Below are 72,089 nucleotides of genomic sequence, written 5' to 3' on the forward strand. Positions count from 1 at the left end.
CCACCATGTGTTATATGTGTGACTCGAAAAATAATATGATCATATATCTGAGAAGGTAAATGAGATTTAGGGGTGTCAAGCAAAGTACCTGGAGAATATGGATATAGGTGAGCACAATAGAATTCATAAGAAGTGTAAATACTTCTTTCCCATAACCAATCTGCAATATATCAGAAAAATATAGAGTGGGAGAATTGTGAAAGATCAGGCGTCCCCAGACCCCAATACTGCGTGTCTTCTGCAAATTACAGCCAGAGATTCTTCATTTACCATTTTTCCATATAAGTTTCTGAAAAGACTTCGACAATAGCTTAACATCCTTCTGCCGAATCTTTAAGGGAAGCATCTGCATAACATAGGACAATTTAGGGAATACAATTGATTTTATAAGCGCAGCTCTTCTCATTAATGAAAGTGGTAGTAATTGCCATTTTTCTAGCATTGCAGTAATAGAAGTAATCACTGGTGTAAAATTAATATTATAGAGAGTAGATAATTGAGAAGGAATTTGTATTCCTAAATATTTAAATTTGGTAGTCACTACTTTAATATCTTGGAAAAATTCCCCTAATAAAATTGTATTCCTTGCTATTCCCAACGGCAAAAGTTCAGGTTTATTGATATTAAGTTTGTACCCAGAAAATGTTCCAAATTCTGAAATGAAATCAATAGGGAATAATTTGGATGGGATAAAAATAAAAGCATCATCTGCAAGTAAAGCTAAGCGAAGATCTACTACATTTGTTAATGCCTTGAACGTCTGGGGAATTTCTGGTAGCTATAGCTAAGGGTTCTAAAGACCTCTTGCTAGATTTTATAGAAAGACTGATAGAAAGCGCTTCCCCTAAAAGACTTGATGCCAAGGAGAAGCTGCTGCCAAAAACGAAGAATGTGCAAATACTTCAACAAATTAGTATAAAAGAAAATAAATGGCTGCGCTTCTTAATGACAAAGATTAGGAAATTTAATTCATATAAATTATATCACAATATATATAAAACTTGTGAGTAATAAACTCTACAATTATTATAAACAATTGTACACATTAAAAATATACAGTTCATTGAAATACAGTATACATATACATAAATATCTTAGTTCTACCTAATTAAGGAGAAAGATTTTTGGAAAATTGATTCGTATATAACAGCATTTTACCTATACGGCAGAGATAGAGACAGTCCATATACAGCGCCAGAAGATCCTGAAGCCAGCACATCCATTGGAGCGGTCCCCGCAATTTCCAGCTGGCACCGCACTCACCTCATGTGTTCCACAGATCTAGGAAGAGCCGTACAGCGCCTTCAATCACTGCTGTACGGAACAGAGGAGAGCCATTCAGTGCCTCCATACTAATAGAAGCTCAAAACACACCACCGATCCGGTGAGTTTGTCTACGGGACATCCAGCCCTAAGTGTATGTACCATTTCAGGCAGTGACACCAGACTCTTTCCCGTGCGGAATACACATCACAGGAAGGCACCTTGGCTATACTGCAAAACAGTGCCCACTATCCTCAGCCGGCACTGCATTTACATCAAGCACTCCACTTATCCAGGTAGAGATGAACAGCGCCTCGTACCACCGCCGTGTGGACTGAGGTAGAGCCATACAGTGCCTCCAATTCTATTCCAATTCTTAAAACATCACGGATTGGGTGCGTTTGTATATGGAACTGTTAACCAAGCGTCCCTATCGTACCCATATGTGGTGATTATCAGACTCATTCCCTGTGCCGACCTACACCACTGGTCAGCAATATTGCTACAGTGCATTAGTACACAGGTTTTATATCCAATTCTACGTGTACCTGCACGGGATACCCATCAGGATAACTTACAGACGCTGAGATTCCATACTCCAAACGGGTGAGCTCACTCCCACATATAGACTATTTTTTTATATTTTTTAACATATGCCGGCATAAAATCAATAATCTACTGCTGATATTTAATTATATTTATTGCCTCAAACACAACTGTCTCTATTGTCGAATATAATAGACAAGGACTATTTATATTAATTTTGCTGTTATATACGAATCAATTTTCCAAAAATCTTTCTCCTTAATTAGGTAGAACTAAGATATTTTTGTATATGTATACTGTATTTCAATGAACTGTATATTTTTAATGTGTACAATTGTTTATAATAATTGTAGAGTTTATTACTCAAAAGTTTTATATATATTGTGATATAATCTATATGAATTAAATTTCCTAATCTTTGTCATTAAGAAGCGCAGCCATTTATTTTCTGTTATACTAGATTTTATAGAGCAGGTTTTCGCCCCCCTCCTCCTGCTGGGTTTTACACTCCTCGGTTTAAGCCTGTCACACTGAATCCAAACACACGGCCTTTTGTTCATAAGGGAAGGTCAGTTCTTTAGCTCACCCATAGGATGAGGCGTGCACCCATATGTTTGCATTACAGGTGCCTAAGGTGCCTGAACCTACAATACAAATACAAGTAGGTAATGATATTTACCCTTTCTTACTAGATACAGGTGCTGAGTGTAGTGGCTTAAAGGACAAAGGGACTATTGAAAAAAAATCACAGACAGTTCAAGCAGTAGGAATTACTTGTGAATTATGACTCTCTCAGTTTCTACAAAACAGGACATTACACGAGGACCAATTTCTACAACACATGCATTTATTCTTTCAACAAAAGCTCCATCAAATTTGTTAGGGAGAGATTTGCTGTGTAAACTGCAATATACAATTTACTGTACTCTGGATGGAGTATTTTTAGATTCCAGGAACATACACAGAGGATGTGCAGGCGTACTTGGATATGGCACACATTCCTACACCTATGTATCTGGTGATTCTTACTCCAGAGACAGAACAAATGTTGGGAGAAGTTCCAGAAAAATTCTGGACAACACTCACAGGATGTTGGGTTGATGAATGATGCCTCGTCAGTGTATGTTGAGTTGTTGCCAGGTGAGTCTCCACCATGCGTACCTCAGTACCCATTAAAACCAGAAGCAGAGGTGGGTATAGAACCAGTTATCCAATCTCTCCTAAAAAAAGGAATATTGGTGAAATGTATGAGTCCAGCTAATACTCCAATATATCCAATTCCAAAGAAAAAAACAAGTACGGCTACAGGTAAAAATATGGGTTGGCGTCTAGTACAGGATTTAAGAGCTTTAAACAAAGTGGTAAAGTGACATTTTCTGGTAGTTCCAAATCCTGCAACCATTCTGATGCAGATACCTGAGGATACAACTCATTTTTCAGTTATAGATTTGTGTAGTGCTTTCTTTTCAGTACCAATATATCCGGATTCACAGTATCTTTTTGCCTTTACTTTTAAAAGGTATTCAATATACCTGGACTAGGCTTAGTCAAGAGTTTGTGGATTCACCAAGTATTTTTTCCCAGTACTTGCAAAATAACTTACACTCTTTTGTTCCAACGGGTGGTTCAGTTCTAATCCAATACGTGGATGATCTGCTATTGTGTTCCAAGTCTTTCCAGACGTCGTTAGAAGATACTAAACAACTACTGTGTTTTCTTTCAATAGCAGGTCACAAGGTTTCAAGAGAGAAGATTCAGCTCTGTTCTGAAAAGGTTAAATACCTAGGTCATTGCTTGGCACCAGGCCAGACACCTAGATCCACAGAGGATTGCTTTCATTGATAAGTATCCTTTGCCTAAGACACAAAAGGAGGTGTGTGCATTTCTAGGAATGACTGAATTTTGCAGGCAATGGATACCAGGATTCTCTTCCATAGCATTGCCTTTGCAGAAATTGATTTCTCATGATCAACCTCAACTTGTACAACATACACCTGAGACAATTGAATCATTTAAGGAAATTAAGGGACTTCTGGCTGCATCCCCGGCACTGGGTCTCCCAAATTACAAATTGCCCTTTCAACTTTATTGTACAGAGGATAAGAACACGGCCATAGACGTGTTAACTCAAATTCATGGGGACATGCATAGACCAATTGGATATTTCAGTCCACAGCTCGACCCAGTTGCAAGAGCTCTGCCGACTTGTCTCGGAGCAGTCGCGGCTGTGGCTTTACTTGTAGATAAGACTCAGGACATTGTGCTCCAGCATGAATTACATTGATATGTTCCACATGCTGTAGCTCAGTTACTAAACTCTCAGAGCATACATGTGTCGGCAGCCAGATTTTCACGTTGGGAGATTGAGCTTTTAACCCCTACTAATGTACATATCCACAAGTGTACCACTCTCAATCCTGCTACATTGTTACCCATTTTTTCCTCAAAGGGGGGAGAGGAGAGATTTGAGGAGCATGATTGCATGAAATATATGAGACAAAACTTTTCTGTAAGACCAGGCATTTCTGAAGTTCCATTAGAAAATCCTGAATTGTTTTTGTCACTGATGGCAGCTGTCACAGACAAACACATGATGGTTCTTTGGTGACAGGGTATGCAGTGACTACACAGGATGAGGTAGTGGAAGATAACCCATTGGGTCCACCACATTCAGTGCAGGTGGCAGAACTTACAGCATTAATAAGAGCATGCCAGCTAGCTGAAGGGAAAAGAGTTAACATCTATAATGACTCTTGATACGAGTTTGGGGTTGTTCAGGATTTTGGTGCTATTTGGAGGCATAGGGGTTATCTCACAGCTTCAGGAACCCCAATTGCTCATGTACAAAGAGTCAAAGAGCTGATAAAGGCAATACAACTACCAAAAGAAGTCGCAGTGATTAAGTGTCAGACACATACTAAACAGAATGACACCATTTCCATGGGAAATAGATTAGTTGACACAGCAGCAAGAGAAGCATCTAGTTTAACTTTGAATACAAGTGAGGAGCCAGTGGTAAGCACTAAATTGATGTTGTTTAAGGAAATTACATTTGATCTATTAAAACAATGTCAGGAAAATATTTTCACAATGAGGTTAATACTTGGAATCTAAGAAATTGTAACAAAAGGGAAGATGGTGTTTGGGTGGATGCAGAAGGAAGACCAGTGGCACCAAAGGCATTACTACCAGCCCTTGCAGAAGGTGCTCATGGACTAGTACATTTAGGAGTAGATAATATGAATCTCATTGTGCAATCTTATTGGTGTGCTCCAGGTTTCAGGTCAGTGGCTAGAGCCAAACGTCAAGGTTGTGTAATTTTGCCTGAAAAACAATGTGGGGAAACTGTGCCTACAAAGGTAAAACATCTACCAAATTCCACAGGTCCTTTCCAGAGATTGCAAACTGATTATATTCAGTTACCTAAGTCCAGAAGATTCAAGTACGTGTTGGTTTGTGTTTGTATGTTCAGCGGGTGGATTGAGGGATAGTCTACGGCCACCGATAATGCGCAAATTGCCGCTAAGAAAATTTTGCAAGAATTTGTATGTAAATATGGTTTACCTCGTGTTATTGAAAGTGACAGGGGAACTCATTTTACAGGAAAAGTGTTTCAGAAAATGTGTGAAATGATGGGAATAGAAACAAAATTGCATACTCCGTATTATCCAAAAGCGTCAGCCAAAGTTGAGACAGAACAGGGTTATTAAAAATAGGCTAGTCAAACTTACAAGAGACAGGAATGGCGTGGCCCGAAGCCCTACCTTTGGTGCTTCATAGCATACGAACCACACCTAAAACCCGCTCAATCTCTCGCCTTATGAGTTACCTTTTGGACTGCAACCAAGATACGTTACTAACCCATAAATTGACTTAAAAATGCAACATGATTGTTCAATATGTCATACAATTGTCTAAACAGTTACAAGATCTGCGGAAGGCTCAAAAAGATGTTCAACCAGCATCTGCAACTGGTCCAGCACATGAGATACAGCCTGGAGACTATGTTATGATAAGAAGTTTTGTACATTCTGGTTCCCTTACAGATCGATGGGATGAACCTTGGCAAGTTCTGCTGACAACAGAGACAGCTGTAAAGGTTGCTAAGGACACCTGGATTCACGGCTCTCATTGCAAAAAGGACAGAGATCCGAGCTTAAAGGGACCAAAAGACTCTGACTCAAGTGCTGAAATCGAGACCGAATTATATCTGAGAACTCTTCAAGCAAGATGGAAGTGATTGCTTACCACAGACTGTAGGCCTATAGACTGATACAAAAGAGAACTTTTAACATTGTGGTCTGCGTGTTGGTTTTTTTCCTAGTTATTTCAGTAGCGGGACTGATTTTTGCTGGAGAATGAGCGAGGGTTCATGGTCTGGTCACTACACATCCAGTAATGTGGATGATGGGGTTTATTCTAATAAGTCCTTTCCTTCCTCTTTTCTAAGCAGGACAAGAAAGCTAAATGACAGGTGGCAGGAGACAGATTTACCATCCGTTGAAAAGTGTATTTGTGACTATTGTACTAAACCACCAGAGGAAAGATGCATATTGTGGTGTATGGACAGTATTGGTTACTATTCAGAGGAATATCCCATTCAACAATATCATGCATTGCTGGGTAAAGTATTAAATGTTACTAACTGTTGGATGTGCACCAGAACTCCATTGTTAAGTCGAGATATGCCACTGACACCAGTACCAGCTTTTCACAATGAAATGACTAAGATACATACCATAGAGACTTGTGAGGACTGTTTTGCTAAAAGGTGTGGTCAAAAGGTCACTGATACTTATAATTTGACAAATCCTCCAGTGATTACATTAGCTGCACATGTAAGTGAATATATTCCTTTTTGTTTTAATAAAACAGTTTACAAAATGCAACAAGTTACACCTCATATTGGACAACTGCAGGATTGTATACTATTCCTAGGCCAGAACACCCAATACAGCTAGGAAAGGTTGAGACAGGATACTGCAATAAGATCATTGCTATGCACAAGCCCTATGCTCAATGTGAAAAATTCTGTAAGGTCTTCTGAAACCTGATTGTTTAACATGTACCACCGAATTTTATAATGAATCATTTGATTATACATTTCCTGTGAGGAAACCCAGGAATACAGAGGATAATGAGACAGAGAAAGGCAGTAAGGTAGAAGGTCAGGTAAACAGTGAGGAAGATACTAGGACAGAAAATGGGCCAGAACAGGAGATATTTCACACGTCACCTGGGATTGATAGTTGCTACTATGGTATAAGGATTTGATGTTCCTTTCCTTTTGCCAAATGATCTCTATTACATATGTGGAAAATATGCTTACAAATCAATTTCTAAAGGTATTTGTTATTTAGGTCGAGTGATTCCACAATTTTATGCCATAACTCATGATGATTTCCAAAACGTTCTTTTGCAGGGTACCAATATGGGACGTTCTAAAAGAGACATTGTTCCGGTGAAAAAAAAGTAAATTTCTCTGATAAACATCGTATTGGGACAGCCTTTGCTAACTTTCTTACATCTGGTAATTTGGGATATTTGGAAAATCAACAAGAGATTATTGATCTGGCTGAGTTTATGGACAATGTGACTGAACTTTATGATGAGACTGTCAGATATGTTGGACATGAGTTAATAGCATTTCGAAATGAACTATTGCAACACCGCCTAGTGCTAGACTATCTAACTGAAACAAATCTTGGAGTTCATTGTTGCAATTATCTGACCAATGACATTACTGATCCGGAAGCTGACATTACTAATTACATGAATGAGGCTCATGATATGAAAGAAAAATTTCGCCATATACATTATGATAAAAAATCAGAAAACGATTCATGGTGGTCATGGTTAGATCCTAGTAAATGGGTTTCAGGATTTGGAAAATGGTTTACCGATTTGATTCATGCTATGACAAAGTTTATTCTTGCTATTGTGGCCTTGGTTCTTCTCATCTATGCTTTCTACCGATGTGGCCTATGCTGTATTCAAGGGCTACACAGAGAGGCAGCTACAGGACGAGGGAAACAGGAACACATTACAATAAATAGAAGCCTAGGATAGATATGGAGGAGCTTAATGCTCCAGTGTAATCTATAAAAATGACACATGTACAATAAAGAGACACCTGGGATAGATATGGAGGAGCTTTATGTTCCAGTGTAATCTATAAATATCACACATGTACAATACAGAGACACCTGGGATAGATATGGAGGAGCTTTATGTTCCAGTGTAATCTATAAATATGACACATGTACAATAAAGAGACACCTGGGATAGATATGGAGGAGCTTTATGTTCCAGTGTAATCTATAAATATGTCACATGTACAATAAAGAGACACATGGGATAGATATGGAGGAGCTTTATGTTCCAGTGTAATCTATAAATATGACACATGTACAATAAAGAGACACCTGGGATAGATATGGAGCTTTATGTTCCAGTGTAATCTATTAATATTACACATGTACAATAAAGAGACACCTGGGATAGATATGGAGGAGCTTTATGTTCCAGTGTAATCTATACATGTCACATGTACAATAAAGAGACACCTGGGATAGATATGGAGGAGCTTTATGCTCCAGTGTAATCTATAAATGTCACATGTACAATAAAGAGACACCTGGGATAGATATGGAGCATTATGTTCCAGTGTAATCTATAAATATGACACATGTACAATAAAGAGACACCTGGGATAGATATGGAGGAGCTTTATGTTCCAGTGTAATCTATAAATATCACACATGTACAATACAGAGACACCTGGGATAGATATGGAGGAGCTTTATGTTCCAGTGTAATCTATACATATGTCACATGTACAATAAAGAGACATCCAGGATAGATATGGAGGAGCTTTATGTTCCAGTGTAATCTATAAATATGACACATGTACAATAAAGAGACACCTGGGATAGATATGGAGGAGCTTTATGTTCCAGTGTAATCTATAAAAATGACACATGTACAATAAAGAGACACCTGGGATAGATATAGAGGAGCTTTATGTTCCAGTGTAATCTATAAATATCACACATGTACAATACAGAGACACCTGGGATAGATATGGAGGAGCTTTATGTTCCAGTGTAATCTATAAATATGACACATGTACAATAGAGACACCTGGGATAGATATGGAGGAGCTTTATGTTCCAGTGTAATCTTTAAATATGACACATGTACAATACAGATACACCTGGGATAGATATGGAGCTTTATGTTCCAGTGTAATCTATAAATATGACACATGTACAATAAAGAGACACCTGGGATAGATATGGAGGAGCTTTATGTTCCAGTGTAATCTATAAATATGACATGTATAATAAAGAGACACCTGGGATAGATATAGAGGAGCTTTATGTTCCAGTGTAATCTATAAATATGACACATGTACAATACAGAGACACCTGGGATGGATATGGAGGCGCTTTATGTTCCAGTGTAATCTATAAATATCACACATGTACAATAAAGAGACACCTGGGAGAGATATGGAGGAGCTTTATGTTCCAGCGTAATCTATAAATATGACACATGTACAATAAAGAGACACCTGGGATATGGAGGAGCTTTATGTTCCAGTGTAATCTATAAATATGACACATGTACAATACAGAGACACCTGGGATAGATATGGAGGAGCTTTATGTTCCAGTGTAATCTATAAATATGACACATGACAATAAAGAGACACCTGGGATAGATATGGAGGAGCATTATGTTCCAGTGTAATCTATAAATATCACACATGTACAATAAAGAGACACCTGGGATAGATATGGAGGAGCTTTATGTTCCAGTGTTAGCTATAAATATGACACATGTAAAATGTGTATATTCAAAGGGTGGAAATTGTGAAAGTTAGATTCAATAAGAAACAATACAGTATATTTCACATAACTCAATATATACAGATATATTTCATATACTTACATATATTTACAAGTTACAAATATTCATATATCATATATCATACAGAGCACATATATAAATTAGTCAGTATTAGAACCACTCGTCAGCCATGATGCTGCAGCAGGACTCAGCTATCATGCTCACTGTAAGCACGATATTACATAACTTGTTTTTCTCAATGTAGGGAGTATAAAGAATACAATAAGATATTTCCTATTACGCACAGTCTGAGCTATTTACCAAATATAGAGATGCAGCCCACGGAGCAATGATGTTAGCAGGACGTAGCCTCGCCCATAGTATTCCAAGGACGGGGGGAGGATTCTAATAATACCAATAAGAATAAACTATGTCTCCATATTATTATAAATGTGTTATCAAATTATGCCAGAAGTCATCCAGTGCTTGCATGCCATAGAGGTAACACTCATGTTAGAGGGCGTGATAATGTGCAATGGTTCTGTAACTGACATGACCAGTGTATAAAAGATCTGTGATTTGTACTCCTCCTTGTTACTTACGCACTAAAGGTGCCTACACATATAGCGATGTGATCACAATCCCACGATGTGTACGATTTCCCCTGAACTCTCCCCCAGCAGCTCTCAGGCAGTCCTACACATGATTTGGAGTAAAAAATAAAAAATCTGACTTAAGATCTATCGTGCATCCAGTGCATTGTGTCCCAGATTGGCAAATCTGCCCTACAGCACAGCAGATCTGAAGATGAGATGTACGACGAGCGGGGACGCATATTGGCATCGTGATCGTGAGTAGAAACTCACGATTTGGCCATATTTTACACGATTCGTCAAAATTGGCCAAATCAGGGAAAAAATCGCTATGTGTGTAGGCACCTTAACCCTGAGAGATGCACTTATACTTTCAGTAAGATAATTTAATTAATTAATAAAGTACTTATTCTTAATAATATCTGTGCCGGATCAATTACTTGGTGAAGCAGCACCTGGGAGAATTCAAACAGAAGTAACAAATCATCACCAACGTGGGTGCCAATATATATATACACCAAAGACCATAATATATAAGTATATGATTTATGAATTAATGGTGGTGTTAATGAGCGCGCAATTAAAATATAATATGCAATAAAATTGATAAGGACTAAATATCTAACAGATATCACTACAGAAAATAACTGCGAGACAAACCAATGTCACTTTCACCCTGACACTGATATGTGTTACTAAACCAGAGTGTTACAAGGTCGAATTCAGTAAGAATCTTGTTTGTGCAATCGCACACAATATCACCTTGTACAGAAATGGTGATAAGCTTCTGCTCACTGAATAATGTAAGCATGCAGCTGCACATGTAAAACAATGTATAGTCCCCCTAGTGGTGCGACCTAGGTCTGTATGTCACCCGCAGTGGTAGAATGATTCACTAAGAAGTGGTAGGATGATGAGCTATAACACTATAACCACACACGAGTGCTCTGTCCTAGGCCTGTATGTCACCCAGCAGTGAAAGAATGAAAAGCTGTAACCGCACACTAGTGCTCTGTCCTAGGTCTGTATGTCACTCAGCAGTGGTAGAATGATGAGCTGTAACAATATAGTATAAACACACTAATTACTAGGGTAATATTTCCCCCACTCAGAGCATGTAACTGGTTTCTCACCTCTGAGTTCTCTGATGTGTAACAAGAGGTGATTTCTGTATAAAACGCTTCCCACACTCAGAACTAGGGATGGATATCAGAAACCGATGATTACCAACCATCAATGTTCCCGATCTGATTGAAGTACTCTTTCCATTGAAGAGAGGGTTTTGCGACGGTTGCCAGCTAGCTGTTGCTGCCTCCGAAACCCATCCGATGGGTGTATGAATTAAGCGGAGGACACTCTAAAGTGGCGTCTACAGCTCAGCTTCTCTGCCCATTGCAGCGCTGATTTTTTTCTATGCATGATTTAACCACCATCACATCGTTATGATGCGAAATCTAGTAACGACCGTATCACATGATTTGATGACAGAAGCCTGGCAATCATTTTACACAAAGCTCCTGATGTCCATCCCTATTCAGAACATGAAAATGGCCTCGCATTTCTGTGACTTCTCTGATGTTTAACAAGATCTGATTTCTGTATAAAACATTTCCCACACTCAGAGCATGGAAATGGTTTCTCACCTGTGTGACTTCTCTGATGTATAACAAGATGTGATTTCTGTGTAAAACATTTCCCACACTCAGGACATGAAAATTGTTTCTCACCTGTGTGACTTCTCTTATGTCTAACAAGAACTGATTTCTGTGTAAAACATTTCCCACATTCAGAGCATGGAAATGGTTTCTCACCTGTGTGACTTCTCTGATGTGTAACAAGTTGTGATTTCTGTGTAAAACATTTCCCACACTCATAACATGAAAAATTCTCCCCTGTGTGACTTCTCTGATGTGTAACAAGAGCTGATTTATGTGTAAAACATTTCCCACATTCAGAGCATGAAAATGGTTTCTCACCTGTGTGACTTCTCTGATGTATAACAAGTTGTGATTTCTGTGAAAAACTTTTCCCACATTCAGAACATGGAAATGGTCTCTCACCTGTGTGACTTCTCTGATGTGTAACAAGATCTGATTTCTTTGTAAAAGATTTCCCACACTCAGAACATGGAAATAGTTTCTCACCTGTGTGAATTCTCTGATGTCTAACAAGCTCTGATTTACTAGTAAAACTTTTCCCACACTCAGAACATGGAAATAGTTTCTCACCTGTGTGACTTATGTGATGTCTAACAAGATGCGATTTCCTTTTAAAACATTTCCCACACTCAGAACATGGAAATAGTCTCTCACCTGTCTGACTTCTCTGATGTATAACAAGAGCTGATTTACTTGGAAAACATTTCTCACACTCAGAGCATGGAAATTTTTTCTCTCCTGTCTGACTTCTCTTGTGTCTAACAAGAGCTGATTTGGGCGTAAAATATTTTCCACACTCAGAAGTAACTGTATCACTGCTATGATCTATACTATGTGCAGCAATATGAGAGTTACCAGAAGTAAATTCCTCAAGAATAGTGGGATCAGATGGTATATCTGCACTAAGAAGAGCTGGTTGTATATTTAGGGTAATGCTATTTTCTTCCGGAGATCCTTGTGTGGGGTTATCTTCTAATTTAAAATCTGGAGACCAAACGAGATGTCCCTCTGAGGTCTTCCTTGTATTGGATCCACCTGTTAGAAATAAAATAGTTATACAAGTATCCCACAGCAAAGGCATCATTAATTAATATTAATCTCACCCCTATTCCCATAGGTAGTGCTTAGTACAACCTCATGCAGAATACTTTGGGCTGCTTCCGTTCACACTCATACACATAATATAGGAGAAGTAAGGAAGCAAAGGGAGTTTGCAAAAAAAAGGCAAAAAATCTTACTAAATGGAGCAGACCCCTAGGACTCTAGGCTCTTTTTACTAGCCAAGGAGCTGGCCAGCCCTATATAATGGCCAAGGGGGAACTTTCACCTGGTTCCCAAGTTATAAGCAAAGGGTGATAGGTCAATCCCTCATCTCAGCATTTAGGCTATACATCTTTATGAGGCTGTCATTTCTTTTGACACATGAAAAAAAGGCAGAAATAATTCCTCTGTGCTAATAAAAACATGTGTACAAAATACTAATAGATTAAGGATGTAATATATCCTATATATACATTTAACAGAAAACTGTATATTAGTGTATAGGAAAAAAAATAGCTGCTTGTTTCCTATGATAGTCCCACAAAAAGTGAAAACAAAAAGCAGAAAACTGTGGTAAGATTATATATATATATATATATATATTGTGACACAGTTAGGTTAGGGGGTCCCTCTCCTGGGTAGAGGACTCCTTCCTTTCACACACAGCAGCTGGGAAACAGTACGCCAGACTGGATGCAAGTACAAGCTGGTTGGCGCCAGTCTTTATTGTACAATGTCAGAAACAACATAAAGAAAACATAAACAAAAATCCTAGCCCTGTCGGGGCACTAACTTCACAGGTAGTTCCCTCACTACCAGAACCTGGCAGGGCCTAATGCCCTCACCAGCAACAAGGGCACAGCACAACACTTACAGTTAGGTTTTCAAGTGTCTCTGAGCAAACTCCCTGTCTGCTCTCCCAGGTGAGACAATCAGCCCTCAACACACTAGGCTTATATTGGCCACTCTCAGGTGGAAACCCTAACAAGCCTGTTACCAGGCTAAGAGAACCAAAACCTGGAGTGGGCCGTGGGTGGAGCCCTCCCTCTCCTCTCACCCACAACCGCCAGGTCCCAAACCGGCTTTTCAAAAAGCCGAGACTCAAGCCTGCTACACTGCAGACTTTCTCCTGGAGGTTTAAAACACCATAAGACAGGAATCTGGGACAAATGTACCTGCCACAGACCACTTTACCAATGATCCTATCACATATCCCCCCCTTTGTTTCGAACTGTGGGGCGGAACAACTGAAGCCCCCAAACAATGAACGCGTGACAACACGTCAGCATTGGCCAGCTGGCTTCCTGGCCTGTGTTCCACTGAAAATTTAAAAGTTTGTAACGCCAAGAACCATCTCGTAATTCTCGCATTACTGTCTTTATTTTCGGACATCCACTTCAAAGGGGCATGGTCAGTGATCAATTTGAACTTTCTTCCAACCAAGTAGTACCTGAGAGCCTCTAACGCCCATTTTATGGCCAACGCCTCCTTCTCCACTGTGGCATAGTTTCTCTCATGTACATTCAACTTTCTGCTAAGATAGAAAATAGGGTGTTCCTCACCCTCCTTGTTCTGGGACAGGACCGCTCCTATACCTACTTCTTTTTTTTTTTTTAATAATAGTTTTTATTGAAAGTTTAATACAAAGAAATGGGGATACAGAAGGAAAAAGGGAAAAAGGGTAAGCCAGACATATTGCACATCACAATATAAATCAAATCGATCTTGGTCCTTGTACATATAATTGATATCAAACATTTTAGGACAAGAAAAATGTTTTATAAAACACTTCGCAACATATATCAGACAAAATACTAAATAATCAGTTAATGGAGCTACCACGGATCTGCGTGAGGTGAACAGAGAACACCGAGATCAACCGGAACATTATAAACGGTGGAATGGCCTTGTTTTTCCCTATATTCTCCCCATTTAAACCATTTCATATGGATAGAATTGATGGAGGAGGAGTATTTCTCACCCGTTGTTTCAAAAACAAAATGCTTATGGATCTTGTTTTCTATGAATCTAATGTTGGGGAGAGAGTCTGTCTTCCACCCCTGAGCAATTGTAGCTTTTGTAGCAATCAGCACATGACCCATAATATATCTCTCGCCACGTGATAATTCCCCAGGATAAAAGTGGAATAAGGCAACTAGAGGCTCCGCCTGAATAGTTACACCAACTATTTTACTAATCATAAAAAATACCGCATTCCACAAGGGGCGAAGTAGAGGACAGGACCAAAAGACATGAAAGATGTCTCCTACCAAACCACAACCTCTCCAGCAATATTGAGAGACAGAGGGCCAGATCTTATGCCGCCTTTCAGGAGTAAAATAAGCTCTCTGAAGTAATTTGTAATACATTTCTGAATGGCTGATACATTTGGATATAGTAAAACTGGAACGAAAAATAATATTCCAGTCCTCATCAGAAAGGTTCACAGCCAGATCCCTCTCCCATTTAAGCTGACACGGAAGTTTCCCTTTTTTTTTTTTAACATTATCTGATACTGATACCACCAAGATATACCACCTTTGTGATTAGAGGCTCGTATACGAGTCAGCAGTAGCAATGGGAAGGCAGGTTTTTTAAGTGGAGAAAGGAGGTGACTGTGCAACCAATGTCTCAGCTGTAAATATTTATGAAAGTCCTGCCTCGTTAAACCAAATTGCATTTGAAGGGACACAAAAGAAGCCAAATCCTCCCCCGCGAATACATCCCCCAAAGAAGAGAGGCCCGCCTTCGCCCAGGAACCTAAGTGCATATCAGGGATCAAATTGGCTATTGATCGGAGAGACAGATTAGGAGAAGGCAGGGAAATCTCCTCATCTAAGGAAACACAGGCATGCCAACATACTATTGTAGTCTGGACTGCTTTACAGAAACCCGGTCTGAAGGAGATTTCAGAAGAGGGCAGCCAGAATAGATCAGGAAGGGGGAAGAGATGCATAAGTTCCCTTTCAATAATTACCCAGGGTTTGGGAGAGTCTATTATGAACCAGTCCCTTGCCTGGCTAAGTATACACGCTGAATGGTATCTCTCCATGTCTGGGAAGGCCACTCCGCCTGTCTCCTTAGAGAGGGAGAGGGTATTTCTCGCTATTCTGGGTTGATTCCCCTTCCAAATATATTTTTCTATACCTACTTCTGATTCATCGGTTTGTACTATGAATTCCCTTTCAAAATTAGGAGTCATCAGGACTGGTTGGGAACACAACGCTACTTTCAACTCCTGAAAAGCTCTCTCTGCCTCAGGACTCCATTCTACCATGACTTTTTGTTTGCCTTTGGTCAGGTCAGTCAGTGGGACTGCCATGGTGGCAAAGTTGGGTATAAACCTCCTGTAGTACCCCGTAATTCCCAAGAAGGCTCTCACCTGCTTCTTATTCAGAGGCCGTGGCCAGTTTTGTATGGCATCAACTTTATTGAGCTGAGGCTTTATCAGGCCTCTGCCAATGGTGTATCCCAGATATTTTACTTCCTCCATGCCTAGATAACACTTTTTTGGGTTGGCTGTCAAACCTGCCTTATAGATGGAGTCCAACACTGCTTGTACCCTGGGTAAGTGAGACTGCCAATCAGGACTATGAATGACCACGTCATCCAGATAAGCAGCCGCATACCGTCTATGGGACCTTAGAATCCTGTCCATCATTCTTTGGAAGGTAGCAGGTGCCCCATGTAGCCCGAAGGGCAACATCTTGTACTGAAACAAGCCCTCTGGCGCTGAAAAAGCTGTCTTTTGTTTGACACACTCGGTTAACGGTACTTGCCAATACCCTTTGGTTAGGTCAAGAGTGGTTAAATACCTTGCCGTCCCTAGTCTCTCAATCAATTCATCCACTCTTGGCATCGGGTAGGCATCGAATTTTGAAACACTGTTCAACTTTCGGAAGTCATTGCAGAAACGCACACTCCCGTCGGGCTTTGGAATCAACACAATGGGACTTGACCATTCACTATGTGATTCTTCAATAACCCCTAACTCTAGCATATTTTTAATTTCTTTTGACACCGATTCTCTTTGTGCTTCTGGCAACCTATAGGGCTTTAGATTAACTTTAAACCCTGGGTCAGTGATGATGTCATGTTTAATGACCGAGGTTTTCAAAGGTACATCAGAGAACAGCACCCTATTTCTGATCAGAAACTCCTTGACCTCTTGTTGTTGAATTGCCGACAGGGTTTTTGCCACTGTCACTTCGGGAACTAAGGGCCCTGGATTTACTGGAGGGGCTCGGACGGCCGACAGTGCCGTTCTATCTTTCCAGGGCTTTAACAGATTTATATGGTATATCTGTTCCGGCTTTCTTTTCCCTGGCTGGTAAACTTTGTAATTGACCTGCCCCACTCTTTCTAAGATTTCAAAGGGCCCTTGCCATTTAGCCAAAAGTTTATTTTCCACAGTGGGAACCAATACTAACACTCTGTCCCCAGGAGCAAAGCTGCGTAACCGAGCATTGCGGTTGTATACCCTCTGCTGTGCCTGTTGAGCCTGTTCCAGGTGCTCTCTCACTATCGGTACTACCGCAGCAATTCTCTCCTGCATTTGAGAAACATACTCAATCACGGTTTTGTAAGGACTAGACTGCCCCTCCCATGTCTCTTTGGCAATGTCTAGTAACCCCCTTGGGTGTCTCCCATACAACAAGTCGAAGGGTGAAAACCCGGTGGAGGACTGGGGAACTTCTCTTATGGCCAACAATAAATACGGCAATAAGTAATCCCAATGCCTACCATCCTTGTCGACCACTTTCCTAAGCATGTGTTTTAACGTCTTGTTAAACCTCTCAACCAGCCCATCGGTTTGGGGGTGATAAACCGAAGTTCTTAACTGTTCAATTTTGAACAGGCGACATAACTCTTTCATGACTTTTGACATAAACGGTGTACCCTGGTCAGTTAGTATCTCCTTGGGTATACCCAGCCTGCTAAAAAGACATGAACTAGCTCTCTGGCAATGGTCTTGGTTGACGTATTGCGCAACGGGATCGCTTCCGGGTACCTGGTAGCGTAATCCATTATGACCAGAATATACTGGTGTCCCTTGGCAGACTTCATTAAGGGTCCAACCAAATCCATCGCTATTCTTTCAAACGGCACCTCTATAATAGGCAATGGAACTAGTGGACCCTTAAAATGTGGCCTGGGAGCATGATACTGACACTCAGGGCAGGATGCGCAAAAGTCAGACACCTCTTTATGAAGCCCGGGCCAGAAAAACCTCTGCATTATTCGCTCAGTGGTTTTCTCTACCCCTAGATGGCCTGCCGTTATATATGACCATGGGCCAGATCCAACACTGTTCTTCTGTAGGCTTTGGGAACTATTAGTTGTTCCACAATATCTTCCCCCTTCTTAGTCACCTGATATAACAAATCCTGACACATTGCCATGTGGGGATAGGACAAAGGACTATCAGGGTCTACGGGTTTAGCATCAACTACTTTTACATTCTCCCTGGCTTTTACCAAAGTAGGGTCATTCAACTGCTCCACGGCAAAGACCTCTCTTCTGACCTCTAAATCAGGCAGACGATCACCTGGCCCAACAACACTTCCCACCTCAATGGGAGGCACATCAGTTGGCGGGCCACCGTCACGTTCCGCATTCTCTAGTTCGCCAACCATAGTAGAAAAAGGGAATAACTCTGACTCAGAAGAAACTCCCTCCTCCACTACATCGACAACCTTCTCAAATGGATCGGGGTTGTTCACCTCTGGAACAAAACGGCTTTTCCACAACTTCTAGAAGTGAGCAAAGTCTCTCCCCAATATTGCATCGTACACCAGACCATGCACCAAAACCCACAGAAACTATAGCAGAGCCACATGGTGTCTCGATGTTCACCTCGGCCGTAACATAATATCGAGTATCCCCATGTATGCAGGTCACACCAACAGTTTTCCCTGTATGCCTCAAGGGGTTCACCAGCTCAGCTTTTATAAGTGTCACCAAGCTACCAGAGTCTAACAGTGCCTCTACTCGGTTGCCATCTACAGTGAGTACACACATGTGCTTATCAGTCTCAGCCTGCCGGTCAGCCGTACAGGCTGTCTGTGCAAAGAAAGACCCCCTGCGGTAGACATGAGCAGTATCACATTGCATAGGTTCAGTTGTAAGTGAACAATTAGCGGCAATATGGCCGAAGCCACCACATCGGAAACACTGAGTCATATTAATGTCTAGTCGTTTACGGGGCAAGAACCTTCCTGGCCTGGCAGGCCTGACTCCAGGTTCTACACCCTCAGTCTTAGGTACATTCCACCGCCCAGCACCCTTCTCCCCTGGAACAGTCTTACCAGTGTCTGTGGGAGTTCGCCGGTGCGCCATCGGGGCTTGGTGGGGCATACTCATCAGCTCCTCAGCCACCACGTACCACTCCACCAGCTCAACCAACTGGTCCGCGGACTTAGGGCCTGCCTGGCTCACTCACTTGCGCAGAGTCGCAGGTAACTATCGCAGTTACCGGTCCATCACGACCCTTTCCACGATCTGTGGTCCCGTCAGCGTCTCGGGCTGTAGCCATTTTGAGGACAGATGGACGAGGTCATGCATCTGCGAACGTGGAGGCTTGTCCATATGGAACTCCCAGCGGTGGACCCGTTGGGCACGAACAAAGGTGGTGACTCCCAAGTGAGTTAGGATCTCCTGTTTTAGTTTTTTATAGTCCTTGGCATCAGCCAGGCATAAGTCGAAATAGGTCTTTTGTGGCTCCCCAGACAAAAAAGGGGCCACCAGACTTGCCCACTGCTCCTTGGGCCAACTCTCCCTTTCGGCCGTTCTTTCAAATGCGGCGAGATAGGCCTCCACATCATCGCCCGAAGTCATCTTTTGGAGGAAGTGACTGGCTCGTACGGAGTGAGTGGTGGTGGGAGGACCAGTAGCAACATCTCTGGGCCGGGCGACCAGGTGCTGTACCACCTCTTTTATGGCCTGGCTGTTTTCCACTAAGGCCTGGTGGGTTTCCTCGATGGCGACCTGTTGTTGCCTCTGGGCTGTCTCCAAGGCCAACAGTTGCACCCTGGTGGATTCCTGCTGAGCCCAGGTAGATTCCTGCTGAAGTTTGTTCGTCTCCTGCTGAAGTTTGTTTGTCTCCTGCTGAGCTGCTGTAGCTTGGAGCAAGGCCTTAATAATGTCCTCCATTTTGTCCTGGGGTGTAGGTTGGAAGCTGAACCTTGCCTCTCTGAGCATTGGCTGACGCCTCCTCTATGGGACTCCAAGGACACAGTGTTATTTCCACACTCACAAATTGGGTGTCTGTCCCTTTAATTTTTAAACGGAAAGTTTTCCTCTTGCTGCAACTTCAGTGTGTGTGGTTGCCCGCATTCTCCACCATATTGTGACACAGTTAGGTTAGGGGGTCCCTCTCCTGGGTAGAGGACTCCTTCCTTTCACACACAGCAGCTGGGAAACAGTACGCCAGACTGGATGCAAGTACAAGCTGGTCGGCGCCAGTCTTTATTGTACAATGTCAGAAACAACATAAAGAAAACATAAACAAAAATCCTAGCCCTGTCGGGGCACTAACTTCACAGGTAGTTCCCTCACTACCAGAACCTGGCAGGGCCTAATGCCCTCACCAGCAACAAGGGCACAGCACAACACTTACAGTTAGGTTTTCAAGTGTCTCTGAGCAAACTCCCTGTCTGCTCTCCCAGGTGAGACAATCAGCCCTCAACACACTAGGCTTATATTGGCCACTCTCAGGTGGAAACCCTAACAAGCCTGTTACCAGGCTAAGAGAACCAAAACCTGGAGTGGCCGTGGGTGGAGCCCTCCCTCTCCTCTCACCCACAACCCCCAGGTCCCAAACCGGCTTTTCAAAAAGCCGAGACTCAAGCCTGCTACACTGCAGACTTTCTCCTGGAGGTTTAAAACACCATAAGACAGGAATCTGGGACAAATGTACCTGCCACAGACCACTTTACCAATGATCCTATCACATATCCCCCCCTTTGTTTCGAACTGTGGGGCGGAACAACTGAAGCCCCCAAACAATGAACGCGTGACAATTCGTCAGCATTGGCCAGCTGGCTTCCTGGCCTGTGTTCCACTGAAAATTTAAAAGTTTGTAACGCCAAGAACCATCTCGGAATTCTCGCATTACTGTCTTTATTTTCGGACATCCACTTCAAAGGGGCATGGTCAGTGATCAATTTGAACTTTCTTCCAACCAAGTAGTACCTGAGAGCCTCTAATGCCCATTTTATGGCCAACGCCTCCTTCTCCACTGTGGCATAGTTTCTCTCATGTACATTCAACTTTCTGCTAAGATAGAAAATAGGGTGTTCCTCACCCTCCTTGTTCTGGGACAGGACCGCTCCTATACCTACTTCTTTTTTTTTTTTTAATAATAGTTTTTATTGAAAGTTTAATACAAAGAAATGGGGATACAGAAGGAAAAAGGGAAAAAGGGTAAGCCAGACATATTGCACATCACAATATAAATCAAATCGATCTTGGTCCTTGTACATATAATTGATATCAAACATTTTAGGACAAGAAAAATGTTTTATAAAACACTTCGCAACATATATCAGACAAAATACTAAATAATCAGTTAATGGAGCTACCACGGATCTGCGTGAGGTGAACAGAGAACACCGAGATCAACCGGAACATTATAAACGGTGGAATGGCCTTGTTTTTCCCTATATTCTCCCCATTTAAACCATTTCATATGGATGGAATTGACGGAGGAGGAGTATTTCTCACCCGTTGTTTCAAAAACAAAATGCTTATGGATCTTGTTTTCTATGAATCTAATGTTGGGGAGAGAGTCTGTCTTCCACCCCTGAGCAATTGTAGCTTTTGTAGCAATCAGCACATGACCCATAATATATCTCTCACCACGTGATAATTCCCCAGGATAAAAGTGGAATAAGGCAACTAGAGGCTCCGCCTGAATAGTTACACCAACTATTTTACTAATCATAAAAAATACCGCATTCCACAAGGGGCGAAGTAGAGGACAGGACCAAAAGACATGAAAGATGTCTCCTACCAAACCACAACCTCTCCAGCAATATTGAGAGACAGAGGGCCAGATCTTATGCAGCCTTTCAGGAGTAAAATAAGCTCTCTGAAGTAATTTGTAATACATTTCTGAATGGCTGATACATTTGGATATAGTAAAACTGGAACGAAAAATAATATTCCAGTCCTCATCAGAAAGGTTCACAGCCAGATCCCTCTCCCATTTAAGCTGACACGGAAGTTTCCCTTTTTTTTTAACATTATCTGATACTGATACCACCAAGATATACCACCTTTGTGATTAGAGGCTCGTATACGAGTCAGCAGTAGCAATGGGAAGGCAGGTTTTTTAAGTGGAGAAGGGAGGTGACTGTGCAACCAATGTCTCAGCTGTAAATATTTATGAAAGTCCTGCCTCGTTAAACCAAATTGCATTTGAAGGGACACAAAAGAAGCCAAATCCTCCCCCGCGAATACATCCCCCAAAGAAGAGAGGCCCGCCTTCGCCCAGGAACCTAAGTGCATATCAGGGATCAAATTGGCTATTGATCGGAGAGACACATTAGGAGAAGGCAGGGAAATCTCCTCATCTAAGGAAACACAGGCATGCCAACATACTATTGTAGTCTGGACTGCTTTACAGAAACCCGGTCTGAAGGAGATTTCAGAAGAGGGCAGCCAGAATAGATCAGGAAGGGGGAAGAGATGCATAAGTTCCCTTTCAATAATTACCCAGGGTTTGGGAGAGTCTATTATGATCCAGTCCCTTGCCTGGCTAAGTATACACGCTGAATGGTATCTCTCCATGTCTGGGAAGGCCACTCCGCCTGTCTCCTTAGAGAGGGAGAGGGTATTTCTCGCTATTCTGGGTTGATTCCCCTTCCAAATATATTTTTCTATACCTACTTCTGATTCATCGGTTTGTACTATGAATTCCCTTTCAAAATTAGGAGTCATCAGGACTGGTTGGGAACACAACGCTACTTTCAACTCCTGAAAAGCTCTCTCTGCCTCAGGACTCCATTCTACCATGACTTTTTGTTTGCCTTTGGTCAGGTCAGTCAGTGGGACTGCCATGGTGGCAAAGTTGGGTATAAACCTCCTGTAGTACCCCGTAATTCCCAAGAAGGCTCTCACCTGCTTCTTATTCAGAGGCCGTGGCCAGTTTTGTATGGCATCAACTTTATTGAGCTGAGGCTTTATCAGGCCTCTGCCAATGGTGTATCCCAGATATTTTACTTCCTCCATGCCTAGATAACACTTTTTTGGGTTGGCTGTCAAACCTGCCTTATAGATGGAGTCCAACACTGCTTGTACCCTGGGTAAGTGAGACTGCCAATCAGGACTATGAATGACCACATCATCCAGATAAGCAGCCGCATACCGTCTATGGGACCTTAGAATCCTGTGCATCATTCTTTGGAAGGTAGCAGGTGCCCCATGTAGCCCGAAGGGCAACATCTTGTACTGAAACAAGCCCTCTGGCGCTGAAAAAGCTGTCTTTTGTTTGACACTCTCGGTTAACGGTACTTGCCAATACCCTTTGGTTAGGTCAAGAGTGGTTAAATACCTTGCCGTCCCTAGTCTCTCAATCAATTCATCCACTCTTGGCATCGGGTAGGCATCGAATTTTGAAACACTGTTCAACTTTCGGAAGTCATTGCAGAAACGCACACTCCCGTCGGGCTTTGGAATCAACACAATGGGACTTGACCATTCACTATGTGATTCTTCAATAACCCCTAACTCTAGCATATTTTTAATTTCTTTTGACACCGATTCTCTTTGTGCTTCTGGCAACCTATAGGGCTTTAGATTAACTTTAAACCCTGGGTTAGTGATGATGTCATGTTTAATGACCGAGGTTTTCCCAGGTACATCAGAGAACAGCACCCTATTTCTGATCAGAAACTCCTTGACCTCTTGTTGTTGAATTGCCGACAGGGTTTTTGCCACTGTCACTTCGGGAACTAAGGGCCCTGGATTTACTGGAGGGGCTCGGACAGCCGACAGTGCCGTTCTATCTTTCCAGGGCTTTAACAGATTTATATGGTATATCTGTTCCGGCTTTCTTTTCCCTGGCTGGTAAACTTTGTAATTGACCTGCCCCACTCTTTCTAAGATTTCAAAGGGCCCTTGCCATTTAGCCAAAAGTTTATTTTCCACAGTGGGAACCAATACTAACACTCTGTCCCCAGGAGCAAAGCTGCGTAACCGAGCATTGCGGTTGTATACCCTCTGCTGTGCCTGTTGAGCCTGTTCCAGGTGCTCTCTCACTATCGGTACTACCGCAGCAATTCTCTCCTGCATTTGAGAAACATACTCAATCACGGTTTTGTAAGGACTAGACTGCCCCTCCCATGTCTCTTTGGCAATGTCTAGTAACCCCCTTGGGTGTCTCCCATACAACAAGTCGAAGGGTGAAAACCCGGTGGAGGACTGGGGAACTTCTCTTATGGCCAACAATAAATACGGCAATAAGTAATCCCAATCCCTACCATCCTTGTCGACCACTTTCCTAAGCATGTGTTTTAACGTCTTGTTAAACCTCTCAACCAGCCCATCGGTTTGGGGGTGATAAACCGAAGTTCTTAACTGTTCAATTTTGAACAGGCGACATAACTCTTTCATGACTTTTGACATAAACGGTGTACCCTGGTCAGTTAGTATCTCCTTGGGTATACCCAGCCTGCTAAAAAGACATGAACTAGCTCTCTGGCAATGGTCTTGGTTGACGTATTGCGCAACGGGATCGCTTCCGGGTACCTGGTAGCGTAATCCATTATGACCAGAATATACTGGTGTCCCTTGGCAGACTTCATTAAGGGTCCAACCAAATCCATCGCTATTCTTTCAAACGGCACCTCTATAATAGGCAATGGAACTAGTGGACCCTTAAAATGTGGCCTGGGAGCATGATATTGACACTCAGGGCAGGATGCGCAAAAGTCAGACACCTCTTTATGAAGCCCGGGCCAGAAAAACCTCTGCATTATTCGCTCAGTGGTTTTCTCTACCCCTAGATGGCCTGCCGTTATATATGACCATGGGCCAGATCCAACACTGTTCTTCTGTAGGCTTTGGGAACTATTAGTTGTTCCACAATATCTTCCCCCTTCTTAGTCACCTGATATAACAAATCCTGACACATTGCCATGTGGGGATAGGACAAAGGACTATCAGGGTCTACGGGTTTAGCATCAACTACTTTTACATTCTCCCTGGCTTTTACCAAAGTAGGGTCATTCAACTGCTCCACGGCAAAGACCTCTCTTCTGACCTCTAAATCAGGCAGACGATCACCTGGCCCAACAACACTTCCCACCTCAATGGGAGGCACATCAGTTGGCGGGCCACCGTCACGTTCCGCATTCTCTAGTTCGCCAACCATAGTAGAAAAAGGGAATAACTCTGACTCAGAAGAAACTCCCTCCTCCACTACATCGACAACCTTCTCAAATGGATCGGGGTTGTTCACCTCTGGAACAAAACGGCTTTTCCACAACTTCTAGAAGTGAGCAAAGTCTCTCCCCAATATTGCATCGTACACCAGACCATGCACCAAAACCCACAGAAACTATAGCAGAGCCACATGGTGTCTCGATGTTCACCTCGGCCGTAACATAATATCGAGTATCCCCATGTATGCAGGTCACACCAACAGTTTTCCCTGTATGCCTCAAGGGGTTCACCAGCTCAGCTTTTATAAGTGTCACCAAGCTACCAGAGTCTAACAGTGCCTCTACTCGGTTGCCATCTACAGTGAGTACACACATGTGCTTATCAGTCTCAGCCTGCCGGTCAGCCGTACAGGCTGTCTGTGCAAAGAAAGACCCCCTGCGGTAGACATGAGCAGTATCACATTGCATAGGTTCAGTTGTAAGTGAACAATTAGCGGCAATATGGCCGAAGCCACCACATCGGAAACACTGAGTCATATTAATGTCTAGTCGTTTACGGGGCAAGAACCTTCCTGGCCTGGCAGGCCTGACTCCAGGTTCTACACCCTCAGTCTTAGGTACATTCCACCGCCCAGCACCCTTCTCCCCTGGAACAGTCTTACCAGTGTCTGTGGGAGTTCGCCGGTGCGCCATCGGGGCTTGGTGGGGCATACTCATCAGCTCCTCAGCCACCACGTACCACTCCACCAGCTCAACCAACTGGTCCGCGGACTTAGGGCCTGCCTGGCTCACTCACTTGCGCAGAGTCGCAGGTAACTATCGCAGTTACCGGTCCATCACGACCCTTTCCACGATCTGTGGTCCCGTCAGCGTCTCGGGCTGTAGCCATTTTGAGGACAGATGGACGAGGTCATGCATCTGCGAACGTGGAGGCTTGTCCATATGGAACTCCCAGCGGTGGACCCGTTGGGCACGAACAAAGGTGGTGACTCCCAAGTGAGTTAGGATCTCCTGTTTTAGTTTTTTATAGTCCTTGGCATCAGCCAGGCATAAGTCAAAATAGGTCTTTTGTGGCTCCCCAGACAAAAAAGGGGCCACCAGACTTGCCCACTGCTCCTTGGGCCAACTCTCCCTTTCGGCCGTTCTTTCAAATGCGGCGAGATAGGCCTCCACATCATCACCCGAAGTCATCTTTTGGAGGAAGTGACTGGCTCGTACGGAGTGAGTGGTGGTGGGAGGACCAGTAGCAACATCTCTGGGCCGGGCGACCAGGTGCTGTACCACCTCTTTTATGGCCTGGCTGTTTTCCACTAAGGCCTGGTGGGTTTCCTCGATGGCGACCTGTTGTTGCCTCTGGGCTGTCTCCAAGGCCAACAGTTGCACCCTGGTGGATTCCTGCTGAGCCCAGGTAGATTCCTGCTGAAGTTTGTTCGTCTCCTGCTGAAGTTTGTTTGTCTCCTGCTGAGCTGCTGTAGCTTGGAGCAAGGCCTTAATAATGTCCTCCATTTTGTCCTGGGGTGTAGGTTGGAAGCTGAACCTTGCCTCTCTGAGCATTGGCTGACGCCTCCTCTATGGGACTCCAAGGACACAGTGTTATTTCCACACTCACAAATTGGGTGTCTGTCCCTTTAATTTTTAAACGGAAAGTTTTCCTCTTGCTGCAACTTCAGTGTGTGTGGTTGCCCGCATTCTCCACCATATTGTGACACAGTTAGGTTAGGGGGTCCCTCTCCTGGGTAGAGGACTCCTTCCTTTCACACACAGCAGCTGGGAAACAGTACGCCAGACTGGATGCAAGTACAAGCTGGTCGGCGCCAGTCTTTATTGTACAATGTCAGAAACAACATAAAGAAAACATAAACAAAAATCCTAGCCCTGTCGGGGCACTAACTTCACAGGTAGTTCCCTCACTACCAGAACCTGGCAGGGCCTAATGCCCTCACCAGCAACAAGGGCACAGCACAACACTTACAGTTAGGTTTTCAAGTGTCTCTGAGCAAACTCCCTGTCTGCTCTCCCAGGTGAGACAATCAGCCCTCAACACACTAGGCTTATATTGGCCACTCTCAGGTGGAAACCCTAACAAGCCTGTTACCAGGCTAAGAGAACCAAAACCTGGAGTGGCCGTGGGTGGAGCCCTCCCTCTCCTCTCACCCACAACCCCCAGGTCCCAAACCGGCTTTTCAAAAAGCCGAGACTCAAGCCTGCTACACTGCAGACTTTCTCCTGGAGGTTTAAAACACATAAGACAGGAATCTGGGACAAATGTACCTGCCACAGACCACTTTACCAATGATCCTATCACAATATATTATATATATATATATATATATATATATATATATGAACATGTACAATTATCTAACTTTATCTGTCTAGCTATGTAGCTTAGAACACAAAGAAAAAGAAAAAAGGACAGGCTCTTTGTTGGGGCACGCTTAAAATAAATATTCACATTATGTTGACAATGGTAAAATATAACCTAAGTACGTATAGAGTTAATAAATACCCCATATTGAGAATTTGTATAATATGTGTCACATTGGGATGACATATATGTTCAAATATGGAGTAGGACGAGAGTTTTAAACAAGTGGTAAGTGGTCCCCCATGTCATCATATTGGTGCTGTAGCAATTATATGTGGGGAGACAGATACCCTGATAGCCCTGGTTATGTGAAACACATAGAAGAAAGAAGGGCTTGCTACTGGGGCATTCTTGTGGAATATATCCACATCAAATATTGTATATAAAATGTAACTTTTAATTCATATAATTAAAATTGAATTTGCCCCCTAATTACATAGGATAGGTAACATATCGAGAGTAATAATGATAACCATCGATATACGGTGGCGAAGATATTGTACATAAGATAAAAGGTCTCTTACATCATTATTTTATATAATGTCATAATAATATACACAAGTACCTTGTTGACCCTGACTATATATCAGACAGCATGTAAAATGCTAACATTTCTATGTACTGTATGCACGGAAATGACATAGTGCAGATACTGTACAGCAAATAACCTCTACTGTGTTACCAATCTGTCCCACTTCACCTCGTGTGTATATAACCTACAGCACCTGGTATTCCCAGGTGGTCTCCCATCCGGGTACTAACCAGACCCGTACTGTATAGCTTCCAAGATCAGACGAGATTGGGCATATCCGGTAAGGTATGATTGTAGGGAAATCTGCCCGGGATAGGAGAGTATGAATGCCCAGGTAAACACGGTAAAGAGGTGTTTGTAGGACTGACTTCGTATGAGGAGTCCACTTTATTAAATCACGCACAGTTCAGCAAAAAGTAGTACATAGGCGTACTTTAATGTCAGGAAATAATATTTTTACATACATTCATTGTCAAAGTGTTGTATTCCAACATATATAGGCACTGTTGTTACCGATTCCAAAAATGTATCATAACGTGGTAAACTTTTTACTCATAAACATTTATATATGATTCTCAACTAGTTATTCTTATGCAAGTAATAACTCTCGGCTAGTAATGTGCCGCCATGGATCAGCTAACTGGTCTATATAAGCAATCAATATTTAGTTGTCTCAGTTAAACAAAAAGGTGTATTTCAAGCCAATACAAGCCTGCAATGTTATATTTGCGTGCTCAATTACCATACTTTCATGAAAAGGACATAGAATTCGTGCTCACTGTGTTCATAATCCAGTCTTGTTAACATACAAGTACATATAGAGTAAGGAGATCACAGTCAGAAACAAATCTATTATCCCTATGGATAATTGCTTAGGTTATGCAGAAGGAATAAAGTGCTCCATAACAACACAATTATGCATGCAGCATGTCCTCCTGTGTGAACCAATCAACCAAAAATAAAAGACAACTGTAGTCCAAGGGTTCAAGCATAAGCCTATGTGGTTATAGTAGCTAACACAAATGTGCAAATAATGGGTTAATGCTGTGCGAGAGCAAATCACCCTACTGCAAAATTATAACCAGCCTGATATGGAAAGGAAGCATGTTACATACTCCCTAGGTAGCATAAGTCAGAATAGGCTGATCAATGTGTTGAACAAGTATGAGTCAGTTAAATTGAAAGTAAAGTTATCCACTCATTGTGGGAAGCAGCGCCTGCACTGACACGGCGGTCAGTTTGCAGGCATACATACGATCTTCAGATTAGGGTCACAGTCCGGTCCGTGCACTGGCCGAACTGTCGGGATGAGGACGCGCGTTTCGCAAGCTGGTGGCTTGTTCACCTGTCCATTGCTGCGTCTTGTGTGGATAAGGTCTTTAAACTAAATCACTTCCTCATTGTGATGTGGCCGGTGGGCTTTCTCCTCTAACGCCATTGGACAAACAAGTAGGTTCAGTCAATCTGTCCTGCCTTCCAGCTGTGTATTGGATTGTGTCACAGACCTGATGCCTGATCCAATGATAACGTAGAACGTATAGGTCACATTTTACCCAATCAGTGAGGTTCCTCATGATTGACATGTTTGTTAGCTAGTGTTAGAGAGGTTTGTCACTTTTGCTGAGATAATGCATATGATGGTTACTTAGGGAGGATTTGTAGCAAGAAATAAAACCGTTTTAAAACAGAGTACTACCATAATTGAATGCTTTTATGGAAGTAGTGGTTTAATAGTGCTTCCAATTTATAAAGAACCCAATTATGTGTATTGTAATAAAATATTTAGGTGGTTTAAGATGAATTAGCACTGTGAAAGGCTGCAACTACAGAAAAGGGAATCCTGAAGATATGACATGTCATATACATAAGGAATTGATTATATATAGACGATTGGATCATGAGCAATAGCGCAGGGATAATATACTAAAGATATAAATTGCCCTGGATCATTTAAATCTTGGGATAAGGAAAAGGGAGGATTTATGACAGGGAATATTGGCATGATAGGGATAATTAAATGAATGTTTCCAGTTCCTGAGTATAAAAGGATTAACAATTAGTGTAATGATAAAAATATATTAAAATTAAATGAAGCGGAATTCAAAATATATAGCTTTATCTATTGTAATAAGATTGGGGTAGGAGGTCCCTCTCCTGGGGTAGATGGAGCCTCCAAACACACAGCAGTCAGGAAAAAGCACACCAGTCAAGGGTTTTTGTGCAAGCTAGCCTCAGTTTTTATTGTGCATAAAACGGAAAATATAAAAATAAATCCTAGCCCGTCTGGGCACTTAACAGATTCCCTCTCTCATAGTAATAGGGCCTATTTCCCTCAAACATAGGCATATGCACATGAGCCAAACCCTGACACTGCTTATATAAGCCTCTCACAGCTGCAGGCACTAATTAGCCTGCTCTCAGGCTGAAGGCCGGAAAAGACGAACCGGCCTTGTGGATGGAGCCCTCCCTTCACTATCACATCCACACCCACAGGACCCATTATCCAGCTTTCCATAAAGCCCAAAACTCTCATAAAGCATAAACAGACATTTCATGAGGGTTTAAAATACATAGGGTCAGAAACCTTGGAGAAATATATTTTCCATTCAGCAATTTACTAGGGGTTCTATCACACTATATATACAGTATATCTATTTTACAAGTCGTCCTGAGTGCTGCTGTAGATGCTAAATATTCCTTTCCTAACTGGGAAAGGTAATTGGTGGGCACAGGGCGCAGTACAGAGGTAAGCGTGGGTGTGCCGGCATTACCGAGTATCATGCATATGGTAGGGCTGCGAAAAATCAAGAAGCACCTATGTTGTTTGCAAATGAATAATATCAATGTAATAAGAATATACAAAGACAGAAAATAAATACAAAAAAAATGATTCAAGACTAAGAACTTCTAACTTATATAAGCCCCATGAAATACAATAAAAAGCATAGATGCTCTTCTCATTGCATCATCTACATAGATAAAATTGGGAATTGGCACAGGTATACAGACGATCTGTTTTTCGTCTGGAATGGGTCCCATGAAGAACTGAAGGAATTTCTCATTTACATGAACAGTAATTCTCTAAATCTGGAGTTCACAACCACCTACAGCACAGATATGGTGGTATTTCTGGATCTTGAAATATACATCAAAGAAAACAGTATCCAAACAAGACCTCATATCAATAAAGTGAATGGAAACAATATGTTGGCATACAACAGTAATCATCATAGACAATGGGTAAATGTTCCAGGAGGACAATTCCGACACTTAAGACAAAACTGTACAGAAGACCACGGCCCTCATTCAGAGCCATACGCTTTGAGCAGAGCGCACGCTCTGAATGAGGGCCGGGCTCCATTTTCATGGAGCGTCCTCCTGGACGCTCGTATATAGCGCATAAGATAACATCACAGTGTTTGCAGTGGACCCCGGTGGACACTAAGTGGCTAAACTGAGCTGGAATACACGGGAGCCAAACAAGACTGCTGGAGCAGGGCTGCCCTAATCAGGCTATTGCCTAGAGCAACCCCGCGGTTCAGGTACACCCAGTGCGGTCAAAGCTTGTGACATTAATTAAGCCTTACAAACATCACCACACGTTTTTTCCTATTCGGGACTGTTAAATCACATGTGACCTTCAGACAGCATTCTGCACGGAATATTCTATTTATACACATGCAAGTGGATTACTACTTTACCATCAGTGAACATTAGATAATAAGGTGCTTTTATGGGACTATTCTACTCAATATATTGAATGTTAAAACTATACAGATTGTTTTATCCAATTCGTGATCTAAGAATTATAGTTATTCCTATTAAAATATATTGAAGCATATTGTTATATATTTGTAAGAATTATAGATATTCCTAATAATATATATTGAAGCGTATTGATATATATTTGTATTTTATTCTTATATGTGATTAAATTATTTTTATTATTGGGAAACCTGACTGCTATACAATTTTTCTGCCATTTCACAACTTGGTTCTAATAAATAAGCGCAGTCCCATTCTTATTATAAAACTAGAGAAATGAGCAATATCCTGTATAGAAATCTAAAATGTGGAGCAAGCAAATATAAAGATACTCAAGAGTCATCCATCTGCGAGGAAGGCCGTTCTGGAGCACATGGTTAGATTAAGTTTCTCTACCTTCTCTGGGATAATGGACTGTAACCTAGTGGCCACCAACATCCACAAGCAAACAAAAGGCAAGCTTCAGTTATAATGGTAGCCATGTTCTCTGAGGAACCTAGTAACATCCATTATGCCTCTGAGGAAACGGCCCTGTTGATTGGCTGAGAAACGCGTCAGTGGTTCCCTACCAGGAAATGATACATTGAGCCAGGAGATAGGAGACAGGAGACACTGGGCATCCATTGCATTCATTGCATGTGAACATACACTGACTCACAGTGTCAGCTCAGTGCATAGTAGACTAGCGGATCTCCGGATTAGCTGGACCAAAGACGTTGTCTGCGTCATTACGCTTTTGACCGGCTGACTGTGAGGGATCGTGGGCGAGGACGGCCGAACACCCGCACTTGTTCAAGCGGCCACGGCATCCACCACAGCCCTGCTGGTGAACGGATCGTCTGTGAGCGGCTGTTTCTGTCCTTGGCGCCGCCGGAATTTCCTCCATTACCCACCCAGGGTTAGCAGTCAGGTACCTCAATTGAGCATTACATTGATGTATATTAGCTGACCGGGACGCCGGTATCAGCTGATTAAGACATACCTTCCCTCAATAGCAAAACTAGCATAAGCACTTTGGAGTCTGTGGATTGATCATATGTATCTATAGAGGTGTGTCAATACTACATCTTGAAGCTATTTTGAGGTCATCATTTTCTGCTGCCCGCTATTCTGCTATGTGTTACTAATATCATCCCATCCATACTAACCCATTGCCGGGGTCCGCTATTATATTCACCACTAACTGATTATTAACACTTGTGCCAATTATGGCAGTTTGCCCATGACTTTCACCTGTCTCATTTGTGACTCTAACATAACTTTTCACTGAAAGCACGCTTTTTATTTTTATTTTTATTTCTACATATTTTTTACTGTATTTATGCTTGATTCTATTTAATATTTATCTGTGTGCACACTATAATCTTTATTTTATTGAGCTCAATGTCCATCCTGTAGGAGTTTTTTTTTTTTTGTTGGTATTACCTTCAGATTATTATATTCATCAATTGAATTTTTGTATTTGTTTTAATTATTTTCATTAAATATAATTGTATTATTGCCGCAGCGCTTTCCCTTTTTCTTTTAGTTATAATGGTGGCCATGTTCTCTGAGGAACCTAGTAACATCCCAAATATCATGACGTTTAGCAATAGGTTAAAGGGCTAAAGTTTGGAAAACTGCAGGTTTAGGGTGTATAGCCCGACAAGCCCATTCAATATGGATGGAGGCATCAGATAAAGATGGAAACTGAAAACAAAAAAAACAGAAGAAAGCTTTCCATACCTTAAGCATCAACCGACTAAGGGATGCCATGAAGTCTGAGGTTAAGCGTTCCCACTAGGCTGTTTTAGCGGGGCGCTGTGCCCTGCTCTATTTCTAAAGGGCAAAAAGAACCTTGTTTTCCTTAGTGGCGCCCTGCTGAAACAGCCAGCGGGTGCCGTCCCCACCCGTGGGTTGCAGTTTCCCGCTGGTGGGGAAACTGCGGTGTAGTGGTCACTGCCGGTGAATGGATGCTGGGTGCATGCGCTCCGCATCTATCCACACTGACAGGAGCACTTGGGGCAGCCTGGCATGTCCTTAAGTGCCGGGCACACTCCCAAAAGTGAAGAAATGGGGACACGTCTTAAAGACATGCCCCTTTTCCTTGGCCACGCCCCTTTTCAGATGCACACAGATGTGCCCTTTCTCTAGGTCCAGCGCCCTGCCTGGTGCCGGACGTAGAGTAAACACGATGAGGTTGTTGTGCCTTTGAAAGTTCTCAAGGTCCTCCGCATTAAAGAACACATTCTCTTGGTGACGGAAGTCAATTTTGTGAAGAGCATCAGCAAGGTGTTTAGAGTCATCGTTTAGTTTAGATTTCATAGCCACCACCCATTGGGACAAATCAGAAACATACTTATGAATCTCCCCAATAATTTTTTGGAGGTCAGCAGTAAGTGTGTGCCGAAATTGAGACATCATATGGTAGATAAGGAGAGTTATGGTAAAACTTACCCTTGTTAACTCTCTTTCTTCGAAGTCCATAGGCTCCACAGGGAGACATTGGGGTGTAGGTGGAACTTGGAGGACCGGACACCAACAGCAAAGCTTTTTCTGTCCCAGGATGCTCCGGTCCTTCCCCCTATACCCCGCCCACAGCCTGAAGGCAACACAGTTTTGTCAACAAGCCCAATGCAGGAGCAGGATAGGAGAGAAGGAAGACTGGTACACTGAAGAATCACACTCTCACACAGAGATGGAAACTGGTGACCAAGTGAAGAAAGCCAAAGAAGCCAGGAGCGTCAGGGTGGGTACCCTGTGGACCCTAAGGACTTTGAAGAAAGACAGTTAACAAGGGCAAGTTTTACCATATCTCTCCTTTTGTTCTTCAGGGTCCATAGGGCTCCACAGGGAGACACTGGGGATGTCCGAAAGCAGTTGTTCAAGGACGGGGACGCTCCTGAGCTGAGAGGAGAATCCGGCGTCTGAAGGAAGTATCAAAGGCATAGAACCTAAGAAAGGTGTGGATGGAAGACCATATGGCCGCCTTGCATAGTTGTTCAGCAGACGCGCCATGGCGGACAACCCAAGAGGGACCCACAGAGCGAGTAGAATGAGCAGACACGGTATCCGGCACAGGAAGGCCAGCCTGCGTGTAAGTCTGTGAGATAGTCATGCGAAGCCATCTGTCCAGAATCTGTTTGTTAGCTGGCCTTCTTATTGAATTCATATAGGACAAAGAGAGAATCTATTTTCCTGATGGAACTAGTATGGTACAAGTAGATCATCAGAGCATGGACCACATCCAATGAGGCCTCACCTGCCGAGAGGTCTGGTGATTGGAAGGCCCGAAGCTACAGTTTCCTCATTATGATGAGTTCAAAGCACAGCCCTGTCCTGATGAAAGATCAAAAATGGGGAGCGACAGGCAAGTGCCCCCAAATCCAATACCCAGGTGCCCCCAAATCCGATATCATGGGCAGACGCGATAGCCAAAAGAGAAAATTTGCAGTGAGCCATTTGATGACTACTGATTCCAGGGATTCAAACAGAGACCCCTTAAGTGCGCGGAGACCCACCGACAAATCCCACAGAGCCACTGGAGGGTCAAAGGGAGGATAAATATGGAGGACACTTTGAAGGAAGGTGTGAACATCTGGCAGTGGAGCAATTCTGCACTGTAACCAGATGGACAGAACAGAGACATGCACTTTCAGAGAGGCCAGGCGGAGTCCAAGATCTAGTCCAGCTTGAAGGAAGGTCAGGATTCTAGAAACCTGAAATACCTGAGGGTCATAGCTTCTGGTAAGCACACCACTGGAAGTATGTATGGAAGTATGTATGCCACACCCGGTGATAGATCCGGGCGGAGGCCGTCTTATGGGCTCTGAGCATGGCCTGAACCACAGAGCTAGAAAATGCTTTAGACCTCAGTAGGGATGTCTCAAGAGCTACGCCATCAAAGACAGATGAGCGAGGTCTGGATGCAGACAGGGACCCTGAGATAACAGGTCCAGTTGTAGAGGAAGTGGGAATGGAGAGTCTATGGAGAGACTCCGAAGGTCAGAGAACCAGTGACATCTGGTCCAAGTGGGAGCTACCAGCAGAACCGTTACCCTACCCTGCTTGATTATTCGAAGAATCCGAGGAAGGAGGGAGACTGGAGGGAAGAGGTACGCCAGGTATTTGGTCCACTTCACTGACAAGGTGTCTATGAAACCTGTTTCTGGGTTTCTTGTCCTGGACCCATACGCCAGAGTTTTGTAATTGTGTTATGAGGCCATGAGGTCCACCTCTGGTGGGCCCCATTTGTCCACCAAGATTTGAAAGACTTCTGGGTGTAGAGACCACTACCCGGCGTACATGTCATGACGGCTGAAAAAAATCTGCTTCTCAATTGAGAATCCTCAGTTTGAAGACCACAGAAATAGCCGGTAGGTGATGTTCGGCCCATGTGAGGATGCATGTCTACTACTGTCATTGCCGACCGACTGCGAGTGCCTCCTTGGTGATTGAGGTAGGCCACCGCTGTGGCGTTGCCGGACTATACTTGTACTGGCATGCCCCTGAGAATGTCATGAGCCAAAATGAAGGCTCTGTAGATGGCCCAGAGTTCCAGGACATTGATTGGGAGGACCCTCTCTGTGGGAGTCCAATGTCCCTGGAAAGAGTGCTGGTCTGTCACTGCGCCCCACCCGTGGAGATCTGCATCCGTGGTGAGGAGCACCCAATCTAGGATCCAGAACGGGCGACCCCTGTTCAAGTGGGACATATGTAACCACTAGGAGATGGACAGGCGAACCTCCAGAGAGAGAACCATGGTCTGGGATCTGATAAGATGAGGCAGCCCATTCCACTTGAATAGGATCAGGTGTTGTAGGGACCTGGAGTCGAACTGCGCAAACTCCACCAAGTAGAAAGTGGATACCATGGATCCCAAGGTCTGCATTGCTGAGTGAATTGACACTCGGCGGCTGTGGAGTAACATGCGCACTCAGTGTTGAAATGCAGAGATTTTGTCTGCTGTCAGGAAGATTCTCTGAGCCTGAGAATCCAAGAAGGCTAACAGATGTACCAGTAGATTTTTCCAGTTGATCATCCAGCCATGCGGTTGTGGAAAGGCAATGGTTACCTGAAGATGGCGATGAAGGACCTCTGGAGAGCTTGCTAATAGCAAGAGGTCGTCCAAGTATGGGAGCAGCCTAAACCCCTGACAACGAAGGTGGGCCGCCATAACTGCCATGATCTTGGTAAAGACTTGTGGAGCTGTAGAAAGCCCTGGTCTGATGCCAGAACTGGGCAAACTGAAGAAGTTGGCTTCCCACCCTGATACCCCTGTCAGGCTGAAGGCTTGTCCTCAGATTTGGTAGCTGGACGTTTAGTAGCCCAGGCCTGTTTGGTCCTAGGCTTGGAGGCCTTTGTGGATGCTAACTGCCGTGGAAAGGACTGACCTTTAGCCTTTCCCTGGGGACGAAGGGACCGAAAGGATGACATCTGAGGCCTTGAAGCAGATGCAGAGGGCAAGAAAGCGGTTTTAGACACTGCCAAGGAAGTCACAATCTTGTCCATTTCTGGGCCAAACAGAATCTCCCCAGAGTAAGGCAGAGACTCCAAAGCATTTTCAGAGTCCGAGTCTGCCTTCCATGACCAAAGGAAAAATAATACGACGGGCTACCACCGAAGTGGCAGATGCCTTGGAAGCTAGGAGACCATATCCAAAACTGCTTCTCCTAAATAGGAGGCTGCATCCCTCATGTGCGAGATGTAGGACAGCTGTTCCCGAGAAGCATCAGAGGAAAATGTGTCTGCTAGGGTCTCAGCCCAGCTCTCAATGGCTTTTGCCACCCAGGCCGTAGATATGGCAGAACGAGTAATAGATCCTGTAAGAGAGTATACAGACGTCAGGAAAGCTTCAATCCTTCTATCTGTGGTCTCCTTTAAGGAGGTTGCTGTATGGATAGGTAAGGTAGAGTTCTTAACCAAGCGTGTCACGTAGGAACTACAACTGGGGGAACTTCCCATTTAGCGCAATTAGTAGCTGGAATAGGAAAAAATAAATCAAACATTTAGGCAGCTGAAACTTTTTATTTGGGGTATTCCATGCTTCACTCATTAGATCAGAGTGAGGAAACTCCAGCAAAACTACCTTCTGTCATTTAAAGAGTGGCTCGTTTGCCTTAGGAATGGGCTCTGTATCTTCTATTTGAGAATTGATTTTACAGCTCTCACTAGTGCAGGTATATTAAATTTAGACTGAGGCTTCTCCTCCCCCAAGGGCTGGTCAGAGAGGGAGAAGTCAGGTGATAACTCAGATTCTGATAGCTGGGTGGACTGGGAAGATAACATAGCATGCTTAGTAGTTTTACTAGGTAAGGGTCTCTCCTTTTGCAACATTTGTTGAAAGGCAGTAGAGATATCCGCCAGACTTTGCACTGACGGAGAAAGTACGTCTACCCATGGGAGAGGCAAAGGAGGTACTGGATTTGCAGGGAGCACCTGTTGTGGCCATCCCATAGGGGGAGCTACCACAGGGACCGCTAGGTGGTTTGCAATTTTTGCCACCTGTGAAAAGGAAGCCCTGGGGGGTTCCTGTGGAGAGGTAGCATTGGCCGACTGGCCAGGTGCAGTATAACAAGATGCACATAGACCATCTTGAATGGTATCCTCTGGGGATAAACCTGCTAAACAGGACTTACAAGAAACCAGAGTAGTGGCAGTAGCCTGCTTGTTACTCTTGCCTTTGCTAGACACAGCTGCAAGGATAGTATAGTACACAATATGGCACAGTGCAGTGAGCAACACAGATATATGCACAATATGGCACAGTGCAGTGAGCAACACAGATATATGCACAATATGGCACAGTGCAGGGTGCAACACAGATGTACAGTAGGTGACAGCACTCACAAATACAAGTAGATGTGAAGTACAGTGAACCCCCTATTCATCAGCATTCCAGGGTTATAGTGAAATAAAGGGAAAGGTATAAGCTGACAGTTGAAAGAAACATAAACAGACAGCAGCTCTAGCACAAGTCACATACAATGCAAAGTATATAATATAACTGCAGTGGGCACCAAATTCAACTACACAGACCGCAGTCTCCTAGGAAAGATATATATGGAGACTGGACCCAGCATTCCCAGAGCCTTGGAGGGAGGAGCAGCTCAGGGGCTGCAAGACCGCAGTGGAATGGTGCCCTGAGCTGGGGGAGGGGCCGCAGGGAGAGGACCATCTCCCCTATGCTGACATCAACCACCGGGTTCCTGGCCTCAGCTATTCCCTGCGCCAGTATAAAGTAATGGCCTGGTGGTTTAGTGGAGTCCTGGACAAACCGATGTCTACATCAGCGCCTCCAGTCTGTCTCCTGAGACTGGAGGTAAGAGAGACTATGCATAAACGTGGGTTACCACAAGCGGGAACCCACCTTACCTATCCCCTTGAGTCCTGGTTGCAGTCTAGGGTCAGAGGAGCTACACTAGCTAGGTCCCCCCAGAGCCCCGTAAAGTACCTAGCCTATGGCTGGAGTCGCGGCACTGCGGGGGGTGATGCAGCAGCAGTGGAGATGTCCAGAGGACTGTCCAGCACTGCTTGCTCTGTTGTAGTAAAATAAAATAAAAAAAGTAAATCATAAAACAAAGATTGGGCTGCTTAAAAGCAGCCCCACTGTATAACGGTGATCCAGCTCCTGCCGGACACCAACAAAAACTGGGTTGCCTTCAGGCTTTGGGTGGGGTATAGGGGGAATGACCCGAGCATCCTGGGACAGAAAAAGCTTTGCTGTTGGTGTCCAGTCCACCTACACCACTAATGTTTCCCTGTGGAGCACTATAGACCATGAAGAAGAAATCAGATTTAGTAGTCAACCTACAAGTGTGACCCATATCAGCATCTATAAACAGAGGAGTGGACTAAGGAGGGGATTGAGGTGGAGGCACTTCCTGGCTGAAAGTCTATCCCTTCTTAGATTTAGGTGCAATCTTCTGCATGGTACTGAAGAAAAATATGAGATATGGTAAGAACTTACCCTTGTTATCTCTATTTCTACGAAGTCCATAGGGTTCCACAGGATACCTTGGGGTATAGGTGATTACGTCAGGCATGGACACCACAGAGTTAAATTTTCAGCCTCCCAGGATGCACCAGGGTCCCTCTCCTATAGCCCACCCCCAAGCCAAGGCAATTCAGTTTCGTAACAAGCCATAGGCCAGAGGAGGAGAACAAAGAGAGAGAAGAAAGTCTGGAACACACAAGAATCACATTCTCACCAGAAGGAGATGGAGAAACCGGTGACCAGATCAAAGCCCATCTGCAGTACAGGTGCGACAGGGCGGGAGTCCTGTGGAACCCTATGGACTTCGTAGAAATAGAGATAACAAGGGTAAGTTCTTACCATACCTCATATTTTCTACTTCAGGGTTCATAGAGTATCCACAGGATACCTTGGGGATGTCCCAAAGCAGTATCCTTTAAGGGTGGGGATGCTCCTGTGCTGTAAGGAGAATCCGCCGCCCAAAGGAAGCATCCTGAGAGGCGAAGGTATCAAAAGCATAATACCTTACAAAAATATGGACAGATGACCACGTGGCTGCCAATCACCGCTGAGGCGCCACGACGAGCTTCCCATGAAGGACCCACAGACCTAGTGGAAGAGCTTTAATAGAGGATGGAACAGGAAGACCTGTGAATCCATCCTGCCAAAGTTAGCGTAGTGGCAGGCCAACCCTTTTTATGGAAACCAGAAAGGACAAAACAGAGAGTCTGATTTCCTAAATGGACTGGTACGGTCAAGTTAAATTCGTAGAGCCCGTACCACATCCAAGGAGGCCACACCAGCAGACAGGACTGGGGAAGTAAAGGCCGGTACTATAATTTCCTCATTGATGAGGAAACTAGACACCACTGTAGGTAAAAAACCAGAGCAAGTGAGAAGCACTGCCCTGTTCCTAGGAAAGATGAGAAAAAGGGAGGTCTACATGACAGAGCCCCCCATTCTGCGATCCTACTGGCCAAATCAATGGGCAGAAGGAATACAGTCCTAGCCGTAAGTCATTTGAAATCCACTGAGCCCAGTGGATCAAATGGCGGTCCTCGGAGAGCCCTAAGGACCACAGCCAAATCCCAAGGAGCCACCTGTGGAACAAAGGGATGCTGAATATAACGTACACCTTGCACAAAGGTGCGGACCTCAGGAAGAGTAGCAATCCTACGATGAAACCATACTAACAGGGCAGAAACCTGCACCCTCAGGTAAGCAAGGCGAAGACCGTTATCTAAGCCCACCTGTAGGAAAGCCAACACTCTGGATATCCGGAATACCCGAGGAGCATAGCCTCTAGGGCGACACATCTGAAAGAAAGTATGCCATACCTGATGGTAAATTCTTGCAGATAAAAGCTTCCGAGCTCTTAGCATGAACAGAGCCCCTGTTAACTATAGAGCTGGAAAACCCCTAGACCTTAAGAGGGCAGTCTCCACCGCCACACCGTCAAGGACAGACAACCCAGGTCTGGGTATCAGCCAGGATCCTGAGACAACAGGTCCGGGCGTAGAGGCAACAGCTTCGGAGTGTTAACTGAGAGGCTCCGAAGATCTGAGTAATAGTGCCGTTTGGCCCACGCTGGAGCTATCAGCAGGAGCGTGCCTTCTTCCTGCTATTACTGGAGGAAGAAGGGATAATGAAGGGACGAGGTACACAACTTGCAAGGTCCACTGGACCTACATACGTCTACCAGAAGAGTCTCATCTCTGAAAGGCTCCACATGTTCACCAGAAGATTGAACACCTCCAGATGCAGTGGACATTTCCCTGAATGCACGTCTTGACGGCTAAGAAAGCCTGCTTTCCATGTGAGGATTCCTGATTGAACACTGCCGATGATGGCAGGGATATAGCCTTCCACCCAAGCCAGAATTCGGGACACCACTGTTAGTGTCGCCTGACTTCGGGAACCTCCTAGGTGGTTTACATAAGCCATCATGATGGCGTTGTCAGACTGTACCTGCACGGTATTTCCGTGGAGGACCTGTCCTGCATGCTGGAGAACATTGAATACTGCTCAGAGTTCTCAGATGTTTATGGGAAGCGCATAATCTGCTGGTGTCCACCTGCCCTGGAACAAGTGTGGACCCGTCACTGCTTCCCAGCCACGGATACTGGCGTCCTTCGTCAGTGCCCCTTGTTTAGGTGAGCTTTCCGCAGCCACCAGGCCAGAGAGAGACAAACCTCCGGGGAAAGCACTATTGACTTTATCCTATGAGGCAACCCATCCCATTCGGAGAGGATCAATTTTTTTTTTCTAGAGGTTCAGAGTGAAACTGGGTACTCTCCGCCATGTCGAACAGTGACACCCTGGAACTCAGGAACCACATTGCCGAGTGAATAGACACTCGGCGACTCTGCAGGCAACTGCGTACCTTTGCCTGTAATGCAGAGATCTTTTCCTCAATCACAAAGATCCTCAGATGTTGGGATATGGAGCATCCTCTGTGAGGAATCAGAGAGGACCATTTCCAGTTTATTAGTCAGCCATAACGTAGCAACACAGATATTGTCCGTTGCAGATGGCACTGAAGTATCTCTGGAGACCCTGGTAACAACAGGAGGTCACCCGGATAGGGTAACAAGCGGACCCCCTGCATCCGCAGGTGGGCTGCCATAACTGCCATGACCCTGGTAAACCGTGAGGCGCGGAGGCCAGACCAAGGGGCAATGCCAGAAACTGGAAATGCTTATCGACCACTGCAAACCTGAGGAAAACACTGGTGTGCTAAGAAGATAGGGATATTCAGGTAGTTACCCTGAATATATCCAACGACACCACAAAATTCCCAGACTCCATTGAATGATGGAATGCAGGGTCCCCCTCCTGAACTGAGGAACCCTTAAGAATTTGTTGAAGGATTCGAGGTTGAGGATGTCCTGGTAAGACCCATTGGGTTTCTGTACCAGAAAGAGGATGGAGTAATACCCCATTCCCCCTTTGGGGCAACGGAATAGGTACTATAACTCCTGCCTGGAGCATAGAGTGTAACACCCTCAAAAATTACGGGGCCTTGTCTTGAATTGACAGAAGACCTGTAACGAAAAACCGGCTGGGAGGCCTTTACCGGGAGGAGAGGACATACCTTCAAGAAAATACTTCTCTTACCCCAGTGTCCGTGGTGGTCAGACACCAGCACTGGGCGAACTGGAGAAGCTGGCCTCCAACTCTGGGGTCCCCCGAGAGGAGGCCCGTCCCGTGAGGCTGAAGGCTTATAGTCCAACTTGGGAGTAGGACGTCTTGTACTCCAAGCCTGTTCTAATGGCTGAGCAGATTTCCTGGCTACTGACTGTCTTGGAAAGCTGTATTTTAGACTTACCCTGGCCTCACAGGGCCGAAAAGACGAAGCCCCAGACCCCGATGGGACTGTAGCCGATGGCAGACACGCAGACGTAGCTGCTGCCTGTGGGGCCACAATTGTGTCCAGATGAAAGCCAAACAGGACCTGTCCCGTAAAAGGCAAAGCATTCCAAATGGAATCTGCATCCGCTTTCCAAGAGCGCAACCACAGGGAGCGGCGAGCCGCTACTGCTGCCAAGCCGCTACTGCTGCCGAGGAGATTCTGGAAAGGAGCAGGCTATATGTAAGACTGTCTCATTATGAACGTGGCTAAGTCTCTGAGAATTTGCCACTATTCACCTGCTCTGTTGGAGAGTCAGTGTGCAGAGATCCAGTTACCTACCCAGCGCTCCATGGCTCTAGCCCCCCAGCACACGGCCATAGCCGGCCTGGACGCCTCTCCAGCAAGGGAATAATTGGATTTTAGATATATTTGCACCTTGCAATCTGTAACCGCCTTCAAGGAGGACCTGGAGGGCATGGGCAGCGTAGCACTCCTCACTAGGCGTGTAACATGAGAATCTACCCGTAAAGGTAACTCCCATTCGGAAAAGTAATTATCCGCAAAGGGGTATGCAAAAGGTCAACTGTTTTTGAGGCTGCAACCGCTCACCCGGATTTTCCACGCCTCCTCTAAATGATCCACCTGACCAGATAGAGGAATTACAGTTGCAACACCCTTATCCTTAAAGAAGGCATATTTGGATTTAGCCACGGGGGATATGTAATAACCAAAGCCGCACAGACTGCCCGTATAAGGCCAGGTATATAAACTTTAGGCCCAGACTACGCCTCCTCTGCACTAAGGGGCTCGTGTCTGAAAAAGTCAATAATGTCACCGTCATCAGACGTCATGATCCTTAGCCGTCTGAGACCCGAAAGGCCGTTTAGAAGGCTGAAATGGTGACTCCCCCTGTAAAACGTCCATCAGGTGCAATACCATTTGGACAATAAATTCACCCACACAGGCTCCTGCGAGACCTGGGGGGGCAAAAACAGGATACACTGGGGTACCATCAACTGCCCAGGGACCCCTGCATGTGATGAGACCACCACTCGCTGCGATAACCCCTATGGGGAAACACAAGGAGCGTTGCCCACAAGGGCTGTAAGCATCTTAGCCAGCCGAGGGCGGTCCCTTTTTGTGCAGGCACAGTGACAGAAATGGGGCGTGATATATAATACAACATGCCCTCCATAAACCCTCAGCGTCTACATATCCCTCCGCTAACTGCACATTATATCAGTACATTATACTTGGAAGAGCGTGGTCTGTTATTACTGCAGAGAGTGGTGCTGATATCTAATAGTATAATAATGTATTTATCTTCTCTGTATGACTGATATACATAAAATGTATCCCCTATATAACAACGACGTGGTCTGTTATTACTGCAGAGAGTGGTGCCGATATCTAAAAGAATAATAATGTATTTTATCTTCTCTGTGTATGACTGATATACATAAAATGTATCCCCTATATAACAACGACGTGGTCTGTTATTACTGCAGAGAGTGGTGCTGATATCTAATAGTATAATAATGTATTTTATCTTCTCCGTGTATGACTGATATACATAAAATGTATCCCCTATATAACAACGACGTGGTCTGTTATTACTGCAGAGAGTGGTGCTGATATCTAATAGTATAATAATGTATTTATCTTCTCTATATGACTGATATACATAAAATGTATCCCCTATATAACAACGACGTGGTCTGTTATTACTGCAGAGAGTGGTGCTGATATCTAATAGTATAATAATGTATTTATCTTCTCTGTGTATGACTGATATACAATATACATAAAATGTATCCCCTATATAACAACGACGTGGTCTGTTATTACTGCAGAGAGTGGTGCCGATATCTAAAAGAATAATAATGTATATTATCTTCTCCGTGTATGACTGATTGATATACATAAAATGTATCCCCTATATAACAACGACGTGGTCTGTTATTACTGCAGAGAGTGGTGCTGATATCTAATAGTATAATAATGTATTTATCTTCTCTGTGTATGACTGATATACATAAAATATATCCCCTATATAACAATGACATGGTCTGTTATTACTGCAGAGAGTGGTGCTGATATCTAATAGTATAATAATGTATTTATCTTCTCTGTGTATGACTGATATACATAAAATGTATCCCCTCTATAACAACAACGTGGTCTGTTATTACTGCAGAGAGTGGTGCTGATATCTAATAGTATAATAATGTATTTATCGTCTCTGTGTATGACTGATATACATAAAATGTATCCCCTATATAACAACGACGTGGTCTGTTATTACTGCAGAGAGTGGTGCTGATATCTAATAGACTAATAATGTATTTATCTTCTCTGTGTATGACTGATATACATAAAATGTATCCCCTATATAACAACGACGTGGTCTGTTATTACTGCAGAGAGTGGTGCTAATATCTAATAGTATAATAATGTATTTATCTTCTCCGTGTATGACTGATATACATAATATGTATCCCCTATATAACAATGATGTGGTCTGTTATTACTGCAGAGAGTGGTGCTGATATCTAATAGTGTAATAATGTATTTTATCTTCTCCGTGTATGACTGATATACATAATATGTATCCCCTATATAACAATGATGTGGTCTGTTATTACTGCAGAGAGTGGTGCCGATATCTAATAGTATAATAATGTATTTATCTTCTCTGTGTATGACTGATATACATAAAATGTATCCCCTATATAACAATGACGTGGTCTCTTATTACTGCAGAGTGGTGCCGATATCTAATAGTATAATAATGTATTTTATCTTCTCTGTGTATGACTGATATACATAAAATGTATCCCCTATATAACAATGACGTGGTCTGTTATTACTGCAGAGAGTGGTGCTAATATCTAATAGTATAATAATGTATTTTATCTTCTCCGTGTATGACTGATATACATAAAATGTATCCCCTATATAACAATGACGTGGTCTGTTATTACTGCAGAGAGTGGTGCCGATATCTAATAGAATAATAATGTATTTATCTTCTCTGTGTATGACTGATATACATAAAATGTATCCCCTATATAACAACGACGTGGTCTGTTATTACTGCAGAGAGTGGTGCTGATATCTAATAGTATAATAATGTATTTTACCTTCTCTGTGTATGACTGATATACATAAAATGTATCCCCTATATAATAATGACGTGGTCTGTTATTACTGCAGAGAGTGGTGCTGATATCTAATAGTATAATAATGTATTTATCTTCTCTGTGTAAGACTGATATACATAAAATGTATCCCCTATATAACAACGACGTGGTCTGTTATTACTGCAGAGAGTGGTGCTAATATCTAATAGTATAATAATGTATTTATCTTCTCCTTGTATGACTGATATACATAAAATGTATCCCCTATATAACAACGACGTGGTCTGTTATTACTGCAGAGAGTGGTGCTGATATCTAATAGAATAATAATGTATTTATCTTCTCTGTGTATGACTGATATACATAAAATATATCCCCTATACAACAAATGACGTGGTCTGTTATTACTGCAGAGTGCTGCCGATATCTAATAGACTAATAATGTATTTATCTTCTCTGTGTATGACTGATATACATAAAATGTATCCCCTATATAACAATGACATGGTCTGTTATTACTGCAGAGAGTGGTGCTGATATCTAATAGTATAATAATGTATTTATCTTCTCTGTGTATGACTGATATACATAAAATGTATCACCTATATAACAACGACGTGGTCTGTTATTACTGCAGAGAGTGGTGCTGATATCTAATAGAATAATAATGTATTTATCTTCTCTGTGTATGACTGATATACATAAAATGTATCCCCTATATAACAAATGACGTGGTCTGTTATTACTGCAGAGTGGTGCCGATATCTAATAGACTAATAATGTATTTATCTCCTCTATGTCTGACTGATATACATAAAATGTAGCCCCTAAATAACAACGACGTGATCTGTTATTACTGCAGAGAGTGGTGCTGATATCTAATAGTATAATAATGTATTTATCTTCTCTGTGTATGACTGATATACATAAAATGTATCCCCTATATAACAACGACGTGGTCTGTTATTACTGCAGAGAGTGGTGCTAATATCTGATAGTATAATAATGTATTTATCTTCTCCGTGTATGACTGATATACATAATATGTATCCCCTATATAACAATGATGTGGTCTGTTATTACTGCAGAGAGTGGTGCTGATATCTAATAGTATAATAATGTATTTTATCTTCTCCGTGTATGACTGATATACATAATATGTATCCCCTATATAACAATGATGTGGTCTGTTATTACTGCAGAGAGTGGTGCCGATATCTAATAGTATAATAATGTATTTATCTTCTCTGTGTATGACTGATATACATAAAATGTATACCCTATATAACAATGACGTGGTCTCTTATTACTGCAGAGTGGTGCCGATATCTAATAGTATAATAATGTATTTTATCTTCTCTGTGTATGACTGATATACATAAAATGTATCCCCTATATAACAATGACGTGGTCTGTTATTACTGCAGAGAGTGGTGCTAATATCTAATAGTATAATAATGTATTTTATCTTCTCCGTGTATGACTGATATACATAAAATGTATCCCCTATATAACAACGACGTGGTCTGTTATTACTGCAGAGAGTGATGCTGATATCTAATAGACTAATAATGTATTTATCTTCTCCGTGTATGACTGATATACATAAAATGTATCCCCTATATAACAACGACGTGGTCTGTTATTACTGCAGAGAGTGGTGCTGATATCTAATAGAATAATAATGTATTTATCTTCTCTGTGTATGACTGATATACATAAAATGTATCCCCTATATAACAAATGACGTGGTCTGTTATTACTGCAGAGTGCTGCCGATATCTAATAGACTAATAATGTATTTATCTTCTCTGTGTCTGACTGATATACATAAAATGTAGCCCCTATATAACAACGACGTGATCTGTTATTACTGCAGAGAGTGGTGCTGATATCTAATAGTATAATAATGTATTTATCTTCTCTGTGTATGACTGATATACATAAAATGTATCCCCTATATAACAACGACGTGGTCTGTTATTACTGCAGAGAGTGTTGCTGATATCTAATAGTATAATAATATATTTTATCTTCTCCGTGTATGACTGATATACATAATATGTATCCCCAATATAACAATGATGTGGTCTGTTATTACTGCAGAGAGTGGTGCTGATATCTAATAGTATAATAATGTATTTATCTTCTCTGTGTAAGACTGATATACATAAAATGTATCCCCTATATAACAACGACGTGGTCTGTTATTACTGCAGAGAGTGGTGCTGATATCTAATAGACTAATAATGTATTTATCTTCTCCGTGTATGACTGATATACATAAAATGTATCCCCTATATAACAACGACGTGGTCTGTTATTACTGCAGAGAGTGGTGCTGATATCTAATAGAATAATAATGTATTTATCTTCTCTGTGTATGACTGATATACATAAAATGTATCCCCTATATAACAAATGACGTGGTCTGTTATTACTGCAGAGTGCTGCCGATATCTAATAGACTAATAATGTATTTATCTCCTCTGTGTCTGACTAATATACATAAAATGTAGCCCCTATATAACAACGAGGTGATCTGTTATTACTGCAGAGAGTGGTGCTGATATCTAATAGTATAATAATGTATTTATCTTCTCTGTGTATGACTGATATACATAAAATGTATCCCCTATATAACAACGACGTGGTCTGTTATTACTGCAGAGAGTGGTGCTAATATCTAATAGTATAATAATGTATTTATCTTCTCCGTGTATGACTGATATACATAATATGTATCCCCTATATAACAATGATGTGGTCTGTTATTACTGCAGAGAGTGGTGCTAATATCTAATAGTATAATAATGTATTTTATCTTCTCCGTGTATGACTGATATACATAAAATGTATCCCCTATATAAGAATGACGTGGTCTGTTATTACTGCAGAGAGTGGTGCCGATATCTAATAGAATAATAATGTATTTATCTTCTCTGTGTATGACTGATATACATAAAATGTATCCCCTATATAACAACGACGTGGTCTGTTATTACTGCAGAGAGTGGTGCTGATATCTAATAGTATAATAATGTATTTTATCTTCTCTGTGTATGACTGATATACATAAAATGTATCCCCTATATAATAATGACGTGGTCTGTTATTACTGCAGAGAGTGGTGCTGATATCTAATAGTATAATAATGTATTTATCTTCTCTGTGTATGACTGATATACATAAAATGTATCCCCTATATGACAACGACGTGGTCTGTTATTACTGCAGAGAGTGGTGCTGATATCTAATAGAATAATAATGTATTTATCGTCTCTGTGTATCCCCTATATAATGTATCCCCTATATAACAACGACGTGGTCTGTTATTACTGCAGAGAGTGGTGCTGATATCTAATAGTATAATAATGTATTATATCTTCAGTATGACTGATATACATAAAATGTATCCCCTATATAAGAATGACGTGGTCTGTTATTACTGCAGAGAGTGGTGCTGATATCTAATAGTATAATAATGTATTTATCTTCTCTGTGTATGACTGATATACATAAAATGTATCCCCTATATAACAATGACGTCGTCTGTTATTATTGCAGAGAGTGGTGCTGATATCTAATAGTATAATAATGTATTTATCTTCTCTGTGTATTACTGATATACATAACATGTATCCCCTATATAACAACGACGTGGTCTGTTATTACTGCAGAGAGTGATGCTGATATCTAATAGACTAATAATGTATTTATCTTCTCCGTGTATGACTGATATACATAAAATGTATCCCCTATATAACAACGACGTGGTCTGTTATTACTGCAGAGAGTGGTGCTGATATCTAATAGAATAATAATGTATTTATCTTCTCTGTGTATGACTGATATACATAAAATGTATCCCCTATATAACAAATGACGTGGTCTGTTATTACTGCAGAGTGCTGCCGATATCTAATAGACTAATAATGTATTTATCTTCTCTGTGTCTGACTGATATACATAAAATGTAGCCCCTATATAACAACGACGTGGTCTGTTATTACTGCAGAGAGTGGTGTTGATATCTAATAGTATAATAATGTATTTTATCTTCTCTGTGTATGACTGATATACATAAAATGTATCCCCTATATAACAACGACGTGGTCTGTTATTACTGCAGAGAGTGGTGCTAATATCTAATAGTATAATAATGTATTTATCTTCTCCGTGTATGACTGATATACATAATATGTATCCCCTATAAAACAATGATGTGGTCTGTTATTACTGCAGAGAGTGGTGCTGATATCTAATAGTATAATAATGTATTTTATCTTCTCCATGTTTGACTGATATACATAATATGTATCTTTATATAACAATGATGTGGTCTGTTATTACTGCAGAGTGGTGCCGATATCTAATAGTATAATAATGTATTTATCTTCTCTGTGTATGACTGATATACATAAAATGTATCCCCTATATAACAATGACGTGGTCTCTTATTACTGCAGAGTGGTGCCGATATCTAATAGTATAATAATGTATTTTATCTTCTCTGTGTATGACTGATATACATAAAATGTATCCCCTATATAAGAATGACGTGGTCTGTTATTACTGCAGAGAGTGGTGCCGATATCTAATAGAATAATAATGTATTTATCTTCTCTGTGTATGACTGATATACATAATATGTATCCCCTATATAACAATGATGTGGTCTGTTATTACTGCAGAGAGTGGTGCTGATATCTAATAGTATAATAATGTATTTTATCTTCTCCGTGTATGACTGATATACATAATATGTATCCCCTATATAACAATGATGTGGTCTGTTATTACTGCAGGGAGTGGTGCCGATATCTAATAGTATAATAATGTATTTATCTTCTCTGTGTATGACTGATATACATAAAATGTATCCTCTATATAACAATGATGTGGTCTCTTATTACTGCAGAGTGGTGCCGATATCTAATAGTATAATAATGTATTTTATCTTCTCTGTGTATGACTGATATACATAAAATGTATCCCCTATATAACAATGATGTGGTCTGTTATTACTGCAGAGAGTGGTGCTAATATCTAATAGTATAATAATGTATTTTATCTTCTCCGTGTATGACTGATATACATAAAATGTATCCCCTATATAAGAACGACGTGGTCTGTTATTACTGCAGAGAGTGGTGCCGATATCTAATAGAATAATAATGTATTTATCTTCTCTGTGTATGACTGATATACATAAAATGTATCCCCTATATAACAATGATGTGGTCTGTTATTACTGCAGAGTGGTGCCGATATCTAATAGTATAATAATGTATTTATCTTCTCTGTGTATGACTGATATACATAAAATGTATCCCCTATATAACAATGACGTGGTCTCTTATTACTGCAGAGTGGTGCCGATATCTAATAGTATAATAATGTATTTTATCTTCTCTGTGTATGACTGATATACATAAAATGTATCCCCTATATAAGAATGACGTGGTCTGTTATTACTGCAGAGAGTGGTGCCGATATCTAATAGAATAATAATGTATTTATCTTCTCTGTGTATGACTGATATACATAATATGTATCCCCTATATAACAATGATGTGGTCTGTTATTACTGCAGAGAGTGGTGCTGATATCTAATAGTATAATAATGTATTTTATCTTCTCCGTGTATGACTGATATACATAATATGTATCCCCTATATAACAATGATGTGGTCTGTTATTACTGCAGGGAGTGGTGCCGATATCTAATAGTATAATAATGTATTTATCTTCTCTGTGTATGACTGATATACATAAAATGTATCCTCTATATAACAATGATGTGGTCTCTTATTACTGCAGAGTGGTGCCGATATCTAATAGTATAATAATGTATTTTATCTTCTCTGTGTATGACTGATATACATAAAATGTATCCCCTATATAACAATGATGTGGTCTGTTATTACTGCAGAGAGTGGTGCTAATATCTAATAGTATAATAATGTATTTTATCTTCTCCGTGTATGACTGATATACATAAAATGTATCCCCTATATAAGAACGACGTGGTCTGTTATTACTGCAGAGAGTGGTGCCGATATCTAATAGAATAATAATGTATTTATCTTCTCTGTGTATGACTGATATACATAAAATGTATCCCCTATATAACAACGACGTGGTCTGTTATTACTGCAGAGAGTGGTGCTGATATCTAATAGTATAATAATGTATTTATCTTCTCTGTGTATTACTGATATACATAACATGTATCCCCTATATAACAACGACGTGGTCTGTTATTACTGCAGAGAGTGATGCTGATATCTAACAGACTAATAATGTATTTATCTTCTCCGTGTATGACTGATATACATAAAATGTATCCCCTATATAACAACGACGTGGTCTGTTATTACTGCAGAGAGTGGTGCTGATATCTAATAGAATAATAATGTATTTATCTTCTCTGTGTATGACTGATATACATAAAATGTATCCTCTATATAACAAATGACGTGGTCTGTTATTACTGCAGAGTGCTGCCGATATCTAATAGACTAATAATGTATTTATCTTCTCTGTGTCTGACTGATATACATAAAATGTAGCCCCTATATAACAACGACGTGATCTGTTATTACTGCAGAGAGTGGTGCTGATATCTAATAGTATAATAAAGTATTTATCTTCTCTGTGTATGACTGATATACATAAAATGTATCCCCTATATAACAACGACGTGGTCTGTTATTACTGCAGAGAGTGGTGCTGATATCTAATAGTATAATAATGTATTTCATCTTCTCCGTGTATGACTGATATACATAATATGTATCCCCTATATAACAATGATGTGGTCTGTTATTACTGCAGAGAGTGGTGCTGATATCTAATAGTATAATAATGTATTTATCTTCTCTGTGTAAGACTGATATACATAATATGTATCCCCTATAAAACAATGATGTGGTCTGTTATTACTGCAGAGAGTGGTGCTGATATCTAATAGTATAATAATGTATTTTATCTTCTCCATGTTTGACTGATATACATAATATGTATCTTTATATAACAATGATGTGGTCTGTTATTACTGCAGAGTGGTGCCGATATCTAATAGTATAATAATGTATTTATCTTCTCTGTGTATGACTGATATACATAAAATGTATCCCCTATATAACAATGACGTGGTCTCTTATTACTGCAGAGTGGTGCCGATATCTAATAGTATAATAATGTATTTTATCTTCTCTGTGTATGACTGATATACATAAAATGTATCCCCTATATAAGAATGACGTGGTCTGTTATTACTGCAGAGAGTGGTGCCGATATCTAATAGAATAATAATGTATTTATCTTCTCTGTGTATGACTGATATACATAATATGTATCCCCTATATAACAATGATGTGGTCTGTTATTACTGCAGAGAGTGGTGCTGATATCTAATAGTATAATAATGTATTTTATCTTCTCCGTGTATGACTGATATACATAATATGTATCCCCTATATAACAATGATGTGGTCTGTTATTACTGCAGGGAGTGGTGCCGATATCTAATAGTATAATAATGTATTTATCTTCTCTGTGTATGACTGATATACATAAAATGTATCCTCTATATAACAATGATGTGGTCTCTTATTACTGCAGAGTGGTGCCGATATCTAATAGTATAATAATGTATTTTATCTTCTCTGTGTATGACTGATATACATAAAATGTATCCCCTATATAACAATGATGTGGTCTGTTATTACTGCAGAGAGTGGTGCTAATATCTAATAGTATAATAATGTATTTTATCTTCTCCGTGTATGACTGATATACATAAAATGTATCCCCTATATAAGAACGACGTGGTCTGTTATTACTGCAGAGAGTGGTGCCGATATCTAATAGAATAATAATGTATTTATCTTCTCTGTGTATGACTGATATACATAAAATGTATCCCCTATATAACAATGATGTGGTCTGTTATTACTGCAGAGTGGTGCCGATATCTAATAGTATAATAATGTATTTATCTTCTCTGTGTATGACTGATATACATAAAATGTATCCCCTATATAACAATGACGTGGTCTCTTATTACTGCAGAGTGGTGCCGATATCTAATAGTATAATAATGTATTTTATCTTCTCTGTGTATGACTGATATACATAAAATGTATCCCCTATATAAGAATGACGTGGTCTGTTATTACTGCAGAGAGTGGTGCCGATATCTAATAGAATAATAATGTATTTATCTTCTCTGTGTATGACTGATATACATAATATGTATCCCCTATATAACAATGATGTGGTCTGTTATTACTGCAGAGAGTGGTGCTGATATCTAATAGTATAATAATGTATTTTATCTTCTCCGTGTATGACTGATATACATAATATGTATCCCCTATATAACAATGATGTGGTCTGTTATTACTGCAGGGAGTGGTGCCGATATCTAATAGTATAATAATGTATTTATCTTCTCTGTGTATGACTGATATACATAAAATGTATCCTCTATATAACAATGATGTGGTCTCTTATTACTGCAGAGTGGTGCCGATATCTAATAGTATAATAATGTATTTTATCTTCTCTGTGTATGACTGATATACATAAAATGTATCCCCTATATAACAATGATGTGGTCTGTTATTACTGCAGAGAGTGGTGCTAATATCTAATAGTATAATAATGTATTTTATCTTCTCCGTGTATGACTGATATACATAAAATGTATCCCCTATATAAGAACGACGTGGTCTGTTATTACTGCAGAGAGTGGTGCCGATATCTAATAGAATAATAATGTATTTATCTTCTCTGTGTATGACTGATATACATAAAATGTATCCCCTATATAACAACGACGTGGTCTGTTATTACTGCAGAGAGTGGTGCTGATATCTAATAGTATAATAATGTATTTATCTTCTCTGTGTATTACTGATATACATAACATGTATCCCCTATATAACAACGACGTGGTCTGTTATTACTGCAGAGAGTGATGCTGATATCTAACAGACTAATAATGTATTTATCTTCTCCGTGTATGACTGATATACATAAAATGTATCCCCTATATAACAACGACGTGGTCTGTTATTACTGCAGAGAGTGGTGCTGATATCTAATAGAATAATAATGTATTTATCTTCTCTGTGTATGACTGATATACATAAAATGTATCCTCTATATAACAAATGACGTGGTCTGTTATTACTGCAGAGTGCTGCCGATATCTAATAGACTAATAATGTATTTATCTTCTCTGTGTCTGACTGATATACATAAAATGTAGCCCCTATATAACAACGACGTGATCTGTTATTACTGCAGAGAGTGGTGCTGATATCTAATAGTATAATAAAGTATTTATCTTCTCTGTGTATGACTGATATACATAAAATGTATCCCCTATATAACAACGACGTGGTCTGTTATTACTGCAGAGAGTGGTGCTGATATCTAATAGTATAATAATGTATTTCATCTTCTCCGTGTATGACTGATATACATAATATGTATCCCCTATATAACAATGATGTGGTCTGTTATTACTGCAGAGAGTGGTGCTGATATCTAATAGTATAATAATGTATTTATCTTCTCTGTGTAAGACTGATATACATAAAATGTATCCCCTATATAACAACGACGTGGTCTGTTATTACTGCAGAGAGTGGTGCTAATATCTAATAGACTAATAATGTATTTATCTTCTCCGTGTATGACTGATATACATAAAATGTATCCCCTATATAACAACGACGTGGTCTGTTATTACTGCAGAGAGTGGTGCTGATATCTAATAGAATAATAATGTATTTATCTTCTCTGTGTATGACTGATATACATAAAATGTATCCCCTATATAACAAATGACGCGGTCTGTTATTACTGCAGAGTGGTGCCGATATCTAATAGACTAATAATGTATTTATCTCCTCTGTGTCTGACTGATATACATAAAATGTAGCCCCTATATAACAACGAGGTGATCTGTTATTACTGCAGAGAGTGGTGCTGATATCTAATAGTATAATAATCATTTATCTTCTCTGTGTATGACTGATATACATAAAATGTATCCCCTATATAACAACGACGTGGTCTGTTATTACTGCAGAGAGTGGTGCTAATATCTAATAGTATAATAATGTATTTATCTTCTCCGTGTATGACTGATATACATAATATGTATCCCCTATATAACAATGATGTGGTCTGTTATTACTGCAGAGAGTGGTGCTGATATCTAATAGTATAATAATATATTTTATCTTCTCCGTGTATGACTGATATACATAATATGTATCCCCTATATAACAATGATGTGGTCTGTTATTACTGCAGAGAGTGGTGCCGATATCTAATAGTATAATAATGTATTTATCTTCTCTGTGTATGACTGATATACATAAAATGTATCCCCTATATAACAATGACGTGGTCTCTTATTACTGCAGAGTGGTGCCGATATCTAATAGTATAATAATGTATTTTATCTTCTCTGTGTATGACTGATATACATAAAATGTATCCCCTATATAACAATGACGTGGTCTGTTATTACTGCAGAGAGTGGTGCTAATATCTAATAGTATAATAATGTATTTTATCTTCTCCGTGTAAGACTGATATACATAAAATGTATCCCCTATATAAGAATGACGTGGTCTGTTATTACTGCAGAGAGTGGTGCCGATATCTAATAGAATAATAATGTATTTTATCTTCTCTGTGTATGACTGATATACATAAAATGTATCCCCTATATAACAACGACGTGGTTTGTTATTACTGCAGAGAGTGGTGCTGATATCTAATAGAATAATAATGTATTTATCTTCTCTGTGTATGATTGATATACATAAAATGTATCCCCTATACAACAAATGACGTGGTCTGTTATTACTGCAGAGTGCTGCCGATATCTAATAGACTAATAATGTATTTATCTTCTCTGTGTCTGACTGATATACATAAAATGTAGCCCCTATATAACAACGACGTGATCTGTTATTACTGCAGAGAGTGGTGCTGATATCTAATAGTATAATAATGTATTTCTCTTCTCTGTGTATGACTGATACACATAAAATGTATCCCCTATATAACAACAACGTGGTCTGTTATTACTGCAGAGAGTGGTGCTGATATCTAATAGTATAATAATGTATTTTATCTTCTCCGTGTATGACTGATATACATAAAATGTTTCCCCTATATAACAATGACGTGGTCTGTTATTACTTCGGAGAGTGGTGCCGATATCTAATAGACTAATAATGTATTTTATCTTCTCTGTGTATGACTGATATACATAAAATGTGTCCCCTATATAACAATGACGTGGTCTGTTATTACTGCAGAGAGTAGTGCTAATATCTAATAGTATAATAATGTATTTTATCTTCTCTGTGTATGACTGATATACATAAAATATATCCCCTATATAACAACGACGTGGTCTGTAATTACTGCAGAGAGTGGTGCTAATATCTAATAGTATAATAATGTATTTTATCTTCCTTGTGTATGACTGATATACATAAAATGTATCCCCTATATAACAACGACGTGGTCTGTTATTACTGCAGAGAGTGGTGTTGATATCTAATAGTATAATAATGTATTTATCTTCTCCTTGTATGACTGATATACATAAAATGTATCCCCTATATAACAATGACGTGGTCTGTTATTACTGCAGAGAGTGGTGCTAATATCTAATAGTATAATAATGTATTTTATCTTCTCTGTGTATGACTGATATACATAAAATGTATCCCCTATATAACAATGACGTGGTCTGTTATTACTGCAGAGAGTGGTGCTAATATCTAATAGTATAATAATGTATTTTATCTTCTCCGTGTATGACTGATATACATAAAATGTATCTCCTATATAACAACGACGTGGTCTGTTATTACTGCAGAGAGTGGTGCTGATATCTAATAGAACAATAATTTATTTATCATCTGTGTATGACTGATATACATAAAATGTATCCCCTATATAACAACGACGTGGTCTGTTATTCCTGCAGAGAGTGGTGCTGATATCTAATAGAACAATAATTTATTTATCATCTGTGTATGACTGATATACATAAAATGTATCCCCTATATAACAAATGACGTGGTCTGTTATTACTGCAGAGTGGTGCCGATATCTAATAGACTAATAATGTATTTATCTCCTCTGTGTCTGACTGATATACATAAAATGTAGCCCCTATATAACAACGAGGTGATCTGTCATTACTGCAGAGAGTGGTGCTGATATCTAATAGTATAATAATGTATTTATCTTCTCTGTGTATGACTGATATACATAAAATGTATCCCCTATATAACAACGACGTGGTCTGTTATTACTGCAGAGAGTGGTGCTAATATCTAATAGTATAATAATGTATTTATCTTCTCCGTGTATGACTGATATACATAATATGTATCCCCTATAAAACAATGATGTGGTCTGTTATTACTGCAGAGAGTGGTGCTGATATCTAATAGTATAATAATGTATTTTATCTTCTCCGTGTATGACTGATATACATAATATGTATCTTTATATAACAATGATGTGGTCTGTTATTACTGCAGAGTGGTGCCGATATCTAATAGTATAATAATGTATTTATCTTCTCTGTGTATGACTGATATACATAAAATGTATCCCCTATATAACAATGACGTGGTCTCTTATTACTGCAGAGTGGTGCCGATATCTAATAGTATAATAATGTATTTTATCTTCTCTGTGTATGACTGATATACATAAAATGTATCCCCTATATAAGAATGACGTGGTCTGTTATTACTGCAGAGAGTGGTGCCAATATCTAATAGAATAATAATGTATTTATCTTCTCTGTGTATGACTGATATACATAATATGTATCCCCTATATAACAATGATGTGGTCTGTTATTACTGCAGAGAGTGGTGCTGATATCTAATAGTATAATAATGTATTTTATCTTCTCCGTGTATGACTGATATACATAATATGTATCCCCTATATAACAATGATGTGGTCTGTTATTACTGCAGGGAGTGGTGCCGATATCTAATAGTATAATAATGTATTTATCTTCTCTGTGTATGACTGATATACATAAAATGTATCCTCTATATAACAATGATGTGGTCTCTTATTACTGCAGAGTGGTGCCGATATCTAATAGTATAATAATGTATTTTATCTTCTCTGTGTATGACTGATATACATAAAATGTATCCCCTATATAACAATGACGTGGTCTGTTATTACTGCAGAGAGTGGTGCTAATATCTAATAGTATAATAATGTATTTATCTTCTCTGTGTATGACTGATATACATAAAATGTATCCCCTATATAACAATGACGTGGTCTGTTATTACTGCAGAGAGTGGTGCTGATATCTAATAGAATAATAATGTATTTATCTTCTCTGTGTATGACTGATATACATAAAATGTATCCCCTATATAACAATGACGTGGTCTGTTATTACTGCAGAGAGTGGTGCCGATTTCTAATAGAATAATAATGTATTTATCTTCTCTGTGTATGACTGATATACATAAAATATATCCCCTATATAACAACGACGTGGTCTGTTATTACTGCAGAGAGTGGTGCTGATATCTAATAGTATAATAATGTATTTTATTTTCTCTGTGTATGACTGATATACATAAAATGTATCCCCTATATAACAACGACGTGGTCTGTTATTACTGCAGAGAGTGGTGCTGATATCTAATAGACTAATAATGTATTTATCTTCTCCTTGTATGACTGATATACATAAAATGTATCCCCTATATAACAACGACGTGGTCTGTTATTACTGCAGAGAGTGGTGCTGATATCTAATAGTATAATAATGTATTTATCTTCTCTGTGTATGACTGATATACATAAAATGTATCCCCTATATAACAATGACGTGGTCTGTTATTACTGCAGAGTGGTGCCGATATCTAATAGAATAATAATGTATTTATCTTCTCTGTGTATGACTGATATACATAAAATGTATCCCCTATATAACAATGACGTGGTCTGTTATTACTGCAGAGTGGTGCCGATATCTAATAGTATAATAATGTATTTATCTTCTCTGTGTATGACTGATATACATAAAATGTATCCCCTATATAACAATGACATGGTCTGTTATTACTGCAGGGAGTGGTGCTGATATCTAATAGTATAATAATGTATTTATCTTCTCTGTGTATGACTGATATACATAAAATGTATCCCCTCTATAACAACAACGTGATCTGTTAATACTGCAGAGAGTGGTGCTGATATCTAATAGTATAATATTGTATTTATCGTCTCTGTGTATGACTGATATACATAAAATGTATCCCCTATATAACAACGACGTGGTCTGTTATTACTGCAGAGAGTGGTGCTGATATCTAATAGAATAATAATGTATTTATCTTCTCTGTGTATGACTGATATACATAAAATGTATCCCCTATATAACAAATGACGTGGTCTGTTATTACTGTAGAGTGGTGCCGATATCTAATAGACTAATAATGTATTTATCTCCTCTGTGTCTGACTGATATACATAAAATGTAGCCCCTATATAACAACGACGTGATCTGTTATTACTGCAGAGAGTGGTGCTGATATCTAATAGTATAATAATGTATTTATCTTCTCTGTGTATGACTGATATACATAAAATGTATCCCCTATATAACAACGACGTGGTCTGTTATTACTGCAGAGAGTGGTGCTAATATCTAATAGTATAATAATGTATTTATCTTCTCCGTGTATGACTGATATACATAATATGTATCCCCTATATAACAATGATGTGGTCTGTTATTACTGCAGAGAGTGGTGCTGATATCTAATAGTATAATAATGTATTTTATCTTCTCCGTGTATGACTGATATACATAATATGTATCCCCTATATAACAATGATGTGGTCTGTTATTACTGCAGAGAGGGGTGCCGATATCTAATAGTATAATAATGTATTTATCTTCTCTGTGTATGACTGATATACATAAAATGTATACCCTATATAACAATGACCTGGTCTCTTATTACTGCAGAGTGGTGCCGATATCTAATAGTATAATAATGTATTTTATCTTCTCTGTGTATGACTGATATACATAAAATGTATCCCCTATATAACAATGACGTGGTCTGTTATTACTGCAGAGAGTGGTGCTAATATCTAATAGTATAATAATGTATTTTATCTTCTCCGTGTATGACTGATATACATAAAATGTATCCCCTATATAACAACGACGTGGTCTGTTATTACTGCAGAGTGCTGCCGATATCTAATAGACTAATAATGTATTTATCTTCTCTGTGTAAGACTGATATACATAAAATGTATCCCCTATATAACAACGACGTGGTCTGTTATTACTGCAGAGAGTGGTGCTGATATCTAATAGAATAATAATGTATTTATCTTCTCTGTGTATGACTGATATACATAAAATGTATCCCCTATATAACAAATGACGTGGTCTGTTATTACTGCAGAGTGCTGCCGATATCTAATAGACTAATAATGTATTTATCTCCTCTGTGTCTGACTGATATACATAAAATGTAGCCCCTATATAACAACGAGGTGATCTGTTATTACTGCAGAGAGTGGTGCTGATATCTAATAGTATAATAATGTATTTATCTTCTCTGTGTATGACTGATATACATAAAATGTATCCCCTATATAACAATGACGTGGTCTGTTATTACTGCAGAGAGTGGTGCTAATATCTAATAGTATAATAATGTATTTATCTTCTCCTTGTATGACTGATATACATAAAATGTATCCCCTATATAACAACGACGTGGTCTGTTATTACTGCAGAGAGTGGTGCTGATATCTAATAGAATAATAATGTATTTATCTTCTCTGTGTATGACTGATATACATAAAATGTATCCCCTATACAACAAATGACGTGGTCTGTTATTACTGCAGAGTGCTGCCGATATCTAATAGACTAATAATGTATTTATCTTCTCTGTGTATGACTGATATACATAAACTGTGTCCCCTATATAACAATAACGTGGTCTGTTATTACTGCAGAGAGTGGTGCTGATATCTAATAGTATAATAATGTATTTATCTTCTCTGTGTATGACTGATATACATAAAATGTATCCCCTATATAACAATGACATGGTCTGTTATTACTGCAGGGAGTGGTGCTGATATCTAATAGTATAATAATGTATTTATCTTCTCTGTGTATGACTGATATACATAAAATGTATCCCCTCTATAACAACAACGTGATCTGTTAATACTGCAGAGAGTGGTGCTGATATCTAATAGTATAATAATGTACTTATCGTCTCTGTGTATGACTGATATACATAAAATGTATCCCCTATATAACAACGACGTGGTCTGTTATTACTGCAGAGAGTGGTGCTGATATCTAATAGAATAATAATGTATTTATCTTCTCTGTGTATGACTGATATACATAAAATGTATCCCCTATATAACAAATGACGTGGTCTGTTATTACTGCAGAGTGGTGCCGATATCTAATAGACTAATAATGTATTTATCTCCTCTGTGTCTGACTGATATACATAAAATGTAGCCCCTATATAACAACGACGTGGTCTGTTATTACTGCAGAGAGTGGTGCTAATATCTAATAGTATAATAATGTATTTATCTTCTCCGTGTATGACTGATATACATAATATGTATCCCCTATATAACAATGATGTGGTCTATTATTACTGCAGAGAGTGGTGCTGATATCTAATAGTATAATAATGTATTTTATCTTCTCCGTGTATGACTGATATACATAATATGTATCCCCTATATAACAATGATGTGGTCTGTTATTACTGTAGGGAGTGATGCCGATATCTAATAGTATAATAATGTATTTATCTTCTCTGTGTATGACTGATATACATAAAATGTATCCCCTATATAACAATGACGTGGTCTCTTATTACTGCAGAGTGGTGCCGATATCTAATAGTATAATAATGTATTTTATCTTCTCTGTGTATGACTGATATACATAAAATGTATCCCCTATATAACAATGACGTGGTCTGTTATTACTGCAGAGAGTGGTGCTAATATCTAATAGTATAATAATGTATTTTATCTTCTCCGTGTATGACTGATATACATAAAATGTATCCCCTATATAACAATGACGTGGTCTGTTATTACTGCAGAGAGTGGTGCCGATTTCTAATAGAATAATAATGTATTTATCTTCTCTGTGTATGACTGATATACATAAAATATATCCCCTATATAACAACGACGTGGTCTGTTATTACTGCAGAGAGTGGTGCTGATATCTAATAGTATAATAATGTATTTTATCTTCTCTGTGTATGACTGATATACATAAAATGTATCCCCTATATAACAATGACGTGGTCTGTTATTACTGCAGAGAGTGGTGCTGATATCTAATAGTATAATAATGTATTTATCTTCTCCTTGTATGACTGATATACATAAAATGTATCCCCTATATAACAACGACGTGGTCTGTTATTACTGCAGAGAGTGGTGCTGATATCTAATAGAATAATAATGTATTTATCTTCTCTGTGTATGACTGATATACATAAAATGTATCCCCTATACAACAAATGACGTGGTCTGTTATTACTGCAGAGTGCTGCCGATATCTAATAGACTAATAATGTATTTATCTTCTCTGTGTATGACTGATATACATAAAATGTATCCCCTATATAACAATGACATGGTCTGTTATTACTGCAGGGAGTGGTGCTGATATCTAATAGTATAATAATGTATTTATCTTCTCTGTGTATGACTGATATACATAAAATATATCCCCTATATAACAACGACGTGGTCTGTTATTACTGCAGAGAGTGGTGCTAATATCTAATAGTATAATAATGTATTTTATCTTCTCCGTGTATGACTGATATACATAATATGTATCCCTTATATAACAACGACGTGGTCTGTTATTACTGCAGAGAGTGGTGCTGATATCTAATAGTATAATAATGTATTTTATCTTCTCCGTGTATGACTGATATACATAATATGTATCCCCTATATAACATTGACGTGGTCTGTTATTACTGCAGAGAGTGGTGCTGATATCTAATAGTATAATAATGTATTTATCTTCTCTGTGTATGACTGATATACATAAAATGTATCCCCTATACAACAAATGACGTGGTCTGTTATTACTGCAGAGAGTGGTGCTAATATCTAATAGAATAATAATGTATTTATCTTCTCTGTGTATGACTGATATACATAAAATGTATCCCCTATATAACAAATGACGTGGTCTGTTATTACTTCGGAGAGTGGTGCCGATATCTAATAGACTAATAATGTATTTTATCTTCTCTGTGTATGACTGATATACATAAAATGTGTCCCCTATATAACAATGACGTGGTCTGTTATTACTGCAGAGAGTGGTGCTAATATCTAATAGTATAATAATGTATTTTATCTTCTCTGTGTATGACTGATATACATAAAATATATCCCCTATATAACAACGACGTGGTCTGTTATTACTGCAGAGAGTGGTGCTAATATCTAATAGTATAATAATGTATTTTATCTTCTCTGTGTATGACTGATATACATAACATGTATCCCCTATATAACAACGACGTGGTCTGTTATTGCTGCAGAGAGTGGTGCTGATATCTAATAGTATAATAATGTATTTATCTTCTCCGTGTATGACTGATATACATAAAATGTATCCCCTATATAACAATGACGTGGTCTGTTATTACTGCAGAGAGTGGTGCTGATATCTAATAGTATAATAATGTATTTTATCTTCTCCGTGTATGACTGATATACATAAAATGTTTCCCCTATATAACAATGACGTGGTCTGTTATTACTTCGGAGAGTGGTGCCGATATCTAATAGACTAATAATGTATTTTATCTTCTCTGTGTATGACTGATATACATAAAATGTGTCCCCTATATAACAATGACGTGGTCTGTTATTACTGCAGAGAGTGGTGCTAATATCTAATAGTATAATAATGTATTTTATCTTCTCTGTGTATGACTGATATACATAAAATATATCCCCTATATAACAACGACGTGGTCTGTTATTACTGCAGAGAGTGGTGTTGATATCTAATAGTATAATAATGTATTTATCTTCTCCTTGTATGACTGATATACATAAAATGTATCCCCTATATAACAATGACGTGGTCTGTTATTACTGCAGAGAGTGGTGCTAATATCTAATAGTATAATAATGTATTTTATCTTCTCTGTGTATGACTGATATACATAAAATGTATCCCCTATATAACAATGACGTGGTCTGTTATTACTGCAGAGAGTGGTGCTAATATCTAATAGTATAATAATGTATTTTATCTTCTCCGTGTATGACTGATATACATAAAATGTATCTCCTATATAACAACGACGTGGTCTGTTATTACTGCAGAGAGTGGTGCTGATATCTAATAGAACAATAATTTATTTATCATCTGTGTATGACTGATATACATAAAATGTATCCCCTATATAACAACGACGTGGTCTGTTATTACTGCAGAGAGTGGTGCTGATATCTAATAGAACAATAATTTATTTATCATCTGTGTATGACTGATATACATAAAATGTATCCCCTATATAACAAATGACGTGGTCTGTTATTACTGCAGAGTGGTGCCGATATCTAATAGACTAATAATGTATTTATCTCCTCTGTGTCTGACTGATATACATAAAATGTAGCCCCTATATAACAACGAGGTGATCTGTCATTACTGCAGAGAGTGGTGCTGATATCTAATAGTATAATAATGTATTTATCTTCTCTGTGTATGACTGATATACATAAAATGTATCCCCTATATAACAACGACGTGGTCTGTTATTACTGCAGACAGTGGTGCTAATATCTAATAGTATAATAATGTATTTATCTTCTCCGTGTATGACTGATATACATAATATGTATCCCCTATAAAACAATGATGTGGTCTGTTATTACTGCAGAGAGTGGTGCTGATATCTAATAGTATAATAATGTATTTTATCTTCTCCGTGTATGACTGATATACATAATATGTATCTTTATATAACAATGATGTGGTCTGTTATTACTGCAGAGTGGTGCCGATATCTAATAGTATAATAATGTATTTATCTTCTCTGTGTATGACTGATATACATAAAATGTATCCCCTATATAACAATGACGTGGTCTCTTATTACTGCAGAGTGGTGCCGATATCTAATAGTATAATAATGTATTTTATCTTCTCTGTGTATGACTGATATACATAAAATGTATCCCCTATATAAGAATGACGTGGTCTGTTATTACTGCAGAGAGTGGTGCCAATATCTAATAGAATAATAATGTATTTATCTTCTCTGTGTATGACTGATATACATAATATGTATCCCCTATATAACAATGATGTGGTCTGTTATTACTGCAGAGAGTGGTGCTGATATCTAATAGTATAATAATGTATTTTATCTTCTCCGTGTATGACTGATATACATAATATGTATCCCCTATATAACAATGATGTGGTCTGTTATTACTGCAGGGAGTGGTGCCGATATCTAATAGACTAATAATGTATTTTATCTTCTCTGTGTATGACTGATATACATAACATGTATCCCCTATATAACAACGACGTGGTCTGTTATTGCTGCAGAGAGTGGTGCTGATATCTAATAGTATAATAATGTATTTATCTTCTCCGTGTATGACTGATATACATAAAATGTATCCCCTATATAACAATGACGTGGTCTGTTATTACTGCAGAGAGTGGTGCTGATATCTAATAGTATAATAATGTATTTTATCTTCTCCGTGTATGACTGATATACATAAAATGTTTCCCCTATATAACAATGACGTGGTCTGTTATTACTTCGGAGAGTGGTGCCGATATCTAATAGACTAATAATGTATTTTATCTTCTCTGTGTATGACTGATATACATAAAATGTGTCCCCTATATAACAATGACGTGGTCTGTTATTACTGCAGAGAGTGGTGCTAATATCTAATAGTATAATAATGTATTTTATCTTCTCTGTGTATGACTGATATACATAAAATATATCCCCTATATAACAACGACGTGGTCTGTTATTACTGCAGAGAGTGGTGTTGATATCTAATAGTATAATAATGTATTTATCTTCTCCTTGTATGACTGATATACATAAAATGTATCCCCTATATAACAATGACGTGGTCTGTTATTACTGCAGAGAGTGGTGCTAATATCTAATAGTATAATAATGTATTTTATCTTCTCTGTGTATGACTGATATACATAAAATGTATCCCCTATATAACAATGACGTGGTCTGTTATTACTGCAGAGAGTGGTGCTAATATCTAATAGTATAATAATGTATTTTATCTTCTCCGTGTATGACTGATATACATAAAATGTATCTCCTATATAACAACGACGTGGTCTGTTATTACTGCAGAGAGTGGTGCTGATATCTAATAGAACAATAATTTATTTATCATCTGTGTATGACTGATATACATAAAATGTATCCCCTATATAACAACGACGTGGTCTGTTATTACTGCAGAGAGTGGTGCTGATATCTAATAGAACAATAATTTATTTATCATCTGTGTATGACTGATATACATAAAATGTATCCCCTATATAACAAATGACGTGGTCTGTTATTACTGCAGAGTGGTGCCGATATCTAATAGACTAATAATGTATTTATCTCCTCTGTGTCTGACTGATATACATAAAATGTAGCCCCTATATAACAACGAGGTGATCTGTCATTACTGCAGAGAGTGGTGCTGATATCTAATAGTATAATAATGTATTTATCTTCTCTGTGTATGACTGATATACATAAAATGTATCCCCTATATAACAACGACGTGGTCTGTTATTACTGCAGACAGTGGTGCTAATATCTAATAGTATAATAATGTATTTATCTTCTCCGTGTATGACTGATATACATAATATGTATCCCCTATAAAACAATGATGTGGTCTGTTATTACTGCAGAGAGTGGTGCTGATATCTAATAGTATAATAATGTATTTTATCTTCTCCGTGTATGACTGATATACATAATATGTATCTTTATATAACAATGATGTGGTCTGTTATTACTGCAGAGTGGTGCCGATATCTAATAGTATAATAATGTATTTATCTTCTCTGTGTATGACTGATATACATAAAATGTATCCCCTATATAACAATGACGTGGTCTCTTATTACTGCAGAGTGGTGCCGATATCTAATAGTATAATAATGTATTTTATCTTCTCTGTGTATGACTGATATACATAAAATGTATCCCCTATATAAGAATGACGTGGTCTGTTATTACTGCAGAGAGTGGTGCCAATATCTAATAGAATAATAATGTATTTATCTTCTCTGTGTATGACTGATATACATAATATGTATCCCCTATATAACAATGATGTGGTCTGTTATTACTGCAGAGAGTGGTGCTGATATCTAATAGTATAATAATGTATTTTATCTTCTCCGTGTATGACTGATATACATAATATGTATCCCCTATATAACAATGATGTGGTCTGTTATTACTGCAGGGAGTGGTGCCGATATCTAATAGACTAATAATGTATTTTATCTTCTCTGTGTATGACTGATATACATAAAATGTGTCCCCTATATAACAATGACGTGGTCTGTTATTACTGCAGAGAGTGGTGCTAATATCTAATAGTATAATAATGTATTTTATCTTCTCTGTGTATGACTGATATACATAAAATATATCCCCTATATAACAACGACGTGGTCTGTTATTACTGCAGAGAGTGGTGTTGATATCTAATAGTATAATAATGTATTTATCTTCTCTGTGTATGACTGATATACATAAAATGTATCCCCTATATAACAATGACGTGGTCTGTTATTACTGCAGAGTGGTGCCGATATCTAATAGTATAATAATGTATTTATCTTCTCTGTGTATGACTGATATACATAAAATGTATCCCCTATATAACAATGACATGGTCTGTTATTACTGCAGGGAGTGGTGCTGATATCTAATAGTATAATAATGTATTTATCTTCTCTGTGTATGACTGATATACATAAAATGTATCCCCTCTATAACAACAACGTGATCTGTTAATACTGCAGAGAGTGGTGCTGATATCTAATAGTATAATATTGTATTTATCGTCTCTGTGTATGACTGATATACATAAAATGTATCCCCTATATAACAACGACGTGGTCTGTTATTACTGCAGAGAGTGGTGCTGATATCTAATAGAATAATAATGTATTTATCTTCTCTGTGTATGACTGATATACATAAAATGTATCCCCTATATAACAAATGACGTGGTCTGTTATTACTGTAGAGTGGTGCCGATATCTAATAGACTAATAATGTATTTATCTCCTCTGTGTCTGACTGATATACATAAAATGTAGCCCCTATATAACAACGACGTGATCTGTTATTACTGCAGAGAGTGGTGCTGATATCTAATAGTATAATAATGTATTTATCTTCTCTGTGTATGACTGATATACATAAAATGTATCCCCTATATAACAACGACGTGGTCTGTTATTACTGCAGAGAGTGGTGCTAATATCTAATAGTATAATAATGTATTTATCTTCTCCGTGTATGACTGATATACATAATATGTATCCCCTATATAACAATGATGTGGTCTGTTATTACTGCAGAGAGTGGTGCTGATATCTAATAGTATAATAATGTATTTTATCTTCTCCGTGTATGACTGATATACATAATATGTATCCCCTATATAACAATGATGTGGTCTGTTATTACTGCAGAGAGGGGTGCCGATATCTAATAGTATAATAATGTATTTATCTTCTCTGTGTATGACTGATATACATAAAATGTATACCCTATATAACAATGACCTGGTCTCTTATTACTGCAGAGTGGTGCCGATATCTAATAGTATAATAATGTATTTTATCTTCTCTGTGTATGACTGATATACATAAAATGTATCCCCTATATAACAATGACGTGGTCTGTTATTACTGCAGAGAGTGGTGCTAATATCTAATAGTATAATAATGTATTTTATCTTCTCCGTGTATGACTGATATACATAAAATGTATCCCCTATATAACAACGACGTGGTCTGTTATTACTGCAGAGTGCTGCCGATATCTAATAGACTAATAATGTATTTATCTTCTCTGTGTAAGACTGATATACATAAAATGTATCCCCTATATAACAACGACGTGGTCTGTTATTACTGCAGAGAGTGGTGCTGATATCTAATAGAATAATAATGTATTTATCTTCTCTGTGTATGACTGATATACATAAAATGTATCCCCTATATAACAAATGACGTGGTCTGTTATTACTGCAGAGTGCTGCCGATATCTAATAGACTAATAATGTATTTATCTCCTCTGTGTCTGACTGATATACATAAAATGTAGCCCCTATATAACAACGAGGTGATCTGTTATTACTGCAGAGAGTGGTGCTGATATCTAATAGTATAATAATGTATTTATCTTCTCTGTGTATGACTGATATACATAAAATGTATCCCCTATATAACAATGACGTGGTCTGTTATTACTGCAGAGAGTGGTGCTAATATCTAATAGTATAATAATGTATTTATCTTCTCCTTGTATGACTGATATACATAAAATGTATCCCTATATAACAACGACGTGGTCTGTTATTACTGCAGAGAGTGGTGCTGATATCTAATAGAATAATAATGTATTTATCTTCTCTGTGTATGACTGATATACATAAAATGTATCCCCTATACAACAAATGACGTGGTCTGTTATTACTGCAGAGTGCTGCCGATATCTAATAGACTAATAATGTATTTATCTTCTCTGTGTATGACTGATATACATAAACTGTGTCCCCTATATAACAATAACGTGGTCTGTTATTACTGCAGAGAGTGGTGCTGATATCTAATAGTATAATAATGTATTTATCTTCTCTGTGTATGACTGATATACATAAAATGTATCCCCTATATAACAATGACATGGTCTGTTATTACTGCAGGGAGTGGTGCTGATATCTAATAGTATAATAATGTATTTATCTTCTCTGTGTATGACTGATATACATAAAATGTATCCCCTCTATAACAACAACGTGATCTGTTAATACTGCAGAGAGTGGTGCTGATATCTAATAGTATAATAATGTACTTATCGTCTCTGTGTATGACTGATATACATAAAATGTATCCCCTATATAACAACGACGTGGTCTGTTATTACTGCAGAGAGTGGTGCTGATATCTAATAGAATAATAATGTATTTATCTTCTCTGTGTATGACTGATATACATAAAATGTATCCCCTATATAACAAATGACGTGGTCTGTTATTACTGCAGAGTGGTGCCGATATCTAATAGACTAATAATGTATTTATCTCCTCTGTGTCTGACTGATATACATAAAATGTAGCCCCTATATAACAACGACGTGATCTGTTATTACTGCAGAGAGTGGTGCTGATATCTAATAGTATAATAATGTATTTATCTTCTCTGTGTA

At 39.6% G+C, this 72,089-nt stretch overlaps 2 pseudogenes; one reads left to right on the forward strand and one right to left on the reverse strand.

Annotated features, from left to right (window-relative positions):
* The first annotated feature begins 6,039 nt into the window (after window positions 1-6,039).
* LOC148500908 (uncharacterized) lies at window positions 6,040-7,878 on the forward strand (annotated as a pseudogene).
* A 20,544-nt stretch (window positions 7,879-28,422) lies between these two features.
* On the reverse strand, window positions 28,423-28,540 carry LOC148500909 (5S ribosomal RNA; annotated as a pseudogene).
* Window positions 28,541-72,089: the final 43,549 nt, after the last annotated feature.

The sequence above is a fragment of the Taudactylus pleione genome, unplaced genomic scaffold, assembly GCF_031769625.1.
Source record: "Taudactylus pleione unplaced genomic scaffold, aTauple2 ptg000540l, whole genome shotgun sequence".
Classification (NCBI taxonomy): domain Eukaryota; kingdom Metazoa; phylum Chordata; class Amphibia; order Anura; family Myobatrachidae; genus Taudactylus; species Taudactylus pleione.